Genomic DNA, 70,542 nt, shown 5'->3' with positions numbered 1-70,542 from the left:
ACTGCGGTTCAAAGCTTTGTGGCCTTGTGAAGAGTGTCTCCGAGTCCTTCCCAGGTACCACTAATAAATGGTTTATCTGTCAAACACAAAGTTCTAGAGTTTTCAAATCCAGATCCACCAGCTGACAGTTTTAAAAGAAAAAAAAAAAAAAATCACTGCAGGAAATCACTAGAAGCCCTGTGGATTTTAAATCATTTTCAGGTACAGGAAAAAGACATGTAATTCAGCTGAAAAGAGTAATTACATGTCTAATACTTACAGATTGCACCTGTACTGTTTTTGTACACGTGGGGAGCCTGACCCCACTGGTGACATAACATGCCTTTTATAGCCCTGCATACCTTGCTCTTAGAGAGCCCCAGCAGTAGTACTTTTAAATAAATTACCTTGGCTGAACACCACGGTTGGGCTGCATTGAGTTCATTTAGTTGCTATTAGATGTTCCTCAGTTGAAGGCATGATAAGCTACATAGAGCTCAGTCAGCTACTAATGGCAACTTTTGGGAATACTGAAGGTTATAAACACAGAAATGTCAGAATGTAAATGCAACTTAAGCACAGGTACACAGAGTCACAAAGACCTATGTTATGATGTACAGCTAGATTTTTTTTTTTTTCCGATACAGTAATTTTCTTTAACCCAACATAAATAAGATACCTCTATGAATGGTCAGTGTTTCTTGCCTTAACACCATTCTTTAAAAGACCTTTAGAAACTGCTTTCTAAATTTTTTCCAAATAATGAAGACTAAATAGAGGACACCAAAGAGGTAAAAATGAGATAAGGTAATTTTTGACATTTCATTTCGACTGCTTGAGAAAAAATGTAAATTAAATTTATGAAACTTCAGAAAAATTAAACCTGATAAACACATGACATTATGACTAAAGGGAGGCTACAAAGTGTACAACACACAACGAGGGACAGGCTGTACAAAATGTGTCTACACTTCAAAAACACATTAATGGCACAAAATTAATTTAAGAGATTTTCGGTGTCAGATTCTTACACGTAGTAAGAGTCCACCGCAACTAGATGTGTCTCTTTCACGCCATTACCATTCTTCGGTTATAAACAGATCGTATGAATATTTTCCACATACTGTGAATACAGTTTGCCTTTGTCTGCATCTCATTCATAATGTCCATACTGGACCTGCCCCAATTCCACAGCAATGGATGTCTTCTTTCCTTGATGAGGAAGAAAGTTTGTAGGGTAGCACATTATTATAACTATTACTTAGTTAAAACCTTTGTCCAAGATGACTTATGATTTGTGTACTAAACCATTTATTATTGGCCTATATGTGCAGCTGGGTAATTTATTTACTGTATCAATTCAGATTAAGTATCTTAAACGATTGGTTATACAGCAGGATCGGGGATCTGAACCGAAGTCCTCCAGACTATAAGGTGATGACCCTAAACACTCTGCCACCTGCTGCCCATTCTAACACAAGGAGAGAATGGTGGTCTCACACTGAATGTGAGAGAAACAAGCCTTCCCGTTGCCACTTCCTGAAAAGAGAAAGCCTTTAGGCGATGAACAGCAAGACCTGAAGATTCTTGAAGGATTCTAAGGACTTTGGAGAACTTTTCCTAGCGTCTTTGGATATCTTCCATCTTTTGACTCACAATGTGACAGATACTGAGCCAGTAAAATAATTCTTTCATCCTCTTTCTTGTCTTATCCTCGTCTTTATTGTTCTCGAAATAAGTGGGCGTAAGTGGAATGCAGGACGGTTTAGTGATTATTTGTTGGGATTTAGAAGTTTCTCCAACTCCTTTTCTCTACTTATCACCAACCCGATAAAGGTGTTCCACTGACGCAAAGCAGCAAAGTGAAAGGTAGCAGACAAGACAGACAGCAACTTTCCATTCACCTTCTGCAGGTGATTTACAACATCCTGGACACAGGGTTCAGAATGCTGTACTGTACCAAACCAGCCCTTTGCTTTCTTTACATTTATTTATTTAGCAGAGGCTTTTCTCCAAAGCGACTTCCATCGAACTCTATGTAGTGTTATCAGCCCGCACACCATTGCCCTGGAACCTCCTCCCATGGAAAGTGTGGTTTTCGAATTCTCTGTACATCTCTGTAATAGAACATATCATTTCTTCAGTTTTGCCCGCTCATCTGGAGCTGTTTTTTTTACTTTTGAACCCAAGTTTTAGAAATTGAAATTCAAATTCAAATTCTAGCTTCTACTTGAAGATGCTTCTACTCGAGTCCGGAAGGGGAGGCCATCGGAAGCATACATTTATCCCTCTGAACTCAGGTTAGTATATAAGCATAAATTTAGAATATTACTGGTCATCTGGACTTAGCAAGTATGGACTTGGATTGCTATGCAGTAAAGGTTATCCAGTGGTGTCACAAATTATGATTCAGAGCTCATCTTGGGTATTGAGATCCCGTTTACATGGTTGACATTCCAGGTTTTCCATTGGTGTCAATCATGCTCACATAGCAAGAATATTTTTTCCTTGGCTGTTGAGATGCTGTTGAGAACTCACAGCCCTCAGTCATATCAACAACTTCTTTAATTAATTCGGTTAAGGTCCATCATTCAGGGATTCCATCAAGAATTCCTTCAAAAGTGTACAAGTAGTACCAGCAGGGTTCGTACCCGCTCTGGATTTCTTCATGTATTCATCATTTGTCTGTCAGACCCTGGGTTTCACCCGTGTTTCTCTCACGAGGAAGGTTGCCTGGACACCTACACATTACTCAAGGTTCCAGTATTGTTTCTCAAAGGAATTACGGTATGCGGGCGAGTTAGTCGTTAGAAGCGGTGGGATGTAAGGGGTGCCTCGGTACTGCTTGCAGGAGATGAATCCACCCGTAATCCCACAATTTGAAGATTTGCAGGATTGCAGTTTTCTTGCTCAAATAATTTTCGATCTTTTGTGGTCCAGTTCGGTTCAGAGTCCTCCCAAATTCTCCACCGGAGCTCGGACGCCCACAAATGGGAGGCCCAAAAATGTCATATCGAAGATTAGGCAAAGCAGTAACGGCGGCAATGCATGTTTTGGAGAGGTCCAGGTCACTGTGGGGAAAGTCACTGTATGCAGAACTAATAAATGCAGGAAGCAGTGTGCCGCCTTTCAGTAATAGCCGTCTTGCTCGGAGGCCTCTCCGCTGGACGTCTCTGCGGTGAGAGCAAAGCAGGGAGACAGATTTAGCTCTCGGCTCAAGCGCTCCCCGCAAGCCTCTGCCCGCCAAGAGCGGGTCGCCCGCTTTTATCAAGTCTGCAATCAGGAGGAGTGGAAGTGGCAGAAGTGACTCCTCACGGCCCCCACGGTGCACCCTGCAGATCTGAGCTTCTCAGGACATAGTGGGGGGTCCATCAGTACAACCGAGCTTCCAGGTGACTGTCGACACGTCTTCATCCTCCGTGACGCACCGCAATATTCAGGGATTAATTTGTGTATTTTACATTTTTATATAATGAAACATTTAAAAGGGATTTGAAGGGTCCCTGACATGTGAGGTTAGTCAGAAGGCTTTCAGCTCCAATTTTCTTCTTCCTTTCTTCCACTGGACACAACTGGAAGTCTTATTATTGCCAAGGCAGTGGGTAACATAGGCACTTACTGCTGAGTCAAACAGCCAGTTGGTCTTTAGTCGCAATGAGAGTCGGGCGTCATGGAGGTCCGGAAGCAAATCGTCAAGATAGGTCAAGGCCATATGGAGAGCAGTTGAGTCACAGGAAGATGTTCGGCATTTGTAGCCAAGAATAAGGAAATCTCAAAGGAGATGGTGGGAGATATTGGCTGGAGGACAAGTACTGCCCTCTGCTTTGGCTGGTGGACACTTTTTCATCATTCTCACTGACATACATCTGACGTGATCACGCTAAAGAGCGTTACTGACATTAAAGTGTATCACCTAGACTCCATTGTAGTGTAACTGAATTTTACTGCAGCAAAGCCATAATGTTTACAGTTGTTATTTCTTTCAAAGGGGGCATGGTGGTGCAGCGAGTTTGGCCGGGTCCCCCTCTCTGGCGGGTCTGGGGTTTGAGTCCTGCTTGGGGTGCCTTGCAACAGACTGGCGTCCCGTCATGGGTGTCTCGTTCCCCTCCAGCCTTACACCCTGTGTTGCCAGGTTAGGCTCTGGTTCACCGCGACCCTGCTTGGGACAAGCGGTTTCAGCCAGCGTGTGTGTTATTTCTTTCAAGTACACTGTGTGTTGGGACCTGGCAAGTTACAGATTTTTGAAGGTAAAAACATTTTCTTTCACTTATCAATCCGTCAATTTTCATTAAACGTTTGTCCAAGTTAGGGTCGTGAGGTTCCGGAGCCTATCCTGGAATCACTAGGCACGAGGTTGAGGGAGGAGAACCTTGACGGGATGCCACTCCTCAAAGGGTATTCACATTTTTTTTATAATTTCTCACGTAGCAAAGTTTACAGTCTGTTTCTCCTTATTCAGCTGATAGCAATTTGTACCCAGCTAGAAGAGGGGTATGGGACCACCTTAATTCACCATGCTTCCTTTGTGGTAACAGCTCCTTTCTGGTGTTTGTCAATACTAGAGATTAATAAAAGCATGACAAAGGTTGCACATAATTACAAGATAAAGTGAAGACTTTCTATTTTAATTCATTTTAAATTAGTTTTTAATTTTAATGCAGCTCAAAGTTAATTGCTTTTGATTCATTTTTGTAAAGCTTTCTTCTCAACAGTGATGCAGAGCGCTGAACAACTGACCATAAATAAACCACAATGAAAACAGAAATCGAGCGTAGATAATGCCATAAAAATTCATACTGTATATCCATCTGGTTTCAATAACCACTTGTCCTGAGCAGGGTCATGGTCAACCGTAGCCTATCCCAGAAGCTTTGGGCACAAACCTGGGGGGGGGGGGGGGGGGTTACACCCTGGATGGGATGCCACTCCATTGCAGGATAGTCACACATGCACACACTCACTCACCCATTCATATACTAAGGGAAATTTAGCACCACCACTTCATCTGAACAGCATGTTTTTTGACTATGGGAGGAAACCAGAGCACTTGCTGGATACCCACACAGAGACAGGGAGAACATGTCCATGTACTGTGAGGCAGCAGTGCTACTCTGTGTCTCACCGTGCCCCCCCCCCCCAAACATAAATATTAGCATTTCAATAGCAAAAAATATTAACAGTATTTCATTATAAATATGTGAGATTTTCACAGAACCTAATCTACCTCATAAATCAAAGGACGCCTGGATTTTATTTTATGCTATTTAGTGATTAAAGTGACTTTGGATTTATAAGCAAAACAAGTATAAGTTACTTATTTACAGTTACATTTATTGATTTAACAGACGCTTTGCTCTATTTATGTGTCACTACAAACTTTTGGACCCAACTGTGTTGGCAAGCTGAGGATCCCGTGTATATGTAAAGTAAAGCACATCATCTGTACTCCACAATAGTTATTCAGCTATATTAAGCAAAGTAAAACAATTTATCGTAGCAAAACCCAAAAAAAAAAAATCCCTTTGCAAATGTGCTCATCCTTTGTGTGGCAGCGCTAACGCTCCTCCGCGTTCTTGACAAATGGACACATTTGGCGACCAGACCGTTGAGTGCAGTCTTCCAACAGCCTAAGACTCTGGCAGTTCCATAATTCATGGCACGGTCTCCTGGCACAGCCTCGGTTCACTCCTCTCACCAGATGACGGCTTCGACACATCGCCATCCCGATCCGTTTTTTTTTCCCCCCACAATTAAACATTTCTGCCGCAATTGGGCAAAAACACTCCAGATCTAGAGGGCACGCGGCGGACCGGAAACACAAGGCTACTCAACTTCCACGACCTGCCCGATCGCCAGGCCAGCCCTGCAACCAGGGCGAGAACGTGACGAGATCTCAGCGGGGAAACGTGCGACGGCAAAATAACACTGAGAGCATTTTCCCAGAGTGGCACTTCTTTGTTCGTACGCTTTACTCCTGGGAGACGTTCCCCTGGCGGCGGCTTCCACCTCCTCGAAACCAGTGTGAACTGCAGGAAAACCTCAGGGATTCCTTCAGCGCCAGACTCCCGCGACTCCCACATCCTTTACAACGCCGTGCCGCATCGCACCCCTCGACGGCGAGTTTACGCGCGCGGTGTGAGGTCGACAGGCCGACGCGCGCGGACGGACTGCGGAAACGCAATCGAAACGTGCATGTATGCGGTCGTACTTTGATCGCGTCGGGTCAGGAACGATCCGGGCAAAGAGTGATGCAACGAACAGGCAACAGCATCACTGAGAAATGTTGTACAAGAAATCATGCATATGAATCAAGGCTCCTATCCATCTTCGGTATTACAGTGCTCTTTTGATGCGACTCTTTGGTCCTGTATGCCATTACTACCGCAAATGCAAGAGCGTAATTACCCATTAAATAAAACGGAGATAAAGAAAGTGGATCCGAGCGCCAGTCGGAGATGATGAGCATTACTGATTAACAGTACCCTCCTGAACCGGACTGCGGAAAGAGACGACGACGGGTCCTTTGGGCAGAAAGCATCCTGCCGGCAAAAACACGGAGGGCTCCGTAATCAACGGTTCCTTACTCAACCGCATACGGGAAATGGGCACTTGCGGTGGCTGTTCCGCAGGCTGGACCCAAATGAATTCCCAGGCCTGTCGACTGGCCGTCCGAGCCGCTTGGCGCACGGATCGCACAGCTTTTAAAGCGACATCTTAGTGCAATCGCACTTCACGCATGCTGGGTGGATGCCAATGTGTTTTTATGTCGCGAGAGAAGATGCACCCGTTTACAGTAATTATTCCTATTTGTTGCTATCAGCGTCACGGAGTACAGGTGCTCTCCGTGTACCGGATCGCCGCGCGCGTCTCCAAACCCATCTCCGATTTTCTTTACACATGATTAGCGGAACAGCCTGCTTCTGCCTCGTCATCTGTTTACTATTAATATATGTACCTGCAGCAATTACTCTGGCGAATCCCATTCACAGTCGTACCATTTCAGATTGCAACTTGCAATTTCAATTTGCCGGGATATTTTTGCGCATTAAACCTTTCCAGCGCAACGGAAACCTCCAGAAGCCTCCAGATTCACCTAGACTGCAAACAGATGAGAAATCACTCCGTTATAGGAACTCTAAGGTGCATTACTGTAGCAAGCGCAAAATGAGCACATGCATTTATTTACGTAAATATTTTACATTCAGTCCCTACTATTAAAGGTTCTGGTAGCATTCAGGTTGTGAGAGAGATCAAAAGAAGCAACTGGCAACAATAAAGAAACAAAAAAGCAAAATGATAAAACAAACTAGATAGATAGATAGATAGATAGATAGATAGATAGATAGATAGATGCTGAATGTTGTATGTATTTTAACTTTATTTACTTTGTCATCCACTCCTCCGTGAACCGCCACCTTATCGTGGTGGAGGGGTTTGAGTGCCTGAATGAGTCCAGGAGCTATGTTGTCTGGGGCTACATGCCCCTGGTAGGGTCTCCCATGGCAGACAGGTCCTGGATGACAGACGAGACAAAGCGCGGTTCAAAAACCCCTTATGAAGGAAAAAGCAAGGCGTCCGTTTACCCCGCCCGGTATGGGGTCACCGGGGCCCCACCCTGGAGCCAGGCCTGGGGGGGGGGGCTCGCATGCAAGCGCCTGGTGGCCAGGTCTATGCCCACGGGGCCTGGCCGGGCTCAGCCCGAAGCCATAACGTGGAGCCGCTCTTCGGTGGGCTCACCACCTGCCGGAGAAACCGTAAGGGGCCGGTGCATTGTGAGTTGGGCGGCGGTCGGGGCCGAGTGCCCGGCCGACCCAAACCTCGGGCGCCAACTCTGGTTTTTGGGACTTGGAATGTCACCTCACTGGCGGGGAAGGAGCCTGAGCTGGTGCGGGAAGTTGAGAGATACCGTCTAGATATAGTCGGGCTCACTTCCACTCACAGCTTGGGTTCTGGAACCACTCTACTCGATCGAGGGTGGACTCTCCACTATTCTGGCGTTGCCCAAGGGGAGAGGCGGCGGGCTGGTGTGGGCTTATTAATAGCCCCCCAGTTCAGCCGCCATGTGTTGGAGTCTACCCCGGTGAATGAGAGGGTCATCTCCCTACGCCTTCGGGTCAGGGAACGGTCTCTCACTGTCGTTTGTGCTTATGCGCCTAGCGGCAGTGTAGAGTACCCGGCCTTTTTAGAGTCCTTGGGGGGCGTGCTGGAAAGCGCTCCCACTGGGGACTCTGTCGTTCTACTGGGGGACTTTAACGCCCACGTGGGCAGCGACAGTGATACCTGGAGGGGCGTGATTGGGAGGAACGGCCTCCCTGATCTGAACCCGAGCGGTGAGTTGTTATTGGATTTCTGTGCTAGTCGCGGTTTATCCATAACGAACACCATGTTCATGCATAAGGGTGTCCACCAGTGCACTTGGCACCAGGACACCCTAGGTCGGAGGTCGATGATCGACTTTGTAGTCGTTTCTTCTGACCTTCGGCCATATGTCTTGGACACTCGGGTGAAGAGAGGGGCTGAGCTGTCAACTGATCACCACCTGGTGGTGAGTTGGATTCGATGGCGGGGGAAAAAGCTGGATAGACCTGGCAGGCCCAAACGCATAGTGAGGGTCTGTTGGGAACGTTTGGCGGAGGCCCCTGTCAGAGAGGTCTTCAACTCCCACCTCCGACAGAGCTTCAACCAGGTCCCGAGGGAGGTGGGGGACATTGAGTCCGAATGGACTATGTTCCGCTCCTCCATTGTCGGTGCGGCGGTTCGGAGCTGCGGCCATAAGGTCTCCGGTGCCTGTCGCGGCGGCAATCCCCGAACACGGTGGTGGACACCGGAAGTAAGGGATGCCGTCAAGCTGAAGAAGGAGTTCTATCGGGCCTGGCTGGCTCATGGGACTCCTGAAGCAGCTGACAGGTACCGACGGGCCAAACGGAGCGCGGCTCTGGCAGTCGCCGCGGCAAAAACTCGGGCTTGGGAGGAGTTCGGTGAGGCCATGGAGGAAGACTTTCGGTCGGCCTCAAAGAGATTCTGGCAAACCGTCCGGCGACTCAGAGGGGGGAAGCGGTGTTCCACGAACACTGTTTACAGTGGAAGTGGTGCGCTGCTGACCTCAGCTGAGGATGTTCTCGGGCGGTGGAAGGAGTACTTTGAGGATCTCCTCAATCCCTCCGACACGCCTTCCGTAGAGGAAGCTGAGGCTGGGGACTCGGAGGGGGACTCGTCCATTACCCTGGCTGAAGTTGCTGAGGTAGTCAAAAAACTCCTCGGTGGCAAGGCTCCGGGGGTGGATGAGATCCGCCCCGAGTTTCTCAAGTCTCTGGATGTTGTGGGGCTGTCTTGGCTGACACGCCTCTGCAGCATCGCGTGGAGTTCGGGAACGGTGCCTCTGGACTGGCAGACCGGGGTGGTGGTCCCTCTTTTTAAGAAGGGGGACCGGAGATTGTGTTCCAACTACAGGGGGATCACACTCCTTAGCCTCCCTGGGAAAGTCTATGCCAGGGTACTGGACAGGAGAATCCGACCGATAGTCGAACCTCGGATCCAGGAGGAGCAATGCGGTTTTCGCCCTGGCCGTGGAACACTGGACCAGCTCTATACCCTCACTAGGGTGCTGGAGGGTTCGTGGGAGTTTGCCCAACCAGTCCATATGTGTTTTGTGGACCTGGAGAAGGCATTCGACCGTGTCCCTCGTGGCATCCTGTGGGGGGTGCTTCGGGATTATGGGGTTCGGGGCTCGTTGCTACGGGCTGTTCGTTCCCTGTATGACCGGAGCAGGAGCTTGGTTCGCATTGCCGGCAGTAAGTCAGACCTTTTCCCGGTGCATGTTGGACTCCGCCAGGGCTGCCCTTTGTCACCGATTCTGTTCATTATCTTTATGGACAGAATTTCTAGGCGCAGTCAGGGAACGGAGGGTGTCTGCTTTGGTGGCCGCGAGATCTCGTCTCTGCTTTTTGCGGACGATGTGGTCCTGTTGGCTTCATCAAGTCAAGACTTGCAGCGTGCACTGGGGAGGTTTGCAGCCGAGTGCGAAGCGGCGGGGATGAGAATCAGCACCTCCAAATCCGAGGCCATGGTTCTCAGTCGGAAAAAGGTGGATTGCTCCCTCCGGGTTAGGGGGGAGTTGCTCCCTCAAGTGGAGGAGTTTAAGTATCTCGGGGTCTTGTTCACGAGTGACGGAAAAATGGAGCGGCAGGTTGACAGGCGGATCGGTGCGGCGTCCGCAGTAATGCGGTCATTGTACCGGTCTGTTGTGGTGAAGAGGGAGCTGAGTCGTAAGGCGAAGCTCTCAATTTACCGGTCGATCTACGTTCCTACCCTCACCTATGGTCATGAACTCTGGATCATGACCGAAAGAATGAGATCGCGGATACAAGCGGCAGAAATGAGTTTCCTCCGCAGAGTGGCTGGGCGCACCCTTAGGGATAGGGTGAGGAGCTCAGTCACCCGGGAGGAGCTCGGAGTAGAGCCGCTGCTCCTCCGCATCGAGAGGAGCCAGTTGAGGTGGCTCGGGCATCTGTTCCGGATGCCTCCTGGACGCCTCCCTGGGGAGGTGTTCCAGGCTTGTCCCACTGGGAGGAGGCCTCGGGGCAGACCCAGGACACGTTGGAGAGACTATGTCTCCCGGCTGGCCTGGGAACGCCTTGGGGTTCCCCCAGAGGAACTGGAGGAGGTGTGCGGGGAGAGGGAAGTCTGGAGTACTCTGCTCGGACTGCTGCCCCCGCGACCCGGCCCCGGATAAAGCGGAGGAAGATGGATGGATGGATGGATACTTTGTCATCCAGTCTTTGCCATTTTGAATTAATTACGAGGATGGGAGGTTGGTGGGGGGGTCGATGGTCAGGACAACCAAGGTATGAGTTCAGAAGCACCGAAGTGGAAAAAAAATGAAGCTGCCCAAATAGGAAGTCATTAACGAAATCATTTCGCAATGCGAAAGGCCTGCCGTACAACGAAGTTCACTTCGGAATAGAGCCGTTGAAATAATAACCTAGAACAGAGTGTAACCGCAGACTGAGGATATGTAGATGTAAATATCATTAGAAGGATACAGCCAAAGCGCTGACCTTTTCACCCTGAACAAAGGTGGAAGGCAACTTTCTTGGGAACATTTTAATTCTCCAACTGAAAGAGAATAAATCACATTACGTGCATTGTTCAGGGGTAAAGGGAGATGTTGTGCAGCCATGTACAGAAAGGGATTAACTCAATTTCAGAGGCGACATGTGACTTTTCCAACATCCGCCTGTTCCACACGAATCATTATTTCGCCGACACCTTTCTCCAAGGCAACGGACAATTTTCGCTTTGTATATTAAGCTACTTAGAGAGATTTTCCCATTTATACATCAGGACGGTTCCAATTCAGAGTGAGAAACCTGACCAAGGCACTCCAGCCGATGGACTTGAACCCAGGACCCGCCGCCTGTTCTGCGCCTTACTTCGAAGCAGGGAGCGCAGTCGAGTCGCGCACCAACACCCTACACAGCATGCGAAGCCTAAGAGCCTTTCAGCAAGTTTATTTCGGAAACCACGAAAGGCGCGGAATTCTTTACTGGAGGAGCTAAGTTGTATATTTCATGCAAATGAGTCCTCGGCTCACATTTGCATCCCCTCATTTAGCGGACTGATTCTCGAAACCTATTAGCAAAATGGGGGCTTTTACCCCCCCCCCCCCCGCGCCGTCGGCCAATGTCACGGAGCGCTCCGCGAGACGCCGCTTTAACGCCGCACCCGCGCCGCGGCAGTGGCTGTGGTCGCGCGCTGGGAAACCGTCCGGGGCGCCCGCTCCTCGTGCTCGGCGCGTGCCGCGACTGCTGGCGATGCGAGCGAGAGGAAGGAAACGGGAGCGAACACCGCGAGGGCTAATATAACGGCACTGGAGAGGAGAGGAGAGGAGAGGAGGCGGGCGGATCGCGACGCGGACTCGGAGCACAAGTTCGTGGGACGCTTCTTCGCTCTGCTCTTCTTGTGCCCCGGAAAACACTTCTTTTGTCATTAAGCCGAGCGCAAGAGGGGGAGGAAAATGCGCGCGGATGGGCCAAGAATTACAGGGGGCTTCTTCTCTCCGACTCGGAGGAGTGGGGGGGTGGGAGTGAGAGTGTCATCTCCGTACTCGTCACCGCGCAGCCTCGGCCCTCGAGACACGCGGCCGCCTCGCGAGCAAACGAAGCTCGGCGTCAGCAACCGAGAGGCACAAGAAGGAAACGGGGGGGGTTCGGGGAGCGCGGGGTTGGTAAAGCACCCCTGTCGAAACGACGAGGCGCAACATGACTTCTGCGTGATGCGACACGCATCTTCCCGAGCTCATCTGGCAGGAAGGGAGCCTTTCCTCCTTGGGGGGGGTGGGGGCGGAGGCGAGAGAGAATCCCGTCCGTGCTTTCTGCTTTTACGATTAATCAGCCCCCCGGGGAGGACGTCGCCTGACCCTCTTTGATAACGCGGTCAGCGCTGAATACAAAGCGTTCGGCGCGTGCTCGGCTTTGATGTTTCGCGCGCGCCCTTCCCTTCCCTTCCCCTCCCCTCCCGACACGAGACACCTGTAAGACGCCGCTCGGCCCCGGAGACGCTTGATGATGCCGCTGCTGCGCGGCGATTAACATCACACGTCTTATCTTTTCAACTCGATTAATCTCAGTTCCGTGCGTGCGCGCGCGCGGTGTATAGATTTCGCCAATCCTTTCCAAAAATATGTTTTCAGCGGAATGTTCCCTTCGGAGCATTTTATTAAATATGGATTTGAAATGAAAAGAAACGAAGAAAAATGAAATGGTAAGCTCGTTGGCGCAGATCCTATTAGAGGCCGACTAGGCTCTGGTAATTATTGCTGCTCCAGATCTAACTTTATATAAACACTGTTCTTTGTGCGTCTAACCTCATAAAGATGGGCCTATTTATAGGAGGTGGGGGGGGGGGGGGTCGGGGCCCATACCAGGACTTAGTGCACCAGGGCGCTTTCATATTTCCTCTACAGCTAAGCTTCTGTTTCCCTTGCAAGCAGTTTGCCGCATCCATGTACAGCGCTGCCCAAAAGTGCGAATCCCTCGTCTCCCTTAGTTTTACCACAAAATGGGTATTGAATGAGAAGCAATGTTTCTCGTGTGACATAATAGATGTGTGATGACCAATTCCATATGGTGCTTTCAAGGAAGTCATGTGGGTAGTACATCTATATTTATTCATTTAGCTGATGCTTTTTCCCAAAGTGACTTACAATTATCTATTTACATAGCTAAACAATTCTTGGGGTAATAACCATGCTCAGGGGTGCTACATCTCAGGGGGGATTTGAACCTATAACCTTTAGATCCTAAGGGAGCAGCTCTAATCACTATTCTACCAACTGGCCCCAGCACTAGTGGAAGAACATAAGTAGAGCAGACGCACAAATAAGTTGTATTCGTTAAACCAAGTAGGCAAGTAGAATCAGGTGTGTAAATCGTCATTAATTTATAAATTTACTTTAATATTTTTTTACAAGAACAATAACTATCCCTTTAGCGCTCACGTACTTTCAAACAGCACTGTACCTAGGAGGGTGGGGACAAGAATTTTTTCATACCACTAAATCATAGAGGTAATATGAATATTAACATTCAAATGACCAAGAATGTGTTATAACAAGATACTTGATACAGGATAACGCGGGTTCAGAGTCACTGCAGTCTCACAGGGTCCATCTGCTAAGATGTGTAGGGGGACATTGCACCCTGCTTGATAACAGTCACACCAAGCTCAGTAATAAGTTCTTATACCAAATGTTTTATGCATGCTATTAGCATATAAAATTTTTGCAAAAGCAAACTAATGACGAAATCTGCAAATAAATACTGGGGGGCTTCGTTTATTCAAAATGAATAATCATTTTCTCTAAAGCAACTTACAGTGTTAAGCCGCTTACACGCGTATTTGCTCATTTATACAGCTGGGAAATTTTACTTGATGAGTTTAGGGTAAGTACCTTGCTCAGGGGTACTACAGCTGGAGGTGGGAATCAAACCTGTAACCTTTGGGGCTAAAGACAGCAGCTCCAACTGCTGTGCTCCCAGCCAAATATTGTAGTTGAGTTAAATATGGGGGACAGCAGGTGGTAAGAGCTGGAAAGACTTGGTGCTGCTTTGCATTCAGAAGACCCCTAGGTTTAAATCCCATCTCCTGCTGTACTACCTTTAAGGTACTTGGCACTGATACTATAAAAATTACTCTGCTTTATAAATGGTAAAAATTGCTGTAAGCTGCTTTGGAGAAGAGCACCAGCTAAATAAATCGAGGCAAATGCTGAAGGGTCACGAGTTACTTTCCCTCTAACTGGTTGAGTCAGTCAAACCACAGGCGAGCCCCTACGATGCCGTGTAGACCCACAAAGTCCTAAGTTTTGGGTTCGGACACAAACGCACACAAGCCGAGGACCAAAAAACCGCTGCTTAAACTGAGAGAGTGAGAACTTCCCGAGCAACATCACTTGCGAACGACACGGATCTCCGCTAACCGTTATGTACCCATAAGGGGAGGAGGCAATCAGAGGTCATGCAGTAAGGTCACGAGGCCTTATGGAGACCGAGAAGAGGAACGCTTCGGCTTGGACGAGCGAACATTTTTATGTGAAAAAACAGAGGACCATCAATTCGGATAAATGCATTTATCTTCAAATCTAAGCCGGTCTGAGACGGTGAGAACAACACTAAGGTCTTACATTTAGATGATGCTTTTCTCCTAAGTGACTTACAATTATTTACCCATTTGTACAGCTGGCTGATTTTACTAGAGCGGTTGAGGTTAAGTACCTTGCTCGAGGCTACTACAGCTGGAGGTGGGAATCAAACCCGTGGCCTTCGGATCCAAAGGCAGCAGCTCCATTTCTACTACGCCACTAGATGTCCGCTGACGAAAAAAAGGACGTCTTCGGTGCACAGAAGAGCCGTGAAGGTGGCGTCATTAGCCTCATCGCTGCGGTTTTCCCGTGGGTCGAACCCGCGCTGTTGTTAGATTACTGGTATCCGTCTTCGGCTGTGTGATCGCATCACAGGGCTGGCAGCTGAGTGTAACAACCTAATAGCAAACACGCGCGCTTTAATAATCCGCGTACTACCAGGAGGCACATCGCAACGACTTTTATGGCTGCTGGCTGATTACACGATCGCATTCTAATGACAAACAGCCCTCGCAGCGTACACGTGTAGATAAGCCTCCTCCAGAAACTCGGACGGATGCGGTCTCGCTAACCAGTTGCGCCGCGAGGAGCGGCACGGGAGGCGGCCGGAACGTTCGCGGCCTGCAAGCGCTCGGGTTTGACAGTCGGGGCTCCGACAGAGGCTACGCGCCGGAGACGGGGAGAGATTCGCACTCCTCTCTGAACCTTGCACTCCACCTGGAGGTCTCCGGCTGAACGCACAGATCAATCACTCAAATGGAGCCTGAGCCATTATTATCGTTATTACGATTATTTATTCATTTCATTTTTCTCCAAGGTGAATTTATGGTTATGTTTGTGCTTTAAGCTACTTGTATTTATCTCTTGATACAGCTGGGTAACTTTTACTGTTTCAACTCAAGGTAGGTACCTTCATCAAGGGTACTACAGCAGGAGAAGGGGTTCAAACATGTTCCCTTTAACTGCAGGGGAACAGCTTTAAACACTATGCCACCTGCTGGCCTGAACTGGAAACACTTTTCCACTAATCACGCACCTGATTTATATATTTACCCTCGATACGTCACTCGTACGTTCGCGCTCGTGTCTGTCCGGCACATGAGAAACCATTCGTCCTGCTCTGCGGTTCATCGAAAAAGACCGATCCAGACCCCACCGGTCAGTCCAGAACCACAAAGCCGAACAAGAACCAGGGAATTGTGGCCTCCTCTGTCGCGGTCTTCTTTAGTTGAGGGATATGCTAATGAGATGCTAATGAGGGCTCCTCTGTTCTCGTACGCTCTTGCAGAGGAAAGGAGCAGCTGCGCTATCACGTACGCACACATAGGTCTGTTTGCTCATTTTTGCATGAAACGAATGTCAATAGTTATATTTGTTATGCACTGAGTGCCTTTCGATTGGCTCACTTAGGAGCGCCGCTGTAGTTTGGATCCGATCTGTTTACAAGCTGAACAAACAGCTGTATGCTGGCACACGCCCTACCCATCATTAGACTTCACTCTAATTATTCATTATTACTATTATCACCCTTAATTTAGCTGGTTCCTTTGTCTGAGAGTGTTCATTTCGTACAACAATAAACAGTGAAACTCTGCCATAATGTGATGTGTGGCTAAAAAAAATTCAAGTGTGCAAAATGCGGGGTCGTGTTACTGTGAGGTTAACAAAAAACAATATTTTTCACTTCCATGGTCTTCCATTTACTGTGTGGTGGGGTGGTGGGCGGGGGAATCCCTTAATTTACTAGACACATACAAAACAGACTGATTATTACAAACACAACATGCATATGACAAATAGGAGACTAATAGCAACTTCACGGGAGGAGGAGGGGAGTCAATCTCGTTATATCCAAATTTGCGTTGTCGCAGGGTGCGTTATCACAGGGTTTCACTGTACTTACAATGATTTACCCAGGTATACAGCACAGGGGTATTACTGTATCCATGCGGAGTAAGTACCTTCAGGTACTACAGCAGAAGCAGGGATTCAAACTCATACCCCCATCTGACAAGGTAATAGAGCAAATCCCTATCCCCTCCCCTCATGCGCCACGCACACACGCTGAACAACTTGTCCCATTCGGGGTGCAGGGAAGCCGGAGCCTAACTCAGCAACACAGGACGTAAGGCTGGAAGGGGAAGGGGACACACCCAGGACAGAACGCTACTCTGCCACAAGGCACCCCAAGCAGGACTCGAACCCCAGACCCACTGGAGAGCAGGACCCGCTGCACCACCGCGCCCCCCTCGTGTCCCACCCACACGTGTAAACAGAAAAGAACATAAATGAGGGTTTACAACTTGGAAACGCACAAAATTACAAACTTTCACACGGTGAACAGTCTCATTTGTTCATGTAGGTGATGCTTTTCTCCAAAGTGACTTAGAGTGTTAAGTTACTTATAATTATTTGCCTATTCATACATCTGGGTAATTTTACTCGCATAAGCATCTTATGTAAGACTATGAGAGCCGAAAGCAGGAACTGAACCAGCAACCTTTGGGTCCAAAACCAACTGCACTACCAGTTAACCCCTGGATCAAGCTCACACACTTTTATTCACATATGAAAATAAAGCACCACATGTGCCCATAAATGTTGGACGAAATGAACAACAATCCAACTTAAGAGTGATGGATGTGAATCATATCATTTATCTTTATAGCCTTATATAAAATTGACTTCTTCCCCCCACTCTGATTTCATCTCACACTTACTCAGTTGATACTTTTCTCCAAAGCAACGTACAACGTTAAACTACCTACAGTTATTTACCCATTTATACAGCTGGGTAATTTTAGCATAGGGTAAATAGCTTGAGGGGGGTGGGATTTGAACCTATAACCTTTGAATCCAAAGGCAGGGGCAGCACTAACCACAACACTGCCCAGCTGCCCTAAGAAAACGTCAACTCCACCTTCTCTGCCTGTGACCATCTCTCCTCATCACGCAAATCGGGCCCAAATAGCAGGTTCGATGGCACCGCAATGAGCTAGCATGCAATTCGCTCTGGTGGAGTTCTTTGGTCCAGTTCAGTCCACCTCTCCACATCTGACCTCTGGACTGGGGCCAGGACCACGGGTCCGACTCCAGCGTTGGCAGGAGTTACCATCAGAAATAAAATTTCCACAATGTCACCCTTCAGAAGTTCCAGATCTTCTAATCCCACGTAATTATCGGCACCACTAAGGGCATTTTTTACATGCCTTCGCACTCACATTCTGCAGACTCCGTCAAAAATGTCGGCCGGCATCAGTGTCACCGGTTGGGATGGCAACCGACGGCGCCGGCCGGAACCGCCGATCCGAAGGACCGTCTCGGAAGGGATGTTACCGAAAGGGCACAATCGTTTTGACAGCAAAATGGGTTTCTGTCGTGGCGTCGTGGAATTTGGTTTGTGGCTGTGTATCTCTCCAAACCGCGACGAAGCCGACTCTATTCGGACACCGCTGAGATCCCCGGGGGGGGCCCTGCGTGCGCTGTATTTCGGACCAACTGGCAGGGGAGTCTATAAAGTTTCCACTATCTCCCATTTCCTGTAGCTTCCGGGTGCTTCTTCCACATCGGCAAGCTGCCTGGCCAATCTGACATTAAGCTAAGTAAATGTATCGTACCCGGAGCAAACTGAGAAACCTTTCAGGGTTTTTTTTTTATTTTCTTTAAAAAAAAAAAAAAAAAGGGGGCAGTATTGATACCCAGAAACATAGAGCAGATATGGCAAATAAAACGTTTTATTTGCCATATCTGCTCTGTGTTTCTGGGTATCAATACTGCTCCTTTTTTTCTTTTTTTTTTTTTGTGAATATTTAAAAAGTTAACAAATACCCCTCGTCTACTCGGCTGGAAGCGATGCGCGGATCGAGCTCCCGCCCAACCTGCTGTCTTTACAGTAGCAGAGTATATCTTGCTTATTTTTGGACATGCAGCGCTTTCTTACTTCCCACTCTGCATGAATGAGGTCCGAAAAGAACATCATTAAAAATGATGGACTCTCCCTCTAAATAGAAACTGTAGTCGGAAGGATTTTTTTTTTCCCAATTTTATATATATATAGATGTATGTAATAAAAAAATTGGTATATATTTAAATATATATTTGTATTTATAAAAATATTTCTGTATATATAGATATATCCAGCATCATTAATCAACAATAGTACTTTTTTTTTCTGTTTTTCCAATGGTGGGTCTGGGGTTCGAGTCCCGCTTGGGGTGCCTTGTGATGGACTGGCATCCCGTCCTGGGTGTGTCCCCTCCCCCTCCATCCTTGCGCCCTGTGTTGTCGGGTTAGGCTCCGGTTCGACGGAACCCCATTCGGGACGAGCGGTTTCAGCCAGTGTGTGCGTGTATGTTTTTCTAATAGAATTTGCCACATCAGCACACGTTTCTCACTCTGTCCGAGGGAAAACCACTTCCTGCATATTTCAAAACACGGAAAAGGAACTGATGAGCAAGGCCTTGCTTCCCACGCAGCACTAAGGGGAGCGCCGTCACACCGCCGAACTAAAATTGGACCCAGTTAGACCCAACAACCCACCGGCGCCTTTCCCACTTTGTAGCACTGCACCCACCAGCTCTTGTGTCTTTACACCACCAATATAAAGTTATTTTACAATATTTAACCATGCCCAATAGTTGACAGTTACAGCCAAAAATGTAGACAAATGTCTTCAGTACAAGAAAAGCCACACTTTTACCCCGCAATGCCTTTAACATCCAGTATTTCGATCCGCTGTCGATAACCCCTTTTCCAAACGGTCACGGTGGACCGCAGTCTATCCCAGAATCATAGCGTGTGAGGCAGGGTACACCTGATCTTTGGACTGTGGGAGGAAACCAGAGCACCTAGAGGGAACCCACACGAACACAGCGAGAACATGCCGACTCTACGCAGACGGAGCCACGTTCGAACCCACGGCCCAGGAGACGTGAGGCACCGGCGCTACCCACAACTCCAGCAGACTCTTGGACGCATTATAAATAAACGATTGCTTGACCAGAGGAACTGGTGGTTATGCATTCCACACATCCCTTTCCATCGTATTTTTACCACGGTGCATAGGGTTGTGTTTAAATTTAGAGAGGGAAGCTGAACTGGAGAAGCACACTGGAATTCTGAATGAGCGCAGGGCAGAAAGGGGGGTGGGTGGGGGTGCGAGGGAGAACGAGCGTAAAGATAAACCAGAAATTGCCTTATACAAAGGATTCATTAAAATATCCCGACTCCATTCTCCTTTCAATAGGCTGCCTGCTCCACAAAGTGGGGAGTTTCAAAGCTGCAGTTACACATCATCTTCTTGCCAAGGAAGCATCGCTTTCTATTTGTACCGAAAAGCCGCACGGAAAAGTGCTTAGGGTGCAGGACGGGTTTTTTTTTCTTTTCTGGTACCGCACTCTGTTTTGGAGTAAAAGCAGGACTGCGGTGCTCGTCTAACGCGGTTCCACATGATTTATGCGCGACACTCCGACTGGAGCGGCGCTCGGGAGAGCGGGCCTACACACATATTCATTTCATATAAAGTTTGCCAAGTCACAGCCTACACAATTCACATGGTTACCCTGTTCTGCTCCCCTAAAACAATGTATAAATGGGTAAAACCATTCATAAGGATACAAAGTAACACACAATAAAAAATACGTATAAATACAATAACACACACATTTTCAGAACCGCTTGTCCCATACGGGGTCACGGGGAACCGGAGCCTACCCGGTAACACAGGGCGTAAGGCCAGAGGAGGAGGGGACACACCCAGAACGGGACACCAGTCCGTCGCAAGGCACCCCAAGCGGGACTCGAACCCCAAACCCACTGGAGAGCAGGACCGTGGTCCAACCCACTGCACCACCATGCCCCCCTAACACACACACACACACACACACACAATAAAACTGTAATCATCCCTAACAATTTCCATTATGATTTAGAGTGAATAACCTATATAATTCACTCAATGTGTTGAAACAAAATTCCAAAGCAGACTGATGGCTGTACCATGGTAATATTGCACAAACAAACGTACCACCCTAGATACAAAGACCACTACGCATGGCCTAGGAACAACAACAAGCATTTCGAACCTAAAACCAGCGATCTGCAATGGATCCAGCGAAAGTCTGCAATATTTCATAGCAAAGCTGGGTTTTGAGGCCCACCCCTGAGTTCCGGCCCACCCTAAACTCCACCTTAAACCCCACCATAAACTCCACCTTAAACCCAACACTAAATTACATGTTAAACTCCACCCTAAACTCCACTCTAAATGTCACCATAAACTACACCTTAAACTCCACCAAAAACCCACAATAAACTACACCTAAAACAACGTCTTAAACTCCACTCTAAACTACACGTTAAACGCCACCTTAAACACAACCATAAACCCCACCTTAAACTCCATCCTAAACTCTGACCTACACCCAACCATAAACTCCACCTTAAACTACATCTAAAACTCCACCCTAAACCCCACTCTAAACTCCACCCTTAAGTACATCCTAAATAACACCCTAAACTCCACTTTAAATCCCACCATAAGCTACACCTTAAACTCTATCCAAAACTCCACCCTAAACCCAGCCATAAACTCCACCTTAAACTCCATCCTAAACTCCAATCTACACCCAACCATAAACTCCACCTTAAACTACATCTTAAACTCCACCCTAAACCCCACTCTAAACTCCACCCTAAAGTACACTCTAAACACCACCTTAAAGTACACTCTAAACACCACCATAAACCACACCTTAAACCCTGCCCCAGCCCTCAAGACAGGTGTTGAACATATGCTGCGGCTGCTGCATTTATGTCGCCCGGAACGTGCCAGACTTGCAACGCGGCCGTGCCGCAACCCATCACCGCGGCAGCAGCGCACGGATCGCAGAGCTCAGGAAGAGCTGTCAACCCGTTCGGCGGCCCGGTCGCACGCGAATCTCAGATGGGAACAAGCTCACAAACCACCTCCGGATGCTTGCGGTGTCTTTCGCGTAGGGAGCGGCGGAGATGCATAGGGCCGCGCCGACAGCACAGCTCCTGGGACTATTTCTGAACGGTTCGACGTTTATATTTATATTTGTTGCTTTGGCAGATGCTTTTCTCTGAAGCAGCGCACGTCTACAGCAGTAGAAAATGCATCACACCAACAGAAGATCCGGATGCAGACGTGATTCTGGAGTACAGACACTTTGTCTCATAGCACCGTATTTACATTTATTCACACTTTAGTCCAAGCGACTTACAATTATTTACTCATTTACACAGGTGGGTTATTTTACTGGAGTTATTTTTTTAGGGGAAGTACCTTGTTGAAAAGGTTACAGCTGGAGGTGGGAATCAAACTAATGACCTTTGGGTCTAAAGGCAGCAGCTCTACATTTACATTTATTCACTCAGCATATGCTTTTCTCTAAAACGACTCCCAATGAACTCTATGTAGTGTTATGAGCCCACACACCTTTTTCACCATGGTAACTTACACTGCTAGGTACACTGCTTACACTGGGTCACTCATCCATACATCAGTGGAACACACACACACACACACACACACACACACACACACACACACACACACACACACACACACTCTCTCTCTGTCACTCACACACTATGGGTGAACCTGAACAGCATGTCTCTGGAGTGTGGGAGGAAACCAGAGCACCTGGAGGAAACCCACACAGACACGGGGAGAACATGCAAACTCCACACAGACTGAGCACGGATCAAACCCACGTTCTCTCGCCCCACCCAAGCACTGTGAGACAGTAGCGCTACTCACTGTGCCACCCAGCTCTAACTACTTCCAACTGTCTGTATAAACAAGTAAACATTACACAAGTCGCTGTATTTTTTTTTTATTATTATTCTTATTATTACACAGATAATATAGTACACAGTCATCGAGTACACAGGAGATCAGGGGAGAAGTGAATCCAAAAGATGTATTTTGAGTCCCTTCTCGAATTGGTAGGGATGCAGCAGCTCTGAGGGACATGGGGAGGTCATTTTGCCATATTGCAGGGAGACCACAGAACCTTTGTGCTATTGATTTCAGACCTCTTGTAGCAACTGATCAGATCCTGCAGGTATTGAGGAGCAGATTCGTTGATGCTTTTGTATGTCGTAACCAGTGTTTTGAGCGTCATACGAGCTGCTATAGGAAGCCAGAGAGACGGAGAGAGACGAGGAGGGCAGGGGGCTCTAAGGTACTGGCACGGAGACGGGGCGCCCCAGAAACAGTCCGCGCTCTCCTGCAAGGCCGAGGCACGGAGACTAATCACTGATGACACTCTGTACCCCCACTGGCAACAACAGGCACGACTTCTGCGGAGCTGTACTTCCCTCCTGAACTCGCCCAGTCGTTCCGAAATCCCCACTAAGTAGCGCCTCTGATTTATGCCGTTGATCACTATTTGAGCTTCTACTAATGTTACTCCTGCAGTTCCCAGAGAACACGGGATCCCTCTTTACACGATCGCCGCACGCGAAGCGGGAAGCGCTCATGCTGCCGTACCGCGGTGCTGCGTGGAGCAGTAAACCCCGTGTTTTTCTCCCAGCTCTTGTCATGGATGATCAGCGCAGAGCTGCTCGGATTAGAGGAGGACACGCCAGGCTTTTAGACGGACCAAGGGGGGGGCGAGAGAAAGGGAACGAGGCCGAAGCCCATATGATCCCGGCACGCAGCCCCCCGCATCGGCAGCTGCAGCGACCGCATTCCCAGGATTGCCATCGGGTGGATGCTGGGGAATGGGGGGGTGCATGGCAGAATAAGAGGTCGCAGCCTCTTGGTTTTTGCAGTGCGCATAATTCCCAGTGCCGAGGGGCGCGACCGCAATCCCTCAGTCAGGAGGAGGAAAAACAGCGTTGCTGGATACAGACCAACATACTAACAAGCCATGAGCATGAGTCCAAACCGGGAACGATGTCCACCAGCGCTGCAGCGAGACGCCCGGGAGCGTGACGTCCCTCTCAAAACAGCCACGCTCTCAAGTCTAATTTCGAGTGCTGGGATCTCCCACTGTTTCCACTCCCTATGTGCTCTGGCAGCCTTGTGGTTTCAGCCATTGCCTTGCTGTCAGAAGGTTTCTGGTTCAAATCCCTTCCAGCATTACCCTTGATCAAAGCACTTACCCTGAAGTGATACAGTAAAACTGTCTCAGCTGTATAAACTGGTGAATCATTGTTAGTAGCTCTAACAGTTAATAATACGATGGTGATACAATTTGTAATAGTACAATAGGGGGTAGTACTGCTCTCTCATAGTGCCTGGGTGGTGCGAGTGGACATGGGTTTAATCCCCGCTTAGCCTCTGTGGAGTTTGCATGTTCTCCCTGTGTTTGTGTGGGTTTCCTCCCACAGTCCAAAGACATGCTGCTCAGGTTCCCCCATAGTGTGTGAGAGAGAGAGAGAGAGAGAGAGAGAGAGAGAGAGAGTGTGTGTTCCACTGATGTATGGATGAGTGACCCAGTGTAAGTAGCGTATCTAGCAGTGTAAATCACTGTGGTGAATAAGGTGTGTGGCTGATAACACTACATAGAGTTCATTGGAAGTCGCTTTGAGTGTCTGCTAAAAACATGTTAATGTAATACAGGTGTTGTAGTAGATTGTTCTACAATAGGATGTGTCCATGTGTAAGTGTTCAAAATACCTAAAATGAATGGGGCCAATTGTCCTTAATTCAGACTGAATAATACAAAGCTGTGCTATAGAATTTCAGTTAATTTTGATTTCATGGTACTGACCAGCAAAGCAAACTAGTTAATTGCAGTGATTGACTAGTCACTAATAAATATATATATCACCCAACAGTCACACATGATTTTACTGACTTGTCCTCACCGTGTAAGGGCCCACCTGGGACTTGAACCAGCACCCTTTCCACCACAAGGCCAGCTCCTTAGCCACTGCTCGCCTGCTGGCCCATTAGACAGTAGGGGTCAGGATCACGCCCACGTGGAACTGCGGCAGCTCGTTACGCACAACCAAATCCTACTTAAATATTCATCTTAACAAGAACAGAGCGTGCCTGCTACTTATAAATAAATTCCCTTTTATTCCTCATTTGTGGATAAAACTGGCCCATTAAACTTTGAACAATGGAGGAGCCTCAGGTTTTATTCCTGAATCATTTTTACCACGAAACGTGACACCTGCAAGACCTGCGTACCTTTATCACAGCGGCACCCAATTCACCCCAGGAAAGTCCCGCAGGACTTTTTATCTTTTCCGGGCCGCAGGGATCGTCGTCAAGAGTGACCGCAACAAAGACTACGTGACTAAAGGCGCCGTGACTAAAAGAGACTTATGTAGCAGCAGAAAGAGGAACCATTGTTTGTTTAATGGGACATTTCCTGCATTTCCAACATTGCGGCTAAAGCTTCTGATCCCGGCGCTGAGCTCATTCCATTTGGACCCTTGTTGAGTTAACCCGAAGTGTGGAAGCTTTGCACCGCCAAGGCGCTAATCACCGACAGACCACACACCCCTGACAGGGTCCACAAGATGCTTTGTTATTCCCTATGCCAGAATAATAACAGCGCCCTCTATTGGCCACAAATGTAGCCACACCGAAAAGCTTTGCCGCGCTCAAGAAGTCGACAGAATGAGAGCGCGTCAATATTGGAATATATTTGGAATAACGTGCATTAAAACGTAACAAGGATGTGCATGTAAAAAAATAAATAAATTTGCAATTTTCCCCGCAGTGCACAGCTGCTACACTTGATACTATAATTAATAAAGCCAATTCTGTTCAGTCTGTAACATTTATATCAAGCGATAAAATGTACAAGATTTATGATGTTTAGAAGCAAAGTCGGGAGAGAGTTTTAAATCTCTTTTAAATCTTCTCCCGAGTTCAGTTTATCTTCTGATCTCGTGGCTCTACTTAGGGGACTGTTCTGGTGTCCCTCCCGCATTTCCCAAAAGGCCAACGCTTTAATGTAGCTATGAAATTATCCTCTTCGCTTTTCCTCTTTACATTATGATGGCAGTTTCACTGCTCACTGCAATTACGTTTCAGCCAATTCTATTACAAAACAAACAATTTTCACAGTAAGATACTTTACTGGAACTATTTGCAGTAAGTACCTTGCTCAAGAGTACTTGAACTAACAGCCTTCAGGTTCTGAGTCTATGGCGTTGTACTACTAGCTGTTAGATTAATTAAATATGTGTACTGTTTTCCAATCTGTGATTTTATGTGACATTTTCAAAAGCTGTATTTTCCTTTTTCAATTTCACTGTAGTCTGAGTTTACGCAAGTCATTTCAAGGATCGTTAGTAGTACAGTAGTTGGTGCTGCTGCCTTTGAACCCAAAAGTTGCGGGTTTGAATCCCATCCCCAACTGAAGTACCCTTGAGCAAGAAACTTATGCTAAACTGCTCCAGTAAAATTATCTAGTTGTACAAATGTTTAAGTACATTTATTTATTAGGCAGACACTTTTCTCCAAAGCGACTTCCAATGAACTCGATGCAGTGTTATGAGCCCACACACCTTATTCACCAAGGTGACTTACACTACTAGATACACTACTTACAATGGGTCACTCATCCATACATCACACAACCTGAACAGCATGTCTTTGGAGTGTGGGAGGAAACCAGAGCACCCAAAGGAAACCCACACAGAGAAAACATGCAAACTCAACACAGACTGAGCAGGGATCGAACCCACGTCCTCTTGCATCAGACAGGCGCTGTAAGACAGCAGCACGACTCGCTGTGCCACCATACCCTATAAGTAGATGAATGAATATTAACATCGTAAGTCACTTTGGAGGAAAGTGTGGAAAGTGTCAGTTAAATGAATAAACGTAACCGATGAGACGTGACGTTGCCGAGAACATGGAATCACAGCTACCCGTTGACTCCATGGGAACAAGTCCGTTCAAAATAACGTCCCTGAGAATTAAGTTTCGACTTTCCCACAGATTTTCAGCAAGATAGCGAGTATTTTCCCAGTCCTCTTCTGTCGGGACAGCCGTGGTTCGAGAGAGAGCCCTCCTTACCGCGGGACTGACCTGTGAAGAGAAAAATCCCGCCGTGAAACAGGACTATGCGGGCATCCGTGGGAACGAGAAACAAAGTTTGGACAAAGCGTCAACGAGGCTTATTTTCATGCGGCGCGCGTTTGACAGCTGCTGCCGACAAAGCAGAAAATCACCCCCTCGTGGGCAGCCGACGTCCTGAGCGCCTTTAATCTTAGGCGTCTGAAACGTACGAAATGATTATCCCACGAAATGCAAATCGCCGGCCTACGGTTTCCTGCGAATGACTGATAGCCTCTTGGCGCTCGCTGCGCTATGTTCAACGGCACGGTGCGGTGCGTTGCGTTCGTAGCCCTCATTAATTAAAAAGGTGTTCGCTTGCGCGCTGCCGAACACCCTGTTGGGTCGCAGGCCCTTTAAAGCGGATCGCAGCAAGGATAAAATATTCATACGCAGCGGAAGCGCATAGTAATTGCGCTGCGCAACTGCCGTTGGCGGCCTCGGCGCGTTGTTGGGAAGTCGAACGACAAACGATCCTAAGGTGGCCCGCTCTAGGGCACTTTGCAGCGGACCCAAGTCTGATTTGTACCGGTACGTGTTTGGATCCCGTGGCGACCGATTTGCACGCGTCTCAAAAAACCCACCGAAATTTAAACAACTTCTTGATTTTGAGACTTCAGATTTTAGCCTCCTTCCCAGGAGCCTCATCCACGACGACCAGACGACCAGCTTGCTGGGGTTTAATCTGCCTTGTTAATGTGTGAACGAGAAAAGCAGCCGGTGGGCAGCTCAGGTTAGACGGGGCGTCAGTGCGACGGCGGATATTAGTTTTTACGTTATTATTGTGTTACACGACTCGGAAGCCATTAGTCTTGCTTATCGCGTGCTTTGTAATGAACTCCCATGGCCGACGCCGAGCTTAAAAATCAGATTTTGCCCACAGAAGGTGCTCTTTTTTTCCATTGTCACCTTGACATATCGCTGCACAAGTAATTTTGTTAAAAAAAAAAAAAAAACCCGTTCCGTTGAGGTTTATTAAATTGCGGCAAACGCACTTTGCTTTCGGACATTTCGCAGAAACTAATTAATTTAAATCGGCTAATATTCAGTCATCGCCATCATCCTCCGTTTTCCGAGCGCCTGAACATCCCTCTCGTTTTGTTAAGACACGATCGCAGCTGCGCGGTTCGAGGTTTTCGAGAGCCGAGACTCAGGCCGCTGGATGCTCACTACGCCAGCGGTCATCGCCCCGCGATCCCCTTTCCGCCACACACATCCGCTCTTTTCACCCCGTCAAGCTCTGCTGCGTCATTCCTTAAAATCTGTTTTTTTTTCCTTTGAGTGTAGCCATTTTCTACTCTGCGCTAGGCTAACCCCCCGAAACAGACGGCAGAAAGCGGCGCGCCGCATTAGCCGAAAAGCTATTTTGGAGGGAAACCTCGAACTGCTCGGCCATTAAATACTTTCACGCTTTTTCCCGCCGCCATTTGCTTCGGTTTGAGGCTTCCGGTTGTTCCGTGGGGCGTCCAGCCTCTCGAGCGCTTAGTGCAGTTGTGTATCATGGCGCACGTGCGCCTCGGAGGTAGCGCTCGCGACGGATTAGCTGGTTTAGGGGCTCTCGCAAGCCGCGGAGCGGCACCACTTCGGCGTTACACCAGCAACGGGAAACATAATTGCTTTGTCTCTTATCTCCCGCGCACACAATCATTTTCCATGAATACATTTTACACTGATTTAAAGAGCACTGCACGGAGCTCGGCGTCTTAAACAGTGGTGTCCTGCTCTATTGAAACTCTTAAGTGTCCACGCCGCCTGCTCTGGGACGTAATGTAAATCTTGAACTTCCACTGGTCGCTTTATGCATACAGGGCTTTTGCAATTAAGGAGAACTCGACTATGGCCGTCGCCGGACGTCGGCGCTCCTTCGGGTGGCGGAACAACTACTGCGGGCTGCGGAAGGGGGCCGCGGAACCGGGCCCCAAGCAAGTCAGATGCGGTTAAGGCTGCTTTTGAGACAGTAATCCATCTTGACGAAAGAGTAGAGTAAATGCGTACTGTGACCATGTTCGACAGACTGAGGAAAATTATGTCTTTGCCCTTAATATCAATTTCGCTTGCAAATGATGTCCGTTAATGGGCTTATTATTAATTAAGTGGTCATGTTTCTGTAATTATTCTGTCTGACCGCTGTGATATGAGGAGAAACCTGGGTTACAATAGGAAACGATGTTTTTGACAATTTGTTGAATGTGAAGACTGAATTATCACTTTTGAATGAGTGGACGGCGGTCAGGGGGGTAATGTATTGGTCACAGGTTTGAATCACACCTACTGCTGAAGTGCCCTTGAGCAAAGTACTTACCCTGAATTGGCCCAGTTAAAATATATTTTAAAAAAATGCCCAGCTGTATAAATGAGTAAATCATTGAAAGCAGCATAACATTACAAAGCACCTTGGAGAAAAGGATAAAATGAAGAAATCTGGGAGGGGGAAGGAAAGGGGGGGGGGGACTTTTTCAAGGCAGAAACCTCTAAGAGGGGTAACTCATTCAAGGCAGCGAAGCAGTGAAGTTGTTGAGGACTTGTGAGCAGAACACTGGACAATAAAATCCCAGGAGCAGCACAGTACCGCTGCGATACGGAGCGCACCGAGACTTTTTCAAAGAAACGGATTTAATGTTGAGTTTGAGACGCAGCCCTTACCCATGGGGGGCTTCACATACACAGAGTGGAAGTTACATGGAAGTTAAGGAGCTCCAAGTGGGAGTTGCTGGTTCACGTCTCAGGAAGGGTCATGTGGCTGTAGCCTTCAGCAACGTATTTAACAGCAATGGCTTTATGCTCCCTGGATAAAGGAATCTGGTAAGTAACTAAGATGAGAAGTGAATTAATTTGTGCATATTGGACAGGGGAGAAAAAAAAAAAAATCCTTGTGTCCCAGTTTTTGGGGTGTAGAAAGAAGACCCAAGACAGGGAGAGAATTACTCAGTTCGTAAACAGCACTTTACACCAGGTCCAGTTCCTTGACTGACTGTACACGGGGGATAATATCCAATGTCACTGTCCACCAGAAAACGTGTTCATCAGTTCCCAGTGCTTCCCATGACTCTACTCTCTTAATGAAAATGTATCAGCCCAGCTGAGGAACACCTCTGGAGTGTACCACAGTGTTGAACCTCACCTAGCCACAGAGCCAAGGGAGAATGTTCGGTGGCAAAGCGTGGTGTACACTTTTTTTTTTTTTTTTTTTTTTTTTGGTTAAAGCGCCAAATGTAGCCTGTTATCAACACAATTTGTGTTGCCTATTTTGTTTGGTTTCATCGTGTTTAGTAAACTGTTTGGACTGATTAAGAAAGTAACAAACCAGCACATATTACAAAACCCAGCAGGTGGCCTGGCCCACTCAAGAAGCAGCAAATCTTGTTTTTCACAATGCTTCTAGACATCTCCAAGGAATTTGCTCTGAAATTATCAGAATCCTGATAATGCTATCGTATGTAATGAATGCGTGAGAGGTTGTATGTTCTTTCTGATCTACATGTCATCGGTGCAGCTCTAAACCTCCGAAGTAATTCACTGGAGGACCTTCTCACTACCCTTTGCTGAAGTATGCTGTTTGTAAGCCTCCCTCTGTAACTTGTCATTTTCCCTGGAGGCTGCACCTTGCTCCTTCCAAGCTGGGGTCCTTCGGTCAATTGTGTAATGTGCACCCGAAGCGGGGAAATGAGAACTGGAGGAGTGCCCATGCTCCACTGCCCTTGTAAATTTAGATTTCCATGTGTTTGCTATGGTATTTCAGTTCTGCTGCTGAGCTGGCGTGGGTCAGTCCTCGCTGAAGAACTCCATTAAGACTGTGTTTCCTCTCCACATATGGCACAGAGTGGAGTTTCATGAGGTGCCCGAGGGCAGGCTACGGTTGAGGACATGGGAGAACGTCCTAGGGCAGGAGTCGCTTGCGTAGGATCAGGATACGCATCATCAGCCAATGTCTTAATGCATCTTGAGGACGCTCGTATAAAGCCGCCCTTTCCTTTTTTCTGATTTTGTCCCAAGAGAACCTTATCCTGCTCTAACTCTCCACAATAGTTATCTACTGTGCAGGAAGCTGATGGCAAGTTCCTCCAAGTCATAACCCTGTTACAGCAGGACGATGGTTCAACAGCGCAGACAACCAGTCATGAGACTGGTAAGTTAAGCACTGGTAAGAGAAGAACCTCACCCAGCAGCTCACACCACCCAGGTGTCCAGCAGGTCAATGAAGCCATTTGATGGTATCAAGTTAAAAAGCCTTGACAGTTCAATGGCTCCCCCCCCCCCAAAACAACCCTTTTCAGCCTCTGCACGGGTCTTGGTAAAGTTAAGCAAACCATGATCCAAGCTGGAGACCCACCCACCCACCCCTTGCCCTTGGGAAGGTCGTGACAGTCCGCTCACTTATTGAGAGAGTCCTACCGCTTGCATTCCCTTTGGAGCCGAGCTGATTTCTCTCAGCCGGACACCACGTTACTGTTCATCTGTTCAATTGCTTCAAAAGATCACATTCTCATTTTTGACATGATTCACCAGGTGACCTTTAACAGGCCAGGTGTCAGCTTAAATCTTTTCTTTTGATGCACCATAAAATGTATTTAGATAACCCATTTCTTCCACAGCGGATGGCTATTTCCTCCTCAGTCTGATATCAGACAATTCTCAAACGGCTGTAAAACAATTACCGCTTATCTCCCATCCTAATTTAGCCAATGTCTGAGCATATAATTTCAAAAATGTCGCTGTACTTGAAGATGAAGAGAAGGGGAAATTTCACAGCAATCACCTTGTGGCATTGCTCTCTGATTATTCTACATAAATTGGTTTCTCCAACACCTGAAGAAGATGGCACTTGCATTTAAATTATGTATTGAAACAAATGATACAGGGAAAGCCAGGTGCTCCACTTTGTTTCTCTCAATTGCAGAAACAACAATTTTTCAAAGAATGGAAAACCCTTGAGATTCAATGTCTCTCTAAACCTACTGCCTTACTGCAAAGGCAAAGTTTTGGAGCAAAGTTATGCTTCAAAGCTCACTTTTTAATTTTTTTTCCCCCATTACTGCTGTGATGAAACTTCTCAGAAGCTTGCTTAACCTCATTTTTTCATAAAGGCACCATGGACTGCCCCTGTACCATACCCTGGTACACCAGCACACTAAGTCAGACTGACCAACGAAGGTTTGCCTTCCATCCTCTGAAAGAGAATTCCCCTTGCAGCTGTTTGCCGCTGGCTTGTTCTTACAGAGATTTGATGTTCCTCCTCAAAGGGGGACAGTTCAGAGGATCTACTGACAATGTGTTTTTAAAAAAAAAAAAAAAAAAAACCACACCTCCTTGGTCAGAACATTTCAGCAACCCACCCCAACAGGGTGAAACTAGGATTATTTAAATCTCATTCAATAACTTCAAAGCCATGCTGGAGAACTTCCCTAAAATAGGCTCTGTAGTTATGAACAAGCTCATGTTATTCTCCCTACCTACATCCTGCTCAGAGTTTATATTAGAGATAAAGCACTCTCATTTCAATGTAAATCCAAACATGTAAGTATAAACATCCTGATGCATTCACAGAAGTACAACCCGGCCCAAAAAAAGCGACAATGTGTCGCTTTAGCTAAATCTCCCAACCAAACTGCTTATCAAACCATTCTGGCCTAGTTTCTCCAAACTTTGTAATTTGTCAACTCTATGGCAAAGCTGAAATAAAAACCAATGACATAACTAGTCTCCAACACTTTTATGCAAGACAAACTTACACAATTTTGCTGTATTTAGTATTCCGGAATGCATAAGGGGATTAAGTCACCGTGCTAAATCCTAAATATGGAAAATATCAACTGCTGAACCCCTGGTAATAAGGATATAATAGTTTTATACTGTGACTAAAAAAGTAATTGTGAAACTTCAAATACACTTGAAATAGCTTTTTTCCTTCAAGCAATTCAAACATCAACAAGTATAAAACTTGTTTCAGATGGAAGTTAATATTAAGGCATTAAAATGACCATCTTGACACGTTGTTTGTTGAGAACCTGAATGAAATCAAGCGATCAATGGAGCAACAACAACAAACAGTCTCCTGCCTGGCCTGCAGCCCTCTTCTGCTGACTCAAAGAGTTCCCTTGGGCTCCCAGTAGGTTCTAACTTGAGCATCTCCTGATTGGGACACTTCCCCACAACTCTGGAGAGGCAATCAATGCTTCCTTGATTGAAAGGAAGCACTTGTGCCATCTTATCCGACAAAGACCACCCAAGATAAGCCTTGCAATTAACGTGTTAATGGCGACTGCTGGCGCAGAAAGTAGCCAGCTTCCAATCTTGTGATTAACTCGTGCAGTCGTTCAAGTACCCAGTCGCTTTATTTTACAATTTACACACATTTTTACATTGGTTCTTGACTTTCCATACAGTGATAAGCAGTACAGGGAAAGGTGTGGTCACTGGCAGGATCTTGGGCCACCCTGGACGATAATCCCATTACATCACAATGAACTCATGCTGTTTTACGGTACTGTTTGGCACCACCAGCTGGGGAAAAACCTAAACTTCCAGCATTAACTGTGTTGACCTTCATGGACAATTTGTATTCACATTTCATTTTACATACACACAAGAACTTTCGTGAACAGCTTTGTAATTTTGACATACACAAACAGTTGTGCTTGCTGTGTTCATGTTTTATACGCCGCGCCTCGTGCTTAAAAAGATATCGTTTCACTTAAAATGAAGCGTGCATCTGAAAATCAAGTTTTACAGTGTATGAGGAGGAAAAATGTTTGGCTCTCGGGAATAGGAAATGAGATATTCAATTTCCCTACAGCAAATGTAACCAACTTTGTTTTTTGTAGTTTGGCTTCTGTTTAAAATGCCATCGTATCAAAATTTAAATGGGAGAGGCGTTTTATTCGCTCCTTGTAGATTCCATTAAGTCCTCCTTCTGTTGCACAGAGAATGAAGACTAGCTTTGACGAGGGTACAAAATAAATTACAATATAATTTGGTTTTTGAAGCTTCGGTTGAGGTCTTTGTGTGGGAGGACAATCGAGTTGAGTATAATCACCTCCGAAGGGATATTCACATTACAACCTGGAAAGTGAAAGTGCAGAAAAAGAAAGAGAGAGCCGTGTGAAGAATATCTTGCTTGCTTTAGTTTCATCAGCATGCGCTCCCACAATCCACCTGGAATGCGAAGTGCTTACCCAGAATGGTTATTGAGGGCGTGAGCTTTCCATCTGTGAACAGAGTTTCGCTGTCAATCTTGGCATAGGGGTCGTTGGGGTTGGGGTCACTCGGCGTTCCCTCAACTCTCGCCCACCTGCCAATCGTACTGTCCCATCCCACAATGCTGTTCAGCACACAGCTGTGGTCCTAAGAAGCAAACAACAACATCAGACTGAAGAAGTTTTAGTCATGCTGACAATTCCTCAGAGCAGATAAATGGGGAAAAAAAACAGAAATTAACTATTTATATATCCATCCATAATCAGTGATGGCCCTTCCAATGGGGGGACACTTTGGTCCAGAAACTACTCCAAAAACACAGGAGGCAAGGCCACCCCACCGGATGAGATGCCACTCATTGAAGCATAGCCACACTATGAGCAATTTACAGTCATCTCTAGATGTCTTTGCACTGCAGGAGGAAACTAGAGCACTTGGACAAAACTCACACAAACATAAGGACAAATCTACATCCAGGGATCTCTAAGGCATCAACACTACTCTCCACACCACCACTCCACCACAGAACGAAACCAGGCTTACCTTAAACTTTTTAAAAAAGATCATGTATGGAAGTGACCTTCTCAGTGACAGAGTGTGTCTTAATATTTCTGAGACAGAGTGATGGCTGTGGTCTAATCACAGGAGCTCTTTGTAAAGAAATGAACTGAGTGCTGAACTGCTCCTCCAAAGCCAAACTAAAGCCGCACGCAATCTGTGCTCTAACACGCTCAGAAGAACCTAGAGACAGCCACAGGAAAACACACCTGTAGAGTAGCTCCGTGAAGGATGATGGATTCTCTCACTCGAACCCCTGCCCCAATTGTAACGCCTGTGCCAATGGACACATTGGGACCCAACTGCAGGGTTGGGGGGGGGGGGGGGAAGCAGAACATTAGTCTTTAAAGTATTTATTACACTGAATGTATACAATTTAAGTTCCCCGTTTGCACACTTTAATGTGACACATCAATTACAGGAACTACTTACCACAGCAGAAGGGTCAATATTAGCTGTAGGGTGGATGTACACATTCCCTACGAACAAAACACATTTTAATACCTGTGAAACCACAATACGGCAGTTCCGAGAATATCGTGCCCAGGGTGAATAATTACCAATTATTTTAACCCCTCCTTCTTCATTTCTAGCCAGCCGCTCAGGGTGAGTCTTGTGATACTGGTTCAGGTACAAGCGGCTGGCGTATATTGCAGATCTGTTTATAGACAACACAGGCAGCGCAAACAAAGCGTGTATCATTAAGCCATTAGCCCGTGACAGATTCCCTTCGCTTTTTAATCTTCTGCCCTCGTTACATCGAGGCGATCTATTTGCCCAATGAGCTGTGCAGAAGCGAAACGACAACTCACCCAGCTGACTTGATCTGGCTCCAAAAGCGGTCGGTCTTGTACACGAAGAGCTTGCCCTGGCCGGCTAGCGACGTGAAGATGTCCTGTTCCAAACGGATCACTTCCACTCGCTGCCAGCCATTCGTCTGCTCCTCTCTGTGGGTGAAGCAGCACTGCATCAGGATGTCAACATCTCCATTCCTACGGTCTAAGGGATGCTCACCTCACCACAACACACAATTACACCTACATTTATTCATTTAGCAGACGCTTTGCTCCAAAGCGATGTACATCTCAGAGAGCGGCACAAAAAGTGTTTTGCATCAACATCAGATTTGGATGCCGATGCACGAGACACACCCTTGCTCTTGCAAAGCTAAAGGTCTAACAGTTGTCATTCTGAAAAGAGAAGCTTCAGATTCTCTGAGCATCAATTTATGTTCCACTACAATCCAACAGACCTTCAAGTCAAAGATTTATATTCCACCCTGGAACAATTTCAATCTGCATTTCACTGCTAACCTCAACAAAGCACCGAGGAAGGGAACAGACATGTTGGCAGCGTTACCCCCCATTTCCAGTCCACCGGCACCTTGACCCTGTCTGTTGTTCTCCTCATTCCAGATGCCATCTACATGATGCTATGCGCCATCACACCATCTGTGACAACCTGCTGTTCCCAGACCGGAAAAGTTTGTATCCATCTGGACAGCGGACGTTTCCCAGCGTTCGTGAATGAATGAGAAAATTGTGTCTTTTAACAAACAGTTTGAAAATAAAACTGGCTTTTATATGGTAAAAAAAAAAAAAAAAGTTTGAAAATGGAAAGATTAAACAGTTCAAGTTAGTGACAAATGCCAAGACAAAGCACACTGTTAGGAAAACGTGTGTTTGGAATAATGCTGCTGCAAACCATGCACTGATGAATTTAATGAAGTCCTACATATACATGAATACATTTTACTTCCTTTTAAATGGATCTGTTGAGCTTTTACCGCTCCCTGTGTGCAAACTATTTTTAACTGTCTGTTGCCATTAATCATTTCATATACATTCCCTATTTATTAACACGCAATATTAAACTGAAAAAGTTGTACATCTAAATAAACGTTAGAACTAGTTAAGTCTAATTGTTATAACTGTGCCTCTTTTTGTCACATCCAGGAAACACGGTGCAAAAATAGAAAAGTCACTAATGAGAGATTTTGTGCACAATACCTTCTTGCCTTCTAATATGAAAACAAATGAGCATTTCCAGAAAAACGCACGCACACAATCAGACAGTGAAAGAGTACGTTTTGGTGTGCAACAGTGACCGTGCTGTGTAATCCAAAAAATACTAAACTATTTTAGGAAACCCAAACACACACTACGTGACCCACACACAGTGCAACACTAAGATTCTCTAGCGACAATGTGGCACGCCTAACGTGCCAACTTACCCTTCATAATGATATCTGGAGGAACAGGAAACAGAACGATGGCAGAAATGGGGGGAGGGTGTGAAGGACGGGGGAGAAAGAGATAAGGTGAATAGAACTGAGGACGGAAAACGAGCTGATCCACAGATTCTCGCCCAGAAGCCCACCTCACCCCCCACTCACAGCAGCATGTCCTGCTGGTTCTTCTGGAAGACGGCCCCAATGTGCCTGAAGATTTCCGGGGTGAACAAGTAGATGCCACAGTTGATGATGTCACTCACAAATGTGCTGGGCTTCTCCACATAGTGCAACACCTGAGCAACAGCAACGTAGGAAGTAATACAGTAGATGGTGTGATAATGTAGTAACTCAAGGTTTCTCCTGACTTTGTGGTTATACTAAACAGAGCTTAAACTAGTGAAGACATGACACAAAAAAAAAAAAAAAAAAAAAAAAAACACACTTCTAAATTACCTCATTTGATTGCTGGTTTTCCACAATACAACCGTAGTTCATTGACTGCTTCCTGTTCGCCTAAAATATATTTTTAAAAAAGGAAATTTTCACTGGAAGTACACATACTGAATACTGTAAAAATTTACCAAACAAGGTAACGCTCACGAGATTAAATGTTGGCCTGCCAACTCTTGCAACTTACACAATTACAACAAAAACTTTTTAAATTATTAACCATGGTAATAAATTTTCCTTACTAAAGAGCTCCACTACTTCACAAAAGCAATCCCCACAACACAGTCACAAGTCACTTGGTGCCCAGTGACAGCCCACGATGCCCCCATCCCGACCGTTGTGCCCAGGATGACAAAGCTGTGTGTGTCTCCGTGCTTCTTCTGGAAATCCAACATCTCTGACAAGGGAAACTCAGAGCACACATCTGCATTCATGATGAAGAAGGCCTCGGGGCCACCAGACAGGATCTGGTCCCTGAAGTGGTAGATGCCCCCGCCGGTGCCCAGGGCTGCGTACTCCTGCAGGTACCTGGGTAAACAGCGGTGAGTCATGCCGTTACCCCGGTAGGATCATACTGCCTAAACATGAGCGTGCATCTATTCATTAACACCATGTTACAAAGCTGCAGTAACATAAAACAACAACACACATAAAAATATCATTTTAAATGCTATTTCCAATTTAGAAAACCCAGATATTTAATCTCACAACCCTCTTTAGCTTTAACTGTGTTCTCTTTTCACAGCTAAGGCACTATTCATAGTATGTAATGTTTATTAAAGTTCTGCAGCTAATACACAACAGTGTATGATAAAACAATATGCTTTCATATACATATCAAAATTCCTATTTCCATGTGCACTTTTTTGTCACGTGCCTCAACTTGCCAGCAGAGAGAGCAGTTTCACCTCTGTTGGAAGTGAGTACAAAACAAAACACTCGTCTTGGGAGAGACTGTGGGATGTCTGCGTGTGGGAGTAGTTACAATCCTTTTAAAAGATTTTTTTTAAAACCTGTGGGCTGCCCACATTTCATATGAGCTTTCAGCAGAATTATGTTTTTGTTTCAGGACTGTGTGTAACTTGCATACATCTGAAAACCCTTTCAAAATGAGAACAAAGAGGATGGCTGAGAGAAGAACCAGAAGAACCGGAGAAGGAGAACCGCCTCGCATAAAGACTTCCTGCTCCCTCCCAACTAGGAAACTGACTTCTTTTTGGGGCTCAGCAGATCATCACTTCAGCACTCATGCACTTTATACCACACACCAGAAGACATAAGATCTCAGATGGCATTACATTATGGAACAAATGCAAGCAGGCACCTACACATCCTTACAACAGCAAAAATATAAAGAACAGGAAACAAGTGGTTTGTATAGCAGTCAATGGCACGTAAAAATTTTTCACAGAAGGATTCTGTATTTATATTTGCAACGAGCATAAATTGCATAGAACCAAATAATTAATACTGTTTAGTTGAGAGCTAACAGGAAAGCATTCTCACAATTACCTTACAGAGATTTTGAAATCCTGCTGTACATTAGCTAGGAATCTGTTCAGCTCTTCATTGGGCTGGTAAAAGCCAATGAGTAATATCTCTTTCATATTTGGCACCTATAAGAGAAACAAATGAAGACATATTTGGAAATACCCACATGGCATTAATCGTATGCTCTATACAGAAGTTATATGTGCCGGTGATTATGATCCAGAACTACTCAAAACTGGAAAATTATGTTTATGATATACCGTAATAACGAAAAACTCCAACTTTCTGATTGCTTCTCATATTCCCTTTACACCTCCCCATAGCTGAAAGATAAGGTCCAGTGTATGACAGACTGCAGAGAGAGCAGCGAGTATGAAGCGGTGCACAAGCCCACCTTGGCACAAGCCTCAATGTGATGCTGGAGCATGGGAACCCCGGCCACTGGGAACAGAGGTTTGGGAACCTCGAAAGATAGCGGCCGAAACCGAGTTCCTGCAAAATCAGACAGCACAGTGAGGTTGTCGAGAATAACTCCACACTATTTCATGCATATTTCATCTAACAGTATTTTGTTTGAGAGGAGGTATAAATCCTCCCAGATAAAGTACAGATGAAAAATTATTATGGATCACTTTTGTGGTATTTATTCTTTATTTACTCGATACCATTGTCCAAGGTTACGTCAATGGCAGATAATCATATTTATAATTATTCAACCATTTGTACAGCAGGGTATTCATACTCTATCAACTCGGGATATGTACCTTGATTAAAGATAATACAAGTAAAGGTGGGATTCAAACCTGGAAGATAACCTTCAGATAACTAGGCTGCCTCCAGTTACTGCACTGGTTAAAGTATTTACTTCTATTACAGGGAGAGAAACTGTCACACTCATTCAGATTTAACAGATGAGAGAATGATATCATGTTCACCATCAAAAGCTTTTGCTTCAGAAAATTTAAAAAAAAATATATGCCTGATCTGACATCTCTACCTTTACACTCACAACATCATACAGGCCTGAGATGACAATTCCAGGCAAATCATTTAAACATCAATGGCCCATTTGATGATAATGGCAGATCTAACATGTTGTGGGAAAATACTTAGTCTAAGGGATCACATTATAAAAAAAAAAAAAAAAAAAACTGCTGGAGACCCAAAAATGCCAATAAACACAAACAAAAACCTGTCAAACCAATACAGACTACATTTTTGCCAAACACGACATAAAGTTATGTATGACTTTATGATTAAGAATAATTGTAAAAGTAAAAAGTGAAGGTGTCAGTAACAGCACTGACACAACAAACACCTTCAACTGATTGAAGCCACGTCATCACACAGAAACAGCAAGAACCGGCTCTAGGAGTGTGTAAATAACATCATCTTACAGCATTTTACTCCCCGTGGTCCTTTCCTTACTGCTATGTTAATATTAAAATATTTACTGTGTTGTACCTTTCTGCGGCCCCCCGATGAGAATCACCGTTTTCAGCATCTCTAGAGTCTAGTCTAAAATTTTATTTATCTCAAAACAAACTCTGCAGTGACAGCTTTTCACTTCACTTCGCCCTCGAACCTCTCCTGAGACTCCTCAGTTACACAGAAACAACTCCGTAAGAAGCAAGCACTCCGTTTCAGAAAACAAAACACATCTTTTCAAGAAACAATTTATAAAACACAGTTTAATTGAGCACAGCTCGCTCCTCAAGCGGCAAAGCTCTCAGGTAAACGTCTTTCTGCTTCCGGTACCGATCGACGAATTACGTCAGACGTACACGCGCCAAAGAGGATTATGGGAATAGTAGTCATTCAACGGATAGTCGCTCCTATTAACCTCCTAGCGGTTGTTGTGTTTTCATTCTCAGGCAAGCAACTTCACCACGATTGACGCATTCATAAAGCAAAGTAATTTAATATATCAACTGATATATTAAATCAATGGTACTGAAAGAGGAGTGGGATCTGAACCCAGGACATCCAGACTGGAAGAGTCGTAACAACTATGCCACCTGCAGCCTTTAAATGTGTGTAAAATTCCAACTTTTCCTGGTACTTCCATCAAGCAACTAAAAAACATAAAAATCACTCACAGACACACACACACACACACACACACACACACACAGTGTCTGAAACCGCTTGTCCCAGACGGGGTCGCGGGGAGCCGGAGCCTAACCCAGCAGCGCAGGGCGTGAGGCTGGAGGGGGAGGGGACACACCCAGGATGGGACGCCAGTCCATCGCAAGGCAACCCAAGCAGCACTCAAACCCCAGACTCACCAACGAGCAGGACCTGTTCCAACCCACTGCGCCACCGCGCACCTCTCATAAAAATCAGTACAAATTTATTATATCACATAAAGAATGATAATGAATAACAATTTTTCAATTATTTATTATTTATGATATATTTACATAATATATTTGATACTTGTTACACCGCTACGCACAGATTCATCACAGCCGGATTTATGCGTCAAGGTTTTTGCGATTCTTGTTCTTTCTTCATTTGTGCTGCACTGCATCCCGGGTCCATGTGGGAGCTGAATGGAGCGAAGTACTCGGCGGCGAAGGAGAAGATGTCCTCGGGTTTTCTGAGCAGGAGGAACTGCAGGAAGTCGGCCAGCAAGGCTTTGAGCTCGGGGAGGTGTCGGACGTACGAGGCATGGCTGGCTTTCAGCTCCTCCTGCATGGCGAACCGATAATTCCTATTAGCACCACAAACTGTACATTCTGCGACTCTCAAAAGACAAAACATCCGTACTCCATAAGGAATTCAATACCTTTCTGTCCAAAAATTTGGAGTACAGCTCCATGTCTTCTTCCCACAACAGGGGTTTCTTCTCAAATGCAGCTTTGTCCTCCTTCTCATCTAGACGGGGAAATTTCATGAACATGGATAGAAGTTCACTCGTGTAAAAATCTGTAGTTCGTTTATACCACCGCTCAATTTCTGCTTGCGCGAAACACGCAGAAGACGCCGCTAATGCATGTTAAATATGCCAATTAAATACACACCTCTTTCCAGTACAGCTGGGAGCTGTGTGAGCTTCATAGTCACTGGGGACCCAATCTGGACTCTGCTGGCAAGGTGGCTGAAAAGCAAATTTTGTGTCACATCTGGTGTGCAACTGTTTTTCAGTGATATTTTAATACAAAAAAAAAAAAAATGTTTCTCATTTACGTGACACTTCGCTCCAAAGCACCTTACAGTGTTAAGGTTACAATTATTTACCTGTCCATCTTTAACTAGAGCACTTTAGGGTAAGTACCTTGCTCAAGGGTACTACAGCCAGAGGTGGGGATCAAACCAACAACCTTTAGAGCCAAAGGCCGCAAGTCCAGCCACTACACTACCAACCATCCATGTAAATAATTGGTTTAATAATAATTTAATAATAGTTAATTTACAAATAAATGCAACTACAGCAAGTTCTGCATAGCAGAATTTTTGAGAAATGTATGAAAAGTCTACAATTTATATTATCGGACTTCCGATGCACAATTCCTAATAAGTGATTTAACGGGCTATTATTATACTGTTATTTTAATAGAATACTTGTCCTCATATTTGGATTACCCTGATGTAAAACATCAACAAATACATCTCACGCACATGGCATGTAAGCGCAGCCAGAAGCTCCGCCTACCCGTCAGGGAGGAAGTAGCAGTGCCATGTTGCGGGGATGTCAGCGATGGACTCCACCGTCCTCTGAATCCCAAACACGTCCACAGTCTCACTCCCCACCTGCTGTTTCCGCTCCCCCAGCTCTTTCTGGATAACACACAGAGCACTTCACCTTGGGGCACGGAGCTCAAACTGAAAATCACACGCTGAGCCCGCATCGCCGGCGCTGACAAAACCACGGAAAAAAAAAGATGAAGGAAATATATTTCCATCTACAAATAATCCTGAAAAATCAATGCCTCATTTGAATACCCTCCCGGGACCCGACTGAGAGTTTTGGATTTAGAAGAAGTTGTTCAACCCCACTTCCGAAAAACACGGCATCATTTATAAGCAGAGCGTGTCCTCTATAAGGTACATTAGGACTCATCAATGTAAAGGTACAGTTTGGGAGATGCACTTAAAAACAGATCTTCTCTAGAGTGGACAAGGATGAATGGCTGGGTCTCGGGAGAATATGAAACTAAGAAGCATCCGTGAGACTCCCTCTGCACTCCTCACTCCCGCGCAGACCCGTGAGCGCTTACATAGGCGGAGGCAGAGATCCGGCTGTCCGTGTCAAAGGACACGAAGACCATGTTCTCAGGAACAGTCCTCCTCTGAGCCAGAATGCGCATTATGAGCAGATTGGAGGCCTCTGATACAAATCCTTCCAGAGACCTCAGCGGAAATGTAAAGCTCTGTGTCTTCACCTCCTGGAAAAAAAAAAAAAAAACACGCATGACTCCCGTCCCAGAGACAATGTATTGGAGATACATTACATTTCACATTTACAGTTATTCATCTAGCGGATGCTTTTCTCCAAAGCGACGTACATCTCGTAGAAAATACTATGTGTTCGTTACATTAGCAGGAAGAGACACTTAGATGTGATTCTTAAGTACACTTAGTTTGTTTCTTTCCACCATATGAACCAATGTTCATCACACGAGTAGCTGCATAAAACTTTATAGATAGATAGATAGATATACTTCATTGATCTCACAAGGGAAATTATTATGTTACAGCAGCAGAATACAAGTCTGAAAATACTTGCAATATAAAAAATATAAAAACAAGTGGACAAATACAAGATAAAAATATGTACAATTATATATACAATTGGGAGAAGAGTACACACACATTTTTCAGAACCACTTGTCCCATACAGGGTCACGGGGGAACCGGAGCCTACCCGGCAACACAGGGCGTAAGGCCAGAGGGGGAGGGGACACACCCAGGACGGGACGCCAGTCCACCGCAAGGCACCCCAAGCAGGACTTGAACCCCAGACCCACCGGAGAGCAAGACTGTGGTCCAACCCACTGCGCCACCGCGCCCCGGAGAATAGTAAATAAGTATATTTAAATAAATAAATCAAAACAGTACGTAGTGCAAGTAGAATTATCAGAATATCCACCATTCCTGATCATCTTCCTAGTAATTTTTTTTTTCTGGATACAGATACAGATTCGAACACTAAAAGACTCTACGAAGGCCTACAAATTAATACATCCGCACAGTGTCGTGTCTTCTGAAGTATGCAAACAAAATCCAAAGGTGATTGTCTGAGCTTATACCTCCATATTTGCTTGGATGAGACATGGAAAAAGGCAGAAGCAGCTTATTCATAATGAACTACGGCAAGAAAACCTCATTATTCCAGGTTCACGAGCAGCACGGTAGAGCGCAAGCTGTCCCACCTGTCCCTCGGTGACCACTTTGTTCATCACCATCTCTTCACCGCGCCGAACGATATGACACTTCTTGTCCAAAGGGTGGTCCTGAAGCTGAAATCGCCCGAAAATAACAGAGCAAAATCATGCACTGAATACACCTTACTATATCTCTGCACATGAATCACATCGCAGAGTCCATTGCATGAAGAGCTGTGACTAATAGTAAGCAAATTCATTTTATAAGTACAGCACACTGTATGCCTATTATTAATTGGTTCATTTTTACCATAGTAACTCAAGGAATACACCACTAGATGGCGACCAGTCTACATATTTGAGAACATAGAAAACAATTCCAGCTCCTGCTACATCCTCTGGAAACCCTGCCATTCATTTTTGTCCACTAAAGAGGACATGTGCTTTGAACTGCCTCTGCCAAACTGTCTCTCCCAATGCTGAGTTCTGATGCATCTTAGAGGGTATTGTCACACACATCAGCTGAAGCCGCTTGTCCTATACGGGGTCGCGGGGAACCGGAGCCTAACCCGGCAACACAGGGCATAAGGCCGGAGGGGGTGGGGACACACCCAGGACGGGACGCCAGTCCGTCGCAAGGCACCCCAAGCGGGACCCGAACCCCAGACCCACTGGAGAGCAGGACCCGGTCCGACCTACTGTGCCACCACACCCCCCGGAGGGTATTGTTTATTTTCAGATGATAACTCGTATGGGATTCTATAAATTAAATATAGAAATACACCCAAAAAAATCTTTTTAACTGGGTCTCAGTGGAAGATTTTACATCCAATCGAACATCAAAATATATCTATTCACATGCTATAGTTTTGTCAGTTAAAATAAATAAAATTCAGACTCACAGTTATTAAATTTAAATTATTAGACACAGTAACGTCCCATTTAGGGATTTACCTTAACATACTCGTGATGATTTTGTTCTAACGTCTCAAGTGCCATTGATATGTAAGCTGTAAATAAGAAAAAAGAACAAAAACACTATACATTTATTCATATTTCCCCAAAGCAGCTTACTTACCATTATTACAGTTATAACTATTAACCCATTTATACACCTTGCACAAGAGCTGGAGGTGGGGATTGAATCCCCAACCAATAGATCCAAAGGCAGTAACCCTAACCACTAGGTTACTAGCTTGATGCCCATCTCCTTAGGCCCAAATAAATGTAGGCCTAAACTGCAGAAGTCTAGAGAACCAGCTCCAGAACACGAGCCTAGATGCACTACAGTACAATGGCAGGACGCCCACCTGTGATAGAGGTTCCGCATGGGATGTGATCGATGAAGCCGTGGCTGTTGGCCTGTACGAGAAAACACGGCTCGTCTTCATAAGCGCTCATGAGAACGGTGACTGTGAACTCTCCCGGCTCCCTTCCCGTGTCTGAGAGCGTTACTAAAGAGTCCGCAAACGCACATCTGCGCAGCTCCCTGGGCTCTGCGGGGACAGAAGTCAAAGGCGCTGTCCGAGGAACCGCACACCAAGAAGGGCGCTGGTGGCACCAGGCCGATACAATTAAAAATAAAAAAAAAAAAAAGCTGAATGTGAAGATGCTTGGCATGGACTGAAATTTAAAATTCAGGGGAAATTGAGATTAAATGAATGTTACTGCTAATAGTGCTTTTTTGTTACATTACCTATAATCTTTTACATAAAAACTGGACTGGTAGCATCTGAGAACTGGAGAGACCAGATAAATATAACATGGTATCTGACAAAGTAGAGGTAATAGTTACTAGTTGTAGCAGTAGTAATATTTTCCCCATTTTCCTGTAATAATAATAATAATAATAATAATAAAGGCTGATTAAACAGATAACTGAAACATCAACGAAATTTACTTTATAACTTTTTATTTATTTTCATGCCGGGTGTTTTCAATTAACCCTTTTAAATTGTTGGGTTTTTTTTTTTTTTTTTCTCAGAGCAAAATGTCAAATATGTACCGATGCTGGACAGGAAATCTCTGGCTTCTGCAGATGCTGTCAGATTCTCTTTGCTTTCTGGACTTTCTTCTTCCATTTTCCTGGAGATGGAATTGAAATAGAATTGTTGAAAGCATCGCAGAGTGAAATAACAGGCAGTAGTGTAAGTTACATGTGTGACGTCGCTGGTTATATTCGTTTGAACTTTCGCTAACTGATAAAAATGAGGGATCGGGGGTTTCAGAAAGAGGACACGCTGGTGTGTCATTTATCTCACCTCAGTGGAAGCACGTTTTCCGAAGCTTTCAGTGGGTTTTCACCTCCACTTCCCGATTTTCCAGCTCCAGTTTCCACAGCAACGCTTCAGTAACAAAGACTCATCTACCGTAAACTTTTTACTATACGTGCAACAAGAAACGTTAACTAGGCCGACGTACCGTAAACATAGCGTATGAGCGCAGATAACAATAAACCTGACCACTGTACTGTAACCTCCTATTATAACAGCACGTCTAACAATAAAAGATAGCCACTGTACCGTAAAAACTTCAGTGTTGCACAATAATTTAAGGTGGTTAGTGTACGATAAAATCTGCTATTAAAAAATCTCAAAATAGTGTACCGTAAAGCCTTATTATAAGCGCAACAACAACAAGGTGGTCAGCGAATCCCAAAATTGTAATAAGTGCACGTACAACTAAGGGTGGTCACTGAGGGGTAATCTTTTATTATACGTGCATAGCAACAAAGTTATCCGATGTATCATAATCATTTATCAAAAGAGCACAAAAACTAAACGTTTGGTGTACAGTACTGTAAATTTCTATTTTGAATTTAAAAAAAAAAAAAAAAAAAAAATTCAGTAAACTCAAGAATACAACACATCATCATGCAAAAACCTGACCAAACAATTTTATTGTAAATAAAACCCAAGCACACAGTATAAAATGTGAGTTTGTACAACGGTATTGGTTGAGCATTACATGGCACAGTAAAGAGGGTATTCCAAAGGAATGTTACCACATCCTTCACAATTAATTTTGTTATAGATGCAGAAAAAGATTTGGTCAATGGCTTCGTTACTTTATTGCTGTTAGTCAGCTGCAATATACAAAGTCTATGGTCTCCAAACTGGATTGTTATAATGTAAAGAATGTATTTGGACACACAGCATTTCAAAACCTGATGTCAGACCTGATATTCAGATATTCAGTTTCACATTGAAATCAAAGTGCAAAATTCTTACTCTGACAAGCCGTGAAATAAGTCAATACGCCCTAAAGGACTTGGCCCTCGACAGAAGGCTTCGCACCTATTACTTTGTAATAAAATCTCAAACAGGTGCAAAAAAAAAATCCGAATGTAGATGGATTACATAAAAATGTCAGCAGCCTTCAAAACACCAGCAGGGGTTACATACAGTGAGCTTCCTCAAAAACATCATCCCTCAAACAAAAAAAAAAAAAAAAGAAAGCAGTCAAAGATCTAATATTAAACCAACCACTGAGAAAAAGTGGAGCAAAGCATAACATGGTTTAAGGAGCTTATTCATAACTCTCCGAACCACAACTCATCCAGCTCACGTGAGATTGTCTTCCACAATTATTGTTAACAGTCCGAGGCAGAGCCTGAGCGCCTGCATTTAGTGTGCCCGTGAGTACCTGTTCGAGTTTAATTCAGGATTTTACGCAGTGTTCCATTACTTTGAGTCCACTCCTACTTGGTAGGACAGTATCCACCTCCCCACCCCAGCATCCAAAGGGACCTCATTTCAGATGATCCCATGTCAAAGTCATGGGCACTTCCACCTGGAGGGGGTTCCCACACCCTGACCAGGGTGGATCCTGCTTCCTATCTGCCCTTGTAGATGTCCTTGCGCCTGCGCAGCTCCTCCAGCACACGGGCCCGGAAGCGGGTCCAGTCCTCATCGGGGTTCTGCTGCAGCCCCAGGGCACGGTGCAGCTCGGTGGCGTGACTCCGCAGGAACGGGTTGTATTCCTTCTCCTCCCCGATGGTGGAGGGGCTCTGGGAAAAGAGAGAGGAGGTGGCTTTATGAACAACGCATTCAGCGCTGTGGATCGGCTGATCTGTCTACTCCATCACCACGGTATTCTACTCATCAAAACCAAACGTGCATCAGAGCTTTCGCTGGTTCACCTCTAGAAATCTATGTTCTTTAATTGTTTACTCAGATTGAACCAAGTACCCTTCTGTGATCTAGCTGTCACCAAAGCGATCTGACTTTTGAAGGTTCAACGTGTTTTTCCAACGTCCTCCGGTAAAAACATTTTTAATACAAAAAGAAGTTAAATTAATTTTTTTTAATTATATGTAGAAGCTGTGCTGCATTTTGCGTAGAACATTCAGAAGTGTATTTAATTGGCACACATAAATTTGGGCCAAAATGTCCAATACCTTGATTTCCAGCAACTTTGAGGACACCGAATTGTCAAGAGCACCAACGACAACGAACAAAGTCGAGACTTTGTGTTTGACAACGGAGCAAACGTATGGAATCTGGCACAGACACTGTCGTAAATGTTTGATAAAGGTATCAATTTTTACTCGTAAATGTAAACAGTTGTGTTTTGCAGACAAGTATTTCTATTTATATGACACCTTTCTCCAAAGTGACATGCACTGATTTATTCATTTATGCAGCAGGGTAATTTTCACCCGGCTTTATAGTCACTATCTTCATCAAGGTTCCTGTATGGGATTCGAACCTGGGCTCTTCAAGTGTACGGCTCTAATCTTTACACTACCTGCAAGAGCAAGGTGGAGTGTGTGTCACACATTCCAACATCCATATCCATGATCCACATCCTACTGCTCAGCAAAGCAGGTCCTTATCTTGCCCGAGTGAGATTTCCACTCAGCTGCCCCTTCACTGAAAGCACAGGGGTCACACTTGGAGTTCCTCCTCCACCCGCTATAAAGAGCGAAACCGCGGCAGTAGAGGGCTTCGTGCTCTGGGGATTAGATCTAATCCCTTTAATTACTGGGAACTGGACACTGACCGCCGTGCTGCCCCAAAGGCTGTCGACCGTGGGAGGAAGAGCTCCAAGGGGTTCTGGGAAGCATTCCTGGCACTGACAGTCAAGAGATTATCTCACAGGCTTCCTCCGCATGCCTTGCAGTGCCAGGAGAGCCTTTCCGAACCCATTGCAGCGTTACGTAAGCGGATCCGCACTCCGCATTCTCACCGTGCAGAGCTTCTGACCCCGCTGCTGTTGAACCCACTCGAATTTGCGCTCCCGAGCAGAATTGCCGGGCTCCACCTCTCCGGCAAACATCAGGTTATCTTCTGCGTACTCGTGACCTGGTGGGTGGGGATCGAATGCTTAGAACACATGTCCATGTGCCAGCTTACTGTTAGTTTGTTAAAGTAAAGGACATGCTCCAGACCGGAGGCCAAACACTGCTAAACACCACAGTATAAGATTTTTTTTTTTTTTTTTTTTTATATATTTTTGTAAGTGCACAACCAACAATAACTAAAGCTAGCCAGTTTACCACAACCTCTGAAGCAGAAGCACAAAAAAATAACTACAGCTGCCAGTGTACCGTAAAATACAATTATAAAAGCATAGAAAAAACTACAGCTTGTAGTTTACCGTAAAACATGGATTATAGGTGAACTGAAATGTCTAAAATTAGTGCCCTTTAAAAAAACTACCATATTTTAATGTGGTTGAAGGGTGTTTGAAAGCCTTCTACTGTATTTTCTCTAAGACACTTTAGAAACATGAATTTACCAGGCCAAAGGAGGGTGCTGTCACTGAGGGAAACCACTGTGTCCAGAGATGACAACATTGTGGATGCACTGCCCTCAAACATCCTCCCTACAGAGAGGCAACGCTCGTTACAACACTGCAAAACCATCCCATGATCGACATATATACGGATACAACCAGGACCAACCAGGTTGTATCTGTAACAACCAGGACCAGAAGTCAGATGGTAACGCCAAAGTCACTTTTACTACCAAGTCACGGTCAAAAATTTTAATAATACAGACATCCCCTGATTTATTCAAGGCTAAAGATGTATATACACATCTGATATAATTGTTTTTATAAAAAATAAATATCCCTCAATAAAAAAATAAATAAATAAATAAAGAAAAATAAATAAAGACTTATTCTAAAATTAAAAATCCTTAAAAAAAATTACAAAAAAAAAAAAAAAAGTCTCCACAACCTCCTACTCGATCCCAGTTGCTTCCAAACTGATTTCTTAATCATAGGCAACATTTCAGTGTTCATCATCAACAACCAATAAAAACTTTATAATGCATACGTTAGTTGATTTATTTCTCTAAAAATCTTGAGCACAGCATTAATAAATAAAATAATTTGTAAGACTAATAAGCTTATTAAAAAGCTACATCAAAATCAAAAGCGGTTTAAAATCACTCATTCACCCCTTAAGCATGTACAATGTCTGTCATCTTGTTGCTGACGAACAACATTCAGAAACACCAGACATGGGCTGTAAACCCTGTGGGAAATAATTCAATTAATCCAGTCCCACAGTCCTTTTTGGTTTCACTGTGTTTTACTGCCTCTATTGGCTGGGCATGGAAACGCAAGTAGCACTGTCTCCGCAATAAAGAAAAATTAAAGAAAATAGCTAACTGAAGAAAATACCATGAAAAACAAACTGGACACTATCTTCAAAAGTGTGTCATTTGTTCATAAATCCATTCTGTTCTTGCTACATTTATCAGATCCTTTTCAACAAAGTGATTTACAACATTAAGCTACATACAATTATTCACCCATGTATATAGCTGGGTAATTTTACTATAGCAATTTTGGGTAACTAGCTTGCTCAAGGGTATTACAACTGAAGGTGGGATTTGAACTTGCGACCCTTTAGAGCTCTGAGTCCCTAAATCAGTTTAAGACGGACAGAGAGGAACAATGACCCACATAAGATATCAAACACAAGACAAGCCCCCAACCACATGGTCCCACTTCCGCTGCCCCCAAAGCGTTCAGAGCTACTCACCACACCCGGAGAGGAAGACGAGGTCTCCCGAGAAAAGGCTGCAGGGCCCACCGAGCGCCCGTCCGTCCAGGAGGTAGATCATGTGGCCCACAGTGTGGCCCGGGGTGAAGAAAGCCCGGAAGCGCATGCGCCCAACCTCGATGCGGTCTCTGTCCGAGAGAGGGCTGCAAGCCCAGCACAAGGATCGTGACTGAGGGCCTCAAACACAAACACACACACAGCACATCTGCAATCCCCGGGGGGCCATGAAAGCTCCTATAAACATCTCCTGGAGACAAACAGGACGGGTCAAACATATAAAAGCCTCTCAGCACTGACCGTAAAATCATCGACTAACACTTTCAAATTATGACATTAGGTTCAAGACCTGAATGGACAGTTTGTCATGACTGCATTCGGTACCTTTAAAGAACCAGATGAAAATTACACAAACCAGTTTAACTACGTGCGCAGTTATTAACAGAGAAAGATTAATAAAAGTATCAATTTAAGCTACGTATACTGTTCTGAAACATTACAAAGCACATTTCAGCCTCCACAAAACAGAAGGCACTAGGAACGTAGAATGGCACTTTGTATCATAAAAGTTTGAGTTACATAAATAACCTAAACAGTAAATTCATCAATGGATACCTGTATTACACTTCTACTCATTGTGACTTGGCGGTAAAGGTGACTTCGGTTCCGAACAAATCAAGCTCAGACATGCTATTTAGAACCACAAAAACTGGACGGATGAAGTAACCGCAAGTCCAGCCTCCAACATACACGGCTGCCGCACGTGAGCACACAGCGATCTTAGCAGCAATTCAGAACAAACATTCTTTAAAATCCATTACTTAATGGTCACAAGAGCTTTATCCTTTGGATTTATGTGTTTTTGTCCTGATCCGCTTTACTCCCTCTCTCTACCCTAATTCCTAGGCAGATTTATTATTTTGTTCCTTTTTATTTATTGCTGAGAGGGGGTGCGGTGACGTGGCGAGTTTGGCCAGGTCCTGCTTTCTGGAAGGTCTGGGGTTCGAGTCCCGCTTGGGGTGCCTTGTGATGGACTGGCGTCCTGTCCTGGGTGTGTCCCCTCCCCCTCCAGCCTTACACCCTGTGTTGCCAGGTTAGGCTCCAGTTTGCCACGACTCTGTTTGGGATGAGCGGTTTCAGACTCTGTGTGTGTGTGTGTGTGTGTGTGTGTGTGTGTGTGTGTGTGTGTGTGTATTTATTGCTACAGTTAGCTCACAGAGCGAGAAGAATTTGTGTGCTCACTGGCAGCGGACGGCCAGCTTCGTGTCACCACGAAGACCTCCCTTGTCCCCAGGGCCCGGGCGTACATCGCGCCCATCTCGTTTTCATATACAAGTTCTCTAATGTAACGAGTTCATAATAACCAGCTCCCTTTTGAGACATAGCGGCATCTCTGAGCAAATACAGAAAAGGGAAAAAAAAAAAAGTTATTTTTCATGGGTCAGACAGTCTCATTTTTTCTCCAAAACACAGGCTGTACTTCATTCCAGTTAATGTGTCTGCTGAAAGGAATCATTATTCATTCATTCGTTATCAGCACCGACCGGTCCAAATTCCGGGTAGCGACGGTCCAATTTTTGTGTATAACTCCATTGTCTGCTACTGCTAATCATGTTCGGTCCCCCAATTTCAGCCAAGTTGTTTTGTCACAGATGTATTGGATGTTAGTTTAACGGTACCATGTGGTAAATAACAGCCCAGCTTGAGAAACAACAAGCTTTGGAATAAAAATGGACTACGGCAAAACTGAGCTCCTGAAAAATGTACTGCTCTCCATGAGAAATCAGGATAGTAGGTTATGTTTCATAAAGTACAAAACAATATTTGAGAGTGGAGAGATGGGCTCTGGATGTCCATCTTTATGTCACAGGCTGCTGGACTTACATAATAAATAATATTATTATGTTTTATTATAATAAACATCCTCAGTGATGAAAGGAATGGGAAATCTGGTTAAGTGATGTGAGAAGGTACTTGCTTGCGTGACAGTTTCCCCTTTTCCCTTAGAAAATATAACAAAGTTGGAAAATGTACACACTCTTCAAATTAAAAACACACTCCTTTACAGCTTAGCACTGCAAACATCATCTGTTCGTAGCTCTAATGTTACTTTTCCCGCCAAGCCTCAATTATCAAAATCTCAGAAACACGGATGTTCCTCAATTTATTTATGGGTTTGGCTCTTTTGAAATCTCACATATAATTTTTAAAAGACTAATATGTTATAATGATTTTAATATTGCATTAAATTCAAACTGCACTGCAACTAAAATTAAACCAGAACGCCAGACCCGCACTGTAAACACCGTGGAAATGATGGGAATTCAGGTGGTGCTGCGCTCCGATAAGAACGGAGTTTTAAAAAAAAAAAAAAAAAAAAACAAACGTGGAAAATTTTTGCATCTTCAATACAGACACCCCTCTACTTAATGTAAATTTGACTCACGTAAATATGGATTTCCGTAAAAAAAAAAAATTGTCGGCATACACACTATTTACGGATAGCGCTTTTATTTTACGCAAAACATCTGAAATACGTTAAGCGCAAGTCAGAGCAGCCAGACAAGGCGGGAAGCTGCATCTCCCCAGTTCCCGCGCGTTTTGAGCCGTGAACGCATCTCCTCTCCTTAGTGTACTGCTTTTTTCCCCCCTTTTAATAATTTACAATGCCTAGTGGTAAACGTGCACTTGAAGGAGGACGAGAAGCGTCTCGCAAGCGTACAGCAACTGATTTGGAGATGAAATTGAAAATAATGAGGAAATATGAATGTGGACAAAGATTATGGTCTATAGCACGGGAACCCAGTTTAGCTGTATCGACTGTGAATACGATAGTTAAGGATGCTGCACGTACAAAGTAGCATGTGAAAGGAACAGTTGGCATGAAAACAATAATAATATGACAGACATCTAATATGTTTGACATTTACTAGAGAATTATATTGTGTAATGTTTTATACCCATGTGTGCAACAAATGCCTAGGGTAGAGTAGGGCAGGGTAGGGTAGGGTAGGCTAGGGTACGGTAGAACAGAGTAGGGTAGGGTTGGGTTGGGGTAGAGTAGGGCAGGGTTAGGGTATGGTAGGGTAGAGTAGGGGTAAGGTAGGGTAGGGTAGGGTTAGGCTAGAGTAGGGTAAGGTAGAGTTGGGTAAAGTAGGGTAGGGTACATTAGGGTTAGGGTTAGTGTAGGGTAAAGTAGGGTAGGGTAGAGTAGAGTAGGGCAGGGTAGGGTAGGGTAGGGTAAGGTTAGGGTAGGGTAGATTAGGGCTAGGGTAGGGTAGAGTAGTGTTAGGGTTAGGTAGGGTAGACTAGAGTAGGGTAGCCTTTGTTGAATGGTGGGGGAGGAGGGGGAATCTGACATACGTAAATTTCGACTTACATAAGGGATTGAAGAACGGCTTATTTGCGTAAGTCGAGGGGTGTCTGTATTTCATAATTTTGATGGTTTGTAGCAAGGAGATAATGTAGGTACTTATATTTAAGAGCGATGCAAAAGAGTTATAACAGCACTGACTACAGGAGTCCCAGGCCCCACACGCTTATGAATCCACCCTTCAAATAGTTCTGATCCTGACCGAGTACCATGTGACCACGAGGATCCCGTGACCGTGTGCAGTTGAATAGAAGAGGACCGTTGTCAGATGAATGACGACGAAGCGATGAAACGGGGTCCGGCTGGACGTTTCAGTCGCCATCAACAGGATGGACACTCGGAGCTCAGGGGACAGAGTGGAGGAGGACGGGGGAGGGACCCGAGGCGCCACCAGCGGCTGCATTCCTAGCAGGACCGCAATTTAAATGTTCAGACCGCACTCGTTCCCAGGCTGATATGTGCTCCGTTTCACCCCACCTTGACTCCTTAGATGAGCGTGACTCTTCAACGGGTGCGCGTACGTGGGTGTGTGAGAGGGAGCACCGCAGCGGCCGGGGCTTACTGCGTCAGGCCTGGAATGTTGTCGGCGGCGTTGCCGTACACCCTGCAGGGGCTGTGCCGCCTTTTGAGGACTTTGTTACCCCCGCTGTGATCCCTGTGGGGCAAAGGGGACAGGAAGTGAAACAGGAAACCCGACTCCTACAAATAACGCTCAGCGCTGTAAAAATAACATCGATTGTACCATGCTTAACTGGACAAATAAACCAACCCTAAAGCTATTTCGAGCTCTTTAATTGTGATGTTGCTTCAGATTCTCCAAAACTACAGCAAAAATAAATCAGAAAAATTTTATCACATATACTGTATATATGTGTATGTACATATGTAGAGTATATTTATATAAGCCAAAATATGTGATACAAATAATGCAAGAAAAGCACGCTTTGTTCAATTTCTTATCCATACTACATTCCATGGGGACCTTCATGGAAATATTTTTTGCTCACATACTGAAGATGAGCGATGCGAAGTAAAGGGGTGAAAAGGGAGCGGATTAGCGGCGCCACACAAGCGGAATTGAACGGGTTCCGAGGGCTTTGTGTTTAATGCTCCGCACTGGGTCGGGCAAAGTCCTTTCATTCATCAGCAAAAAAGCTCCTCCTCACACTCATCACAAAGAGCACAAAGCGGAACAAAAAGGATGCTGGCGCAGTGAAGCGCCGCACTGCACCGCGCACGGGACCACGGTGACCGTGCTTCCGGAACGTTCCCTGCTCTGGAAAGTCCAACGGCCGTGTGCTAGTAGGCGGAACCGTCCACTTTCTCTCGACCCCTGATAGGACCACATCCTCCTCGTCCCTTCACACCGAGTGATACGGAACTTCAGTGCTAGTCAAAAGTTTGAGTACACTCGGACACTTTTTTTGCATAACCGACATCTTACACAATAAGTTTTGCTATTTTTTTTTTCCCCCCCCTTCCAAATCTTGGATTCCTCAGAACAGCGGCCTTTTGTATTCATAAGATGAATCACTTAGTTAACAAGTCTGAGCAGATGCACTGTTGACCGCAATCGTACGTGTGAACAAGGGTACCAGGCGTTATTCGGATACCGTTTCCTGGAGTCGCTGGGTTTGTCCGTTTCCCCCACACACGTTATTCTTGTCCAATCTCGTCATATTGCACGGAATGCGAGAACGGATATTAAATCTGATTTTCAACAAAACAGGCTCTTTTATTCCCCTGCTGTTGGCTGACACGAGAACTCGGAAAGCTACACGCAAACCCAGGTGTGGAGTCACTAAGAGATCAGGCACCAGTCCGTCCAGCTGCCCATTCGGTGGTCCCACAGGGTTCAAACCACCAGCCGGAAGCTGGATGAGGGTGCCTACTCTGGACACGAGAAGCTGAGCGAAGCCACATCGCATCTAAACGGCATCATTACCAGGACATCTGCTCCAACCTGCAGACCGAAACGCTGAATTTCGGAAAAATGAACATAAAACGTGAAACAGCTCCTCACCAGTGTTTGTGCGTGCACAGGATCGCTTCTAACGTCGCTCCTTCCTTCTCGAGGCACGCCTGCACGGGGACGGGACATGAGCATCAGTCCGTCTCTGGATTATCCACTTACACCCTGCTGCACATTGAAAAGTGAACCTGGTGTACAGAAGGAATCGTTACGTAACGCCTTAAACTCAAAAATCCCACAGGAGAACCTATACGCACAGTGACAGTGACGAAGAAGGCTGCCAGAAAAAAAAAAAAAAAAAACCATCAAAGATTTTTCCCCCCCCATTTAGCTGATGTTTTTCTCCAAAGGGACTTATGCTAGATTCATGCACTTAACGATTATTTATGAATTTATATAGATGGGTCATTTTTACTGTATCGGTTCAGGTGAAGCACCTTGAGCAAGGGCACTACAGAAGGAGTGGGATTTGAACCTGGGTACTTCAAGTGCATAGTGATGGCTAAAACCACCTGGCTACCCACTGGCCTTAATGTGCTTCGATCGTATGGGGAATATTCCGGAAGAATGGCGCGGTGTTATTAGATGGCGTGTGCCAGCGCAGAGAGTAAACAGGGAAACACACAGGTCTGGCGAGCTGGACCCGTGACCCAAACACTCAGAACTGCCAGGACTGTGCCCGTTCTGCTGGAACCGAACCTGGACCAGCTTGGTTTCACATCTGGAAGGCTGCCAAAACGCACCCCCCCCACTATGGGGGAGGCGATACCGAGAAGCTAACGATGCACACGGGCGAGAAAGCGGCCACGTTACGAAAAGCATCTTCTCGGGAATCGCCTTTCTCATCACAACGTCAGCACCACCAGGACGACCCGATACTCCATCGATCCATTATCAATAGCCACGCATCCAATGCAGGGTGGCGGTGGTCCAGAGCCTATCCTGGAAGCGCAGGGTGCGAGGCAGAGAGCGGGCCGGATGAAACGCCAGCACGCTGCAGGCCAATAATACTCGTGAGGAATATAATATGTGTTTTTATCATGTTTAACGGCCTGAAAACGAAAAGCCAGACCTGCTCTGCTGGAATCTGCCAAACCACGAGTGCTGGGATGTAGCTGTTCAAAGTCCCAATTCAATAACCTAGAGGGTGTAATTACGGTCACCGACACGCCGCAGTTTGTTTTGGATGAATAAGAGCCTGCACGCAACCCCCCCCCGCCGCCGCCCCCAAACCACACACTTGTGCTCAGCATGGGTTCACCTACCTGGACCGCCTGTGGGTCAGCAGGGTCCACGGCCACGGCGACTCTCAGCTCAGTGTCAACAACCAGGTAGCTGTAGTTGTCCGTCAGAACCGGAACGGGTATTATTTTGATACCTGGAGACAACGGAGAAAATATTATTCATAAATCATATCAGGACAGATGGTAGCGTAGCAGTTACAACTACCGCCTTTGGACCCAAAGGTTGTAGGTTTGAATCCCACCTTTGGCTGTAGTACCCTTGACTTACCTTAAATTGCCCCAGTAAAATTACCAGGCTGTATAAATGGGTAAAAACCTAGTAGCGCAACATTGCGAGTCGATCTGGAGAAGATGAGGGCGGCATGGTGGCACAGCGAGTAGTGCTGCCGTCTCACAGCACCTAGGTGGTGTGAGAGGATGTGGGTTCGATCCCCGATCAGTCTGTGTAGAGTCTGCGTGTTCCCCTGTGTCTGCACAGGTTTCCTCCCACACTCCAAAGATAGTGTATGAGTGAGAGAGAGAGAGAGAGAGAGAGTGTGTTCCACTGATGTTATGGATGAGTGACCCCTTGTAAGTAGTGCATCTAGCAGTGTAAGTCTTCAGGTGCTCTGGTTTCCTCACACACTCCAAAAACATGCTGTTCAAGTTCCCCCATAGTGTGAGTGGCAGACAGAGAGTGTGTGTGTGTGTGTTCCACTGAGGTATGGATGAGTGACCCACCGTAAGTAGTGTATCTAGCGGTGTAAATCACCATGGTGAATAAGGTGTGTGGGCTCATAACACTACAGAGAGTTCAACGGAAGTTACTTTGGAGAAAAACATCTGCTAAGGAAATAAGTGCATCAGACAAACGTGAATAATGTCGTTTGGTTTTCCCAGTTTATTATTCCCAAGAGAGCAGGTGGGAGGCTTACCATTGACCTCCACTGGATGGGCACTGGAATGGCCAGAGGGGAACCACTCGCGGGCCTTTCTCACCTGCCTTTTGTAGAACAGGTAGCCCAGCTTGGTCCTCGTGTACAACGTGTACCTGCAGGAGGCAGCAGAGTGTACAGCACAGCACATCTGATCATGTTTACGATCGATGACACGATCATTTATCCCGCACTGAAACGCCCTGTGTTGCCGGGTAGGCTCCGGTTCCCCGTGACCCCGTATGGGACAAGCGGTTCTGACAATGTGTGTGTGTGTGTGTGTGTGAAATAAAGTGATTCTCCAGCCAGTGCATGGTAATGTTTAATAACAGACGTGGTGTTTTCCTACCAAAACGACTGTGTTATTCATCTTTAATTATTCGCGCTGACCTCTATAACTGTTTAACCGTGTCAGTTCAGCCGGGGGGCTGCGAACACACATCCATGTACCATGCGGACGATGTTTCACACACGGACGAGCGGAGGTACAAACAGCACTGCTTGTTTCGCGGACATTATTTATTTTATTCGACACCTTCTTTTATGATGCTTATTTTTATTGCTGTAAAAGTGCTGCGAAGGTAAACCGAGCGGAATGAATGAGATATTAAAATACCAGTATAAATATTATAAGCCGATGGGGATGTCAACCGTCCCCGATCGATCGCCCTGTCCGAACGAACCCTCGGTCCAAACAGCCTGTGTCCGAAACTCTCCATCGGTGACGCCGGTGACCCCCCCCAGCGGCGCCCCGAGTCAGTGCCTTCGATCCGTTCGGGCTCTTCTGACTTACGCGATCCGGAAGAGCACCTTCTCCGTCCGCGCCATGACCTTCCCCAGGACGCCCCTGCCGAAAACGGACCGCCTGCAGCCCGAACCGGAGCCGGAGCTGGAGCCCGAACCCGACCGCCCGCAGCGAACGCACAAGGCCAGCAGCCCGCATAGCGGCACCGCGCACAAGAACAGCAGCGACCAGTCAGGAAGCGCCATGCTGGTGGGCGGGGCGGGAGGCGTGGCTTCGCTGCGATGACGTCACGAGCGCCAATTCGCGTTGAGGAACGATGCCGTCCGTCGTGTGTCACTAATGAGCGCGTGTCGTTTGGACGGTGGGAAGAAACCGGATCGAGCGTCTCTGATTAAGTATTTCTTTTTCACGTGTTTGAGACCAGCCTAAATTGCTCCAGTAAAAATTACCCAGCTATACAAATGGGTAAATAAATGTAAATCTGAATACGAAATACATCTGTTCAGAAAAGCCTTTAGAATGTAAAGCTTTACAGGGGGGGCAGCTGCGCTGGTACCGTGGTATTTAGAGCTGTTACCTGAGCTACATGTCGCAGGTTCCAATGTCACCTCTAGCTATAGTACTGAGAAACGTACTAACCCAATAGCACCACTAAAGTTACCCAGGGGTATGTGCTCGAATCCCACCAGCAGCTGTAGTACCCTTGAGCAAGGTATGGTATTTACCCTGAAAAATACCGTTTGATCACACAAGGGCAATTCAACAGGAAGAAGAATTTCTCTGTAGCACAACAGAACGGCACAGGCTCAGTATCCCACAATGAACCATAAGGGATTATGGGAACTGCACACACTGGAGTGTGTGAGCTGTCTACCGTCTTTGCTGCTGAGCTGATACAAAATGTTCAAAATATATTTTCAAAACACAAGCAATGTGTCCACAGCGATGTCTGCGTATGACTGCATATTAAAGCTGTAATTTTTAGGTGTGTGGTATGAAATGGGGATTTAGAGCACGGCCTCTGATCATACAGGTAACCTTATCTGCAGGTTGTTCCACTATTGCACTCATGGAGGAGGGTGGTTGAGTCCTAATCAGGTAGTGCTCAAGGTCATGCATTTATAACCCGAAGGTTGCTGGTTCGAGTCCCACTCTCGCACTCTACCAGGCGACAGACTTTGAATTACTCCACCAAATATATCCACCTCTGTGAAATGGTAGTAATCTCAAGGTTCGTATGGTTATGATTTCGGTACGAAGGTGGTGTGAAATACAAGTAGAGGCTGCAGCGCCACCTAGTGGCAGGTTATGTTTTGAGGAGAATAGACACGTTGTCCTAAAAAAGTACAACTGTTATTTGACTCGCAAAAGTGTTTAAAAAACAGTTATTTAGGAAGAACATGTGCTGAAATAGTGCTACGCTCCCAGTTTGCTATCAAGATTCCCTATAATGTTACTATAGCCAGTATATATATTTATAATATATTATATATAGAGACAGTCCATGGAAACTAATTTCGCCCCAGTTGCACACTGGTTTTTAAATGTTCATTAACATAAACTGCGAAGAGCGATTAGCCTTGGTACCGTATTGCCGGGTGGATGAGTTCCCACGGAGGAGTTACGCATTTGTTCCCTTTCGGTTACTTTGTGTTTGTGGTCGTTTCGCGCGCGCCGGAGCTCCGCCTTCCTCGGCTCGGCGCGTTCGGAGCACGTGTGGCCTTCGAGAGGAAATACCAGAGACAAAGCACACACACATCACACACAGAGACACAGACTGACAGTGTTTTACTGCTCTCCGCGTGTCCTCCCCCCCAGGTGAGTGGGTAAAAGGGGCCGACTTTTCGCGACTGTGTTTGCAACCGCCGAAAACAAAAGTTAAACCTTTTTGTTTTGTTCCAATCCCGAATATCGCGGGTCGAATCCCTCGTCTCGTTTCTCGAGTCGAGAACTGGCGTTTTTTTGCTGTAGTTTAAACGTGATCCGTCGTGTCCGCGACGATGCCTCGCGCCTCCTCCGTGTTTGTTCCACCGCATTAATTGTTACAAAGTTTCTCTCGTCTCCGCAAACTAGTGTCTTTGTCTCTCCGCACACTTGTGTCCATCATACTTCTGTTCCGTCTCAAATTACCTGGGTCATTTGTTACCAGTTGCAGTTCCATGCATATCTTTGTGTGTGTGTCGTTTAATAAATGACATGACGTGTTATAAATGATATATATAAAACAACTGCAACAAACAAACAAACATTAAAACCAAATAAAAAATATGCTAATCTTGAATTACAATGAATGACAGTCTATGTGTCTCTCTCTGTTCTGCACCATACGTAAGTGTGTGTGTGTGTATATGTATATATATTTACATTTGTTCATTTAGCTGACACTTTTCTCCAAGCGACGTACAGTAAGGTCACAGTTATTACAAGCTTACAATTATTTACCCATTTATTCAGATGGGTAATTTTACTGTACCAATTTAGGGTAAGTACCTTGATCAAGGGTATTACAGCTGGAGGTGGGGATTGATTGAACCTGTGACATACTGTATATGACACACATATGATGCAGAATAGACACAGTGGTATATGCAGTACATATATTTACAATAGATATATATCTATGTATCTATCACTATATACAGTATGTGTATATATTATGTATTTATAGTATAAATAATATTATTTAATAATATTAAAAATATAGAGGTGTGTGTGTGTATATATAATAATATAAAATCTGAGGTTGTGGTTTTATCCAAGTGCACATGAATGAGTTGAAAAAGTTAAATTTCCATTTTATATATATTTCACTTTTATGCTTTGGTGGCCAGTGATTTGCAGGGGAAGGTGCTGCAGTTTGGCAGTTTCTGATGGACTTTTCTAGAAGTCGATGTGCTCCTTCTCTTCTGGTCTGTGTCCCAGTCGTCGAGGTGCAGCAACATGTTTCCAGGCGAAGGCCTCCTCGCAGGACTGTGTGGTTGCATAAAAGTGAAAGTGAAGAGAGCGCCTTTGGTAACGGGAAATGATGGGTGTACAACACGGGGGGGGGGGGGGATTCACATGGTTGGTTTGCTGTGCTGGAAAACAATGTAAGACGACCCTCACCGGAGGGGGGAGGCGTAGTTTGAGGGTGGTGCACGTGGAGCGGTCCTCTCTGACGGTCTTTCCGTTTCAAATTACAGACACGCCACCGAACTCCTGTTAGTTACAGTTGGAGGTTCGAATGTTGATGTTGGATCACTGGTCACAGTTTGCCGGCTCAGCTACGCTACATGGACACGAGAGCTGAAGGCTATTGAATAACACGCTTCACCATGTGATAAATGATATAATTACCACACACACACACACACACACACACACACACACCGTCTGAACCGCTTGTCCCATACGAGGTCGCAAGGAGCCAGAGCCTAACCCAGCAACACAGGGCGAGGGGACGTACCCGGGACGGGACGCCACTCCATCAAAAGGCACCCCAAGCGGGACTTGAGCCCCAGGCCCACCGGAGAGCAGGACCCGGTGAAACCCACTCCGCCACCGCGCCCCTGCCCCCCCCCCCCCATATAATTACTAACACCTTTGAAAAGGACCTGTGGGGGAGGATGTGTTTCGTGGCGTGTGACCCGAGGAGGGGAAGCGTACAGTAATGCATGGAAAGAAAGTGATATTTTAAAGGTTCAGATAGTTGCCTCTGTGGTGGTGGGTGTTCTTTTGCGCTGTGTGGGAAAAAAATTGGGTTTGTTGCAGCAGGTAACTGATATGCAGCGACAATCCGCGCTCCCCGCAGTCGTCGCTTGTAGGTCTGAGGAAGCTGTGCGATGTTTGCATCTGATTTTTTTTTTTTTTCTTTTCTTTTTTTCTATTTTCCACTGGCGGTCGAGCAACAAGCCAAGCTAAAGGAAACGGAATGTAGCGTGTAGTCCGAGCCTTCGTGAAGCTGAAAATGAGGGGTGATTTCGAAAGAAAAGGGAACATATCAAGCACAAGCACAGTTTGAAGTGCGACAAGTGAAACGGTGTGTGTTTCAGATGCATTGGTGACTGTAAAAGTGCCCTTAGTGTGTGTGTGTGTGTGGAACTGTCTTGTCATGACCTGGTGCCCCATCCTACCCAGCCTCGCACCCCGTGCTGCCGGGATAGACTCTGGACCTCCATGACCCTGCGCCGGACGAGCTGTTCCCGACGAAGGAGGGACGTGTGATGAACAACCCCAACAAAACTAACGCTCTTTTCGTTCTTTCAGTTCGCTCTTTGGGTCATCGCCGAAATCGCAATGTCCAAATCGGATTCCCCGCCGAGCTACCGTGACTCGACTCCCCTGGTGATGCACGATAGCTGCTGCGAGCCCCCACCCTATGATTATGAAAGCCAGCCTCCCCCACCTCTGTACGCCCCCACTCCCGGGTACCACCCCGCTGTTTCCCAGCCCGCCCCCGTGGGGCACCGGTGCGACGTGCTGCCGGGGCCGGGACGCCCTGCGGTGAGCATGCCGATGGATGTGCCCCTGGCCGTTGCCCCACATGTCTCCTCAGTGGTGATCAACCCAGGTAAACATTTTGCTCCTCCTTAAATGCAAAAAAAAAAGCGATGAAACATTTCTATTGTTACCCGTGCTTTTAATTGTGTTCCACTGTTATGCGCAGAATGGCACAAAAACAGGGTGTACAATATTTCTGCTGCTTGTGGCTTTACCTCGTAAATACGCGGTAACCACTTTTAGTATCGCTTGTACATATTTAAAAAAAGAAAAAAAAAAGTGGAAAATGCACGCAGGGGGTTCACAGCAGTGTTGTTCTGCTTTTCAGTTTGGCGGAAGCCTTTTATTATTACTTATTAATTTGCGTGATGCTTTTCTGCAAAGCGACTGAGTGTTGAGATGGTTACAGCGACTCGCCTCTTTATAGAGCTGGGTAATTTTTACTATGCTAATTCAGGGGCGGTACCGTGCTCAAAGGTTCGACGGCTTCAATTCAAACCTGGGTAGTCTGATTTCGAGGTGAGGGCTTTAACCACTACGCCACCTACTGCTCCTTACTAGAGTGTGGCAGTAGAGTAGTAGAGACCTGCACTGGGGTCCCTGCTGTGGTACCGTAGAGCAAAGTACTCAGATTGACATTGATGTAAAATTTTAATGTGGACCAGTGTAAGTCTCTTTGGATGAGAGCATCAGTTAAGAAACGAAATATAAAAATTGGCCGAAGCCTTCGGAGGGAAACGGGTGGAAAGTCCTGCACCGGAGTATAACTCTTCATTGAACACTGGGGCGTTCAGGATCGGTATTCAGCATCCTGTTTAAGGCACGGTAAGTGGCGGTTCGGGGCTCCAGAAGCACGAAGAGATGGATGTGGAGATGTGAGGCGCGTCGCTGCTCGGACGCACGACTAATGCGACCGATTCTCTGATCTGTCCGCAGATGACGAAGAGGGGCTCTGCACAAGACGCAGCTGGGAAAGCCTGGAAGTCCGACACACCTTTTTACGGAAAGTGAGTCCCCCCCCCCTCCCGCTGGTGTAGTGGTTAGAACTGCTGCTGTTGGACCCAAAGGTTGCAGGTTCGAATCCCTCCTCCAGCTCTAGTACCCTTGAGTAAGGTAGTTACCCTGAATTGCTCCAATAAAATTACCCAGCTGTATAAATGGGTGAATACCTGTAAGTACCTTAACATTGTGAGTTGCTTTGGGGAAGACCTATTAGCTCAATGAATACATGTACATCTGAGGGGTCCTGGTTCAAATCCATGTCCTGCTTAGTATCCTCAATCAAGGTACTCACCCTGAATTGATACAGTAAGAATTACCCTGCAGCAAAAATGGGTAAATCAGTGTGAAGTTGACTATCTAACATTGTAAGTGACTTTGGAAGCGTCAAAGATAACTGTCTGTCCATGGCTTTTTTGGGTATCTTTAACTGGAATGTTAGTGAGGGCACATACCATAATTTGTTTGTACGGATGGGCCCCGATTTACGATGGTTCGACTTGCGATTTTTTTTTCGACTTTACGATGGTGAGCTGGCAATAGACGTTCAGTAGAAACAGTACTGCAAATTTTGAATTTTGATTCCCCCCACCCCGGGCAGCGATCCGCACCTCCCATTCTGTCACACAGAGGTGTGTATTAAGTGCATTTTTGACTTACGATATTTTCGACTTATGATGGGTTTCAGGGAAGGCAACCCTATCGTAAATCGGGGACCACCTGTGTAGGAAAATAGTCTGTGGACTGAACAGCAGCTGTTTCAGAATGAAATACAAGCTATTAATGGTAGAAAATGATGTCCTTTTTACGTTACAGGTTTACCTCATTCTGGCAACTCAGCTCCTTATAACCTTGGGCATCGTGGCTGTTTTCGTGTTTGTGTAAGTCGAGTAAAACTGTCCCAGTATTACCTTAGTTTATGTTAATGTTTTTAAGACCACATGTTCCCCTCCTGAAAGTGCTTTGGAAGACGGTATAAAGTAGACCCTTCACTTGTTGAGCTTGAGCGTTCCAGTATATGATTTTTCAAATGTACAGCTTGTTTGTGTGACCAGTAGGTGGTGTAGTGGTTACGGCTCTTGCCTTGTAATGTGAATGTCCCTGGCTTAAATATCACCTCCTGGTGCAGTACCTTTGATTATGGTTCTTACCCTGAATTAATACAGTAAAAAAAGCTCGTGTACAGTATAAATGAGCAAATAATTGTGAAGTTACTTGTTAGACATCGTAAGATGCCTTGGATAAATGTGTCAGCTGAATAGTTGTATGTTTAAAAGAAAAAAAAAATTGTAAACCCTAACCTCTCCGGAACCTTCTCTCATTTTTTTTATTGACAGCGAACCCGTTCACTTTTTTGTGGTGAGAAACCCAACCGTGTACTACGCATCATAGTAAGATCTCTCCTACTGCGTCGAACGCAGACGCGCTCGCTTTTTCGTACTAGTAGCGCTCGCCTGTTCCAGAGTGTGCTTTAATTCCTGTTGCACTGCTGAACCACACATACTGGTCTTTGTTTTAAAACGTACTGCGTGTTTCCAACTTTACGAGAGACATGCCTGATGTTGAAATAATCGATTTGTCCACATGCACGCCGATGCAGTTACATTACAGTGATATAGACGCTGGGTCTCCTGTTCCAAACTCTTGACTTGTATTTCTTCCAGTGGAGTGTTACTTACCACCTACGTTGCCCTCCTCTGCTGCGAAGGACCCAGGTGAGTTTTAACCTTCTCTCATCCTTTGCATCAGGCAGGTGTCGCACAGCGTAGCGTTTAAGGGCATGGATCCGTGACCCGTCTGCTGCGGCTTCACGCGCCCTTGACCGAGATGCTTAAATTGAGTTGAGCTACTAGAACTTTCCGCTTGGAACTGGAAGTTGCTTTGCATGAAATGGGTAGATGAAGCAGTGAAAAAAGAGCAAAAATGACCCGTTAGCAGCTCAGCCATGTTTATAACTTTTGGGAGTGTTGCCCTTTCGCCTTGGAGCGCCTTGTATCTGCAGGTTTTGTGTGTGTTTTTAAAATATTAAACTACCTATATGTTTGGTATATTAGTTCTTCTGTTATAATATACAAAAAAGACAGTTATACTCTATTAAATTGTTTTATACCTGCAGAATTTGAGAGGAAATGTGAGTATGTAATTGGCATCGCTGCTAGACCGTTAGTCCAATGTAGCTGATTGGACTAAAAAAATCATGTACCAGCCTGTTCCCGTAGAGGTCAAACCACTTCCGTTTGTTTTGTTCTCAGGAGGCGCTACCCGTGGAATTTCATCCTGCTCACCATCTTTGTAAGTCACATTCTCACCGAGCATAACTGAAAGTCACCTACAGCAGGAAGTGGCAGCTGGTATAATAGTGGTTAGCCTTGAGAGCTAAAGGTCACTGGTTAGAATCCCACCTACTGCTGGCCTAACTGCCTCCAGTAAAAATACCCTGCTGTATAAATGGGTAAATAACTGTAAGTAGCTTAACATTGTAAGTTGCTCTGGAGAAAAGCATCAGCTGAATAAATAAATTAAATGTAGCTGTCTGTTGGTGGCAGAAGTGGGATTAAGCGTTTAGAACATGACAGGAATTAACTGGGGAATTCAGACTTTATTTTTGGATATTCTTTAACAGCAAAAAACAAATTGTTGGATCACTTTTCTTTGCATAGTACTTAAATGTAAGCATCCTTAAGATCTGTAGTGCTGCAGACTTTATGTTGGACCTAAATTCAGTCATGCAGCGGGTCACTTTATTTTGTGCATTTTGGATAACACTTCTCAACATACTGTGTAAAACATGGGCCAGGAGGTGGTGCGGTGGTTAGGGCTGTTGAACAAGGTACTTACTTTGAATTAATATAGTAAAATTACCCTGCTGTATAAATGGATTAAATCATTGCAAAGTCAACCATTTAGTACTGTAAGTCACCTTGGATAAGAGTCTATGCACAATAAATAATAATAATGTAGTGTTGTTTCTAAATGATAGATTCTCCAAAATCAAAACATTTTATAAGGTCACAGGGAATATACATCTGCTTCAGCTTCTTTTTTTACCCTGTATGTAGAACACTTCTCGACCGTAATGATATTATTTTAATTTTTTTTTTTATGGTTCACGTTTTTCCTCTTTGTTTTGGACAGACACTTGCCTTGTCCTACATGACAGGAACATTATCAAGGTGCGTTGCCCACCGCATATGAAAAGGGTAAAGGGGCTGTTGATGTGTATTTGTGTCATTTGCATTAAATGATATGAAAGTTCACTTTTGCATTACCTCATTTTACTTATTAACAGTTACTATGATACAAAAGCAGTCTTTCTGGCCCTGGGAATCACTGTGGTAGTGTGTGTCGTCGTTACGCTCTTCAGTTTCCAGACTAAGGTAAAGGAAATCGTGTAAACGCTCTTAATGAAGAGCTCAGCCTTTGGTGATATATGTTCAGCTGTGGTCTTATTTTGGGGTCTATTTTTAAATGTCGTCATTAAATGAAGGGTGTCTCTTTGCTTCAGGTGGATCTCACTTCATGCGGAGGTCTTTTGTGTGCCCTCGCCATCGTTCTCTTTGTTACTAGCATCGCCGCAGTCATTGTGCTCTCCCTCAAATACGTAAGTGTGGCTCTGTGTGGTAAGATCTGTGCAAATAAAACTGCTTATTCTTGGCATGGGGGCACAGGGGATAGCACTGGTGCCTCATAACTCACAGGCTGTGGGTTCAAATCCAGCTTGGTCTGAATGGAGTTTGCATATTTTCCCCGTGTGTTTCCTCCCACATTCCGGTGACATGTTGTAGACTGAATGATGACTCTAAATCGCCCATAGCGTGTTGATGTGAGGGAAGTGTGTGACTTTTGTGCCCTGGGATGGACTTGCTTCCTCTCCAGGGTGTGCACCCTTTTATTTTGGGATAGGCTCTAGACCACCAGTCCTTGCCTAACCAGAGCGATTGGTGGATGGCTGAATTTTGTTGCTGTGGGCCAAAAGGTGTTCTCCTTGTAAAAATATCGGTCTATACTTTTTTGTGGATGTTTGTCTACATAATTTTAAAGAAGTTACTTGTTTGAATCCCATAGATTTTTTGGGTGCACATGCTGTATGCTTCCATCGGAGCCGTCATTTACACCGTGGTGAGTTGATCAAAGTTTTCTTGGATGTTTAAGAAAACATTGCATCGTCACTCTGAGAAAAGCATCTGCCAAATGAATAAATGTAAATGTTAAAAGACATGTCTGAGGTATGTTAACCACGTCCGTTTGCAGTTTTTAGCCTACGACACCCAGCTGCTCATTGGAAAGGGCAAGTACGCCATCAGCCCGGAGGAGTATGTATTTGGAGCTCTCATGCTCTACATTGACATCATCATGCTCTTCCTGCGCCTCCTGCAGCTCGTTGGGGCATCTTCAAAGTAGTAGTGAAAAAGACAACTCGTCATTCAGGTCACATAGAGACTTTGTTCCTATAAACATGTTCAACAAATACTTCTTACAGTTTTTCATGTCAAACTACATTCCACAGGATTATTACACATTAACAATGATGTACATATTGGTATTTTTGACTGAATCAGACCCCCTCTACGTGAAGCATTGGAGGTGATCGCATCATGTAAATCTGTATGGGAGGATGTATTTTGGAGCACGTCTATTTTCATCAGCTAAGAGCTTTTCATAATAGAAGTCTCTTGTTTTTGAAAACTGTCTAGCAATTCAAGTATTTTTGAAAAATTTTCATTTTAAGAATTGCCATTTTGTGTGCTGCACTTTCTATTTTATATATACACTTTTTTTTTTATCCACAGCAAGTTATTGTATTTTTTCAATCTCCTTTTGCTGCCTACCTATGATTTTACTTGTTACTTTAATATTAAATATTCTAATCTTACTTACCTAGAATATATTGCATTGCCATTTACATTTGACTATGAAATTCCAATTTTATTAAAAACATTCAACTAAACTATGATTTTACCAGCATGATTGAGGGGGAAAAAGGAAACCTGAGGTCAGTGAATTGTTCATATCTTTAATAAATGATGCTACATCTAAAGCCTATTTACCAACCTGCCCACAAGTAAGATTTAAGTAGAGTGTTAGATGTAGATGTTCAGAGGCATTTTAACTCGAACAACACAGCATAACACCGTTGTGACAGCATTTAGACAATGTGACAAACTTTACAGGTTTGCCATGATATTAGCTGTGGGATTCTGAAAGCGAAGAGTCCTTATTCCGATTTTATCACAGTTCCATAACGCTCGCTCTCATATGAGCCCTCGTTTGACTTCCTCATCCGCTGGCGAATTTTCAGCTGCTTCAGGCGATTTTTGTCCACTTGCCTCTTGGCGAGAAAGAAGCCAATAATTCCTGACGGTAGTCCAATCATCCTGAGAAGGAGAAACTTTGTATCATACCATTTTACTGTTAAGCTAATTTATTTCATGTATCACTAGCCATAAAAATATCAAATGGGGAAAAAAAATCCCACCAGAAGTAGCATTACAGTCAAGGTATACATCATAGCAATTCACTAAGCTTCAGATTCAGACCTCACCAGGAAACTAATTACAACTAAAACTTTTGCTTTTTACCATGTGTAAAAGCAAGGTCTATCTTCAAAATCTGGGCAAGTTCTCAAATAATCACTAAATTGGTCAACTAGTTTTTAAAGTGGAACATTGTATGAACAGAAGGCCACATAAAGAGTCAAACACCTGTAATTTCAACCTTACATCTGTAACCTGTAACGATCCGGCTAAGCTAATGAGTTAGCCCAGATCCTCACGTGGATTCCAGAAAGGCGTAAAAGTATATAAATCCAGATGGACACGGACAAAAGGACGCTCTTCTTTTTAATATCTTGTGGGAAACTATGGATA

At 45.4% G+C, this 70,542-nt stretch overlaps 4 protein-coding genes across 5 annotated transcripts; 1 reads left to right on the top strand and 3 right to left on the bottom strand.

Annotated features, from left to right (window-relative positions):
• Positions 1 to 33,001: 33,001 nt before the first annotated feature.
• On the bottom strand, positions 33,002 to 40,350 carry LOC108928888 (mannose-1-phosphate guanyltransferase alpha-A). The gene is made up of 12 exons (XM_018743085.2): positions 40,066 to 40,350; positions 38,996 to 39,093; positions 38,623 to 38,726; positions 37,446 to 37,638; positions 37,114 to 37,173; positions 36,823 to 36,953; positions 35,240 to 35,374; positions 34,988 to 35,085; positions 34,860 to 34,906; positions 34,637 to 34,729; positions 33,848 to 34,016; positions 33,002 to 33,734 (listed from the first exon to the last, which is right to left on the bottom strand). Exons 1-12 carry the CDS (start codon positions 40,103 to 40,105, stop codon positions 33,634 to 33,636), a joined length of 1,269 nt encoding a protein of 422 aa, XP_018598601.1. The 5' UTR covers positions 40,106 to 40,350; the 3' UTR covers positions 33,002 to 33,633.
• A 727-nt stretch (positions 40,351 to 41,077) lies between these two features.
• Positions 41,078 to 46,261, bottom strand: catip (ciliogenesis associated TTC17 interacting protein). Its single transcript, XM_018743174.1, has 10 exons — positions 46,193 to 46,261; positions 45,937 to 46,016; positions 45,242 to 45,427; positions 44,886 to 44,941; positions 43,980 to 44,066; positions 42,825 to 42,992; positions 42,260 to 42,384; positions 41,628 to 41,704; positions 41,393 to 41,481; positions 41,078 to 41,295 (listed from the first exon to the last, which is right to left on the bottom strand). Exons 2-10 carry the CDS (start codon positions 46,010 to 46,012, stop codon positions 41,086 to 41,088), a joined length of 1,074 nt encoding a protein of 357 aa, XP_018598690.1. The 5' UTR covers positions 46,013 to 46,016; positions 46,193 to 46,261; the 3' UTR covers positions 41,078 to 41,085.
• A 370-nt stretch (positions 46,262 to 46,631) lies between these two features.
• Positions 46,632 to 59,442, bottom strand: pnkd (PNKD metallo-beta-lactamase domain containing). Its single transcript, XM_018743261.2, has 9 exons — positions 59,246 to 59,442; positions 58,453 to 58,568; positions 57,560 to 57,672; positions 56,346 to 56,404; positions 54,885 to 54,977; positions 50,932 to 51,095; positions 49,674 to 49,760; positions 49,122 to 49,237; positions 46,632 to 47,940 (listed from the first exon to the last, which is right to left on the bottom strand). Exons 1-9 carry the CDS (start codon positions 59,440 to 59,442, stop codon positions 47,767 to 47,769), a joined length of 1,119 nt encoding a protein of 372 aa, XP_018598777.1. The 3' UTR covers positions 46,632 to 47,766.
• Positions 59,443 to 60,876: 1,434 nt separating this feature from the next.
• Positions 60,877 to 69,713, top strand: LOC108928997 (protein lifeguard 3-like). Of its 2 annotated transcripts, none has more exons than XM_018743259.2 (12): positions 60,877 to 61,015; positions 63,443 to 63,746; positions 64,613 to 64,683; positions 65,492 to 65,556; positions 66,013 to 66,066; positions 66,340 to 66,390; positions 66,928 to 66,967; positions 67,811 to 67,848; positions 67,965 to 68,052; positions 68,181 to 68,276; positions 68,741 to 68,794; positions 68,927 to 69,713. In XM_018743259.2, exons 2-12 carry the CDS (start codon positions 63,473 to 63,475, stop codon positions 69,074 to 69,076), a joined length of 981 nt encoding a protein of 326 aa, XP_018598775.2. In that variant the 5' UTR covers positions 60,877 to 61,015; positions 63,443 to 63,472; the 3' UTR covers positions 69,077 to 69,713. The 2 variants fall into 2 exon arrangements, with proteins under 2 accessions (XP_018598775.2, XP_018598776.2); XM_018743260.2 differs by lacking the exon at positions 60,877 to 61,015 and adding an exon at positions 62,903 to 63,215.
• Positions 69,714 to 70,542: the final 829 nt, after the last annotated feature.

The sequence above is a fragment of the Scleropages formosus genome, chromosome 14, assembly GCF_900964775.1.
Source record: "Scleropages formosus chromosome 14, fSclFor1.1, whole genome shotgun sequence".
In the NCBI taxonomy this organism is placed as follows: Eukaryota; Metazoa; Chordata; class Actinopteri; order Osteoglossiformes; family Osteoglossidae; genus Scleropages; species Scleropages formosus.
The sequence above is the reverse complement of the archived record's forward strand: the minus strand, read 5'-3'. Positions and strand labels throughout refer to the sequence as shown.

What these genes read in the sequence shown, in the direction of transcription:
- LOC108928888 (XM_018743085.2), bottom strand. Translation starts at nt 40,105, where the DNA reads ATGCTGAAAACGGTGATTCTCATCGGGGGGCCGCAGAAAG. An exon ending in TTGTCATCCTGGGCACAACG is followed by an intron (nt 37,174 to 37,445) that starts GTCGGGATGGGG and finishes AATATATTTTAG; the next exon opens with GCGAACAGGAAGCAGTCAAT. An exon ending in ATATTGACCCTTCTGCTGTG is followed by an intron (nt 34,730 to 34,859) that starts GTAAGTAGTTCC and finishes CCAACCCTGCAG; the next exon opens with TTGGGTCCCAATGTGTCCAT.
- catip (XM_018743174.1), bottom strand. Translation starts at nt 46,012, where the DNA reads ATGGAAGAAGAAAGTCCAGAAAGCAAAGAGAATCTGACAGCATCTGCA. An exon ending in AGATTTCCTGTCCAGCATCG is followed by an intron (nt 45,428 to 45,936) that starts GTACATATTTGA and finishes CTGTCCCCGCAG; the next exon opens with AGCCCAGGGAGCTGCGCAGA. An exon ending in GGATCTCTGCCTCCGCCTAT is followed by an intron (nt 42,385 to 42,824) that starts GTAAGCGCTCAC and finishes TGTGTTATCCAG; the next exon opens with AAAGAGCTGGGGGAGCGGAA.
- pnkd (XM_018743261.2), bottom strand. Translation starts at nt 59,442, where the DNA reads ATGGCGCTTCCTGACTGGTCGCTGCTGTTCTTGTGCGCGGTGCCGCTA. An exon ending in CTGACCCACAGGCGGTCCAG is followed by an intron (nt 56,405 to 57,559) that starts GTAGGTGAACCC and finishes GTCCCCGTGCAG; the next exon opens with GCGTGCCTCGAGAAGGAAGG. An exon ending in CTGTGCACGCACAAACACTG is followed by an intron (nt 54,978 to 56,345) that starts GTGAGGAGCTGT and finishes TTTGCCCCACAG; the next exon opens with GGATCACAGCGGGGGTAACA.
- LOC108928997 (XM_018743259.2), top strand. Translation starts at nt 63,473, where the DNA reads ATGTCCAAATCGGATTCCCCGCCGAGCTACCGTGACTCGACTCCCCTG. An exon ending in CTCAGTGGTGATCAACCCAG is followed by an intron (nt 63,747 to 64,612) that starts GTAAACATTTTG and finishes ATCTGTCCGCAG; the next exon opens with ATGACGAAGAGGGGCTCTGC. An exon ending in GAGCCGTCATTTACACCGTG is followed by an intron (nt 68,795 to 68,926) that starts GTGAGTTGATCA and finishes GTCCGTTTGCAG; the next exon opens with TTTTTAGCCTACGACACCCA.